This window comes from Lynx rufus, unplaced genomic scaffold (genome assembly GCF_022079265.1).
Source record: "Lynx rufus isolate CCGP_SWC_20201006 ecotype Redwood Valley unplaced genomic scaffold, mLynRuf1.p SCAF_16, whole genome shotgun sequence".
Lineage (NCBI taxonomy): Eukaryota > Metazoa > Chordata > Mammalia > Carnivora > Felidae > Lynx > Lynx rufus.
Window position 1 is genome coordinate 17365914 of NW_025814830.1, and position 72089 is coordinate 17438002.

Here is a 72089-nt window from a genome sequence, read left to right on the forward strand (position 1 = left end):
GCCCTGTATAAAGGTTTAAAATACATTAAGACTAAAACTAAAAGAACTGAAAGGAGAAATGGAAAAGCTGACAGTGACTGTTGGAGACTTCAGCACCCACCTATCAGTAATTGAAAGAACAGGTAGACCCCAAAAAAGTCAGTGAAACACAGAAGATTTGAACACGATTATCTCAGTACTTTAGCCAGCTCACACTGACTAGCAGTGAAAGGAGTCTGTAAGCATCTCCTCTCAGACCAGCGTTCAATGACATCACATCGGTAGCTTAAAGGTAGCTACGATGGGAGTATTTATACTACAAATGCTACAAATTAAGTCATTTTCCCTACAAGGATACACTTAAAGCATTTTCCAGTCCCAGTAACGATCACTCAAAATGAAATGACATTTAGAGACATTTAGAGAACACCCCCAAACAGTAAAATGCATATTTATTCAAGTACTTATGGGATATTCACCTAGACAATCATTCTGGGTCACAAAAACGTTTCAATAAATTTAAAAGAATTGAAATCTTGAGTATGTTCTCTGACCACAATGGAACCAAGCTAAGAATCAAAAACATAAAGGTATTTGGAAACATTCACAAATACTTGGAAATTCAACAACAGGCTTCTAAACAACCTTCGTCGGAAAAAATCCTAGGAGGAATAAGAAAATACCATGGCCTAAAAACATTATGAACGGAATGAAAAAACAACATATCAAAATATATGGGTGACAACTAACACTGTGATTCAGGGACGTTTGTGACATTGAATGCTTATATTTAAAAAGGACTAGGGGCGCCTGGGTGGTTGAGTTGTTTGAGTGTCCAACTCTACATTCCAGCTCAGGTCATGATCGAGCCCCACTTTGGACTCTGCACTAAGCGTGAAGACTGCTTAAAATTCTCTCCCTCTCTCCCTCTGCCTCTCTCTCCGGTTCACACTCACATGCCCTCTCTCTCTCTCTCTTTTTAAAAATAAATAAAGAATGAAAAGAAAGACGAAACTCAATAATTTAATCTTTACATGAAGAAATCAGAAAAATAAGAACAATTGAAACTCAAAGAAGGTGGAAAGAAAGGAAATAATAAAGATCAGACATTAATGAAATAGAAATAATTGGGGAAACTTATCAAGACAAAATCTGTTTTTTCCAAGGATCAGTAAAATTGATAAAGCTCTAGACAGACTGATCAATCAATAAAAAAAAAAAGAGATACACATAAATTACCAATGTCAGGAGTTAAAGAAGGGACATTAGTGTCCTACAGGCATTAAAAGGAAAAAAGAGGGGGATATTATGAGTAACGTGCTGTTGGTAAGTTCAACAGTGTGTGTGAAATTGACAAATTCCTTGAAAGATACAAACTACCAAATAAATCAAGGATAAAAAAATTTTTTTTAAATTTGTTTAATGTTTATTTACTTTTGAAAGAGGGAGAGAGACAGAGGTGTGAGCAGGAGAGGGGCAGAGAGAGGGAGACACAGAATCCAAAGCAGGTTCCAGGCTCCAAGCTTGTCAGCACAGAGCCTGATGCGGGGCTTGAACTCACAGACCTTGAGATCATGACCTGAGCTGAAGTGGGATGCCTCACCAACTGAGCCACCCAGGTGCCCCAATAGAATTCATAATTTAAACACTCTGAGAAAGAAAACCTCAGGCCCAAGTGACCTCAGGGATGAATTGTACCATCCGGTTACAAAGACGCAATGTCGATTCTGCACAAGCATTCCAGAAGATACAGGAGGAGGAACACATCCCAACTTATTTTGCGTGGCCAGCATTAACCTGATATCAAAGCCAGGCAGAGATATTACCATAAAAGAGAACTATACATTAATACACCCCATAAATATGCATGTGAAAACCCTTAACAAAATTTTAGCAAATCAAATCCAGCAAAATACAAATATAATAATGCATCATGACTAAGTGGTGCTTATCCAAGGAATGGTAGACTAACTTGACATTCACAAATTAATGAATGCAATTCACCTTTTTAACAAACTAAAGAGGAAAAAAAAAAGAAACAAAAAACCGTACATAGTTCTGCTATAACCATTGTTTGGAAATCTCAATTTGTTTCCATACAATTAATACCGTAGGTTCCCTAATAATTTGAGCATAATGTGAATTTCATGTTTGCTTATGCACAGTTTTGTTTGTGAGAAACGCCAGGTGAATGCAGAAAACTGCGCCCAGCTGAAATGAACCGTGTAGGAATAAAAAAGGCACCAGGCATATACCTCGAAGTCTACTGACTACTGTAGTTTATGCCTCATGTGTTATGAGCCACACCTACCCTCCTCCTCCTCCCACTTCAGGTAACCTTCCTCCCCCACTTGTCATTAACTCACAAGCTGCAGCTCTTCTAAGATACCCACTTTCACAAGCAAACTTTAGGTCTGTTTCAAGGTGAAGTGCCACATTCACTCTAGTATGTATGCATTCCTTAACCAGTTCACATGCGTAAAACATTGCTGCCATTTCCATTATGTTCCATCTTTTTGTAGGTACCTCTGATGACATTTTGGGGTGTTGCGCCCCCTAAGCTCCCCATAAGCCCCATGGTTTTCCTTGCGAGATTTTGAATAGCGTGGGACTTCTTAGAAACACCTGTGTTATAGCAGAAATGCCTGTAATCAGCTCCATAGATACAGAAATAGTATTTGACAAAATTCTGCATCGATTCATGATCAAAACTTAGCAAACTGAGAATATAAGGACACTTCCTTAACTACATTAAGGACATCTAGGAAAAGTCTATATCATATAAACTTAATGATAAAAGATGGTATACTTCCCTAAGATTTGGAAGAAGGCAAGGATGTCTATTTCACCACTTTTTTTCGTATTTATACTACAGGGCCCATCAGTACAATAAATCAAGAAAAGAAATAAAAGGTATACAGATCATAAAATAATCTATGAAGAAAACCCAAGAAATTTATAAAATAAGATAGAATTAATAAATGAGCTTAGCAATGTGCAAGAAATAAGGTCCATATATAAAATATTTTAAAAATTAATAAAGTAAAAATTTTAAAATATCCTTTATAATGGTGTCAACAATGTTAATTAATCAGGAATAAATAAACAATGCACGAGATTTATATGCCGGAAACAATAAATTATTGCTGAGATAAAGCAGAAAAGGCATATAAATTGAAGGATATACCATGTCTAAGAATTGGAAAACTCAATATTATGAATATTTCACTTCTCCTCAAATTGATCTATAGATTCAATAGAATTCCAATCCAAATTCCTTCAAGCATAATGTGAAACTTAACAAGCTGAACCTAAAATTTATGTGGATATGCAAAAGCCCTGTAAAAGTAAAAATAATTCTGAAAAAGAACCAGGTTTGGAGAACTTAAACTATCACATTTTAAGAATACAATAAAGCCACGGCAATCGAGGCAATTCGGTACTGATGTAAACGTACAGATCAGTGGAATCAAAGAGAAAGTTCAGAAATGAACTTACACATACATAGTCAACTGAGTGTTCGCTGTTCAATGGGGAAAAGAATCTTTACAAGAAATCTTGCTGAGATCACTATGTATCCGTATGGAAAACACAAACATCATCTCTTACCTCAGACGATACAAAAATGAACACTCCTGGAAGAAAATAAAGAAAATCTCTGTGACCTTGGGTGAGGCGAAAATTTCTTAGATGAGACACAAAATCACAAATCATAAAACGATAAACGGGATGTATCCAAATTGAAAGCTTTTACTCCTTGGGGTGCCTGGGTGGCTCAGTCAGTTAAGCGTCTGACTTTGGCTCAAATCATGACCTCGCGGTTTGTGAGTTCGAGCCCCACGTCGGGCTCTGTGCTGACAGCTCAGAGCCTGGGCCTGCTTTGCATTCTGTGTCTCCCTCTCTCTCTGCCCCTCCCCTGCTCATGCTCTCTCTCTCTCTCTCTCTTAGAAAAAAATAAACATAAAAAAATATTAAAAAAAGAAACCTTCTACTCCTTGAAAGGCATAGTTATGAAAATGAAAGATAAGTCACAGACTGAGAGAAAATATTTGTTAAAAAGATCTGAAAAAGCACTTGTATCCAGAATATATAAAGAATTGGTACAACTCAAATATCAAAAGATCAGCAGCCCTATTTAAAAAGGGGCAAAATGTGTGAACAGACACTTCACCAAAGAAGTCGCATGGCGATCACATATTTAGCATTTGGACGGATGCACAACATCATTGGTCTTTAGGGAAATGTAAATACAACTGCAATGAGATATTACTATATAGTGTATATATACTATATATATATACAATGAGATATTACTATATAGTGCATATATACTATATACTATATAGTAATATGTGTATATACACATGAAAATGGTGAAATTCGAAAGATCGGCAATACTAAAAGTTGGGACGAGGGGGAGCCACCGGGACTTCCATACATTACTGGTGGGAATATAGCCAGTTTGGAAAACAGGCAGTTTCCTGCAAAGTCTCTATGTATTTGCCATAGGACCCCGCAATCACACAGCTCCTCGTTTACCCAAGATAAATAAAAACACAGGCTACCACGGCAGCTTCGTTCATAACGGCCTCACCCTGGAAACTACTCACATGTCCATCCCTGGGGTACAGAAAATCTGGCACATCCACACGGTGGAAAGCCACTCTGCAATACAAAGGAACAAACTAATCAAACGCACGACAAAATGGCCCAGTCTCCAAGCTGTATATTAAGTAAAAGAAGCCATATGTCAAAGAGTACATACGATGGGCTCCCTTTCAGAATAAATTCCAGAAAAGGCAAAACTACAGTGACCAAAAATCAGTGGTTATCAGGGGCTGCGTCAGGGGTAAGGCGATTGAACGCAGGCGTCCTGAAAGAACTGGGGAGTGACTAAAAATGTTCTAAATCCTGGTTTAGCTTTACACAGGTCGTTACACAACTGTATGCATTTTCCAAAACCCAGCAGATGGCTGGCACACTTAAAACTGGTCATACTGCGTGTGAATTGTACTTTGACAATGATGGTCACCAGTAAGGTACTGGGGCACTTGGGTGCTCTTTGATTTTGGCTCAGGACATGATCTCTGCGCTGACATCACAGAACCTCCTTGGGATTCTTTCTCCCTCTCCCTTTGACCCACTCGCTTGCATACACGCACTTTCTCTCTTTCAAAAGAAATATGAAAAAAAAAAAAAACGAGAAAAGAAAAACAGCACCGTGGACCTCAGGGGGATTTGGGAAGGTGGCTTTGGCAGTGGACGTTCTAGAACCTCTGACAAAACAAATGTTAGCTATGAAGAAGCATCAAGGTCTTAGGTGGCTCCAGGTGACGGGACAAGTGTTGGATTTTTCCAGATAAGCTGGATTTACTGTCTGCTCTGGTTTTAGAAACGATGCTAGTGCTGGAAAGCACCTGGGCTTTCCTGAACCTGTGTTTTGTGTCGTTTCCTGCCTCAAGGGCACTGAACCCACACTGCTGCCCTCCCCCCGCCCCACTCCCGCTGTTCCCAGACAGTCGTGCGAAGCACCTGAGTTAACAAGTGGCAAAGAAAACACACTGCGAACTTTGAAGTGCGGTGCGTGTGCGAAAGGAGAAGTGGGGAGGCCGGCATTGAACGTGGCAAAGTGCGTTTTAGGTTCGAAGGAAGCTCCCACGATTTTCAAATTCCTGTTGGCATTGAGCAGAAGGGCAAGAAAGGATCTCCTCTCTTCCCGCTGGATGTTTTAACCACTTATCTGGAGGCTTCAGTGGGTTTGTTTAGATTTAAAGATAGTTGCCCCAGACCCTCAAGATCAAAGAGAACAGAGCTTCTACGTAAGGAGGCCCTTATAGGCCAAACTAGATAATGTCATTATCCTACAAACAGGTGATAACGGCAGAGCCAGGCTCATCGCAAACTAATCCAGTTCTAATCCCTTCAAGGGTCTGGAAAGATGTCAGGGAATAAAAGGCCACTGCCACTTCACAAGCTGCGTCTTGTGACTGGATCTGTCACCCTTCCGGCCTGAGCATCTGTCTGGTTTTCCAGACGTGACAGGCGTGGGGGGGGGGGGAGCAGGTAAGTAAGTGCTTTCTCTTCGTGCGATCGGGAGCTGGAGGAGTCTGGTGTTCCCTCCCGCCCCTTGGAACGAGAGCCACCAGCTCCTTCACGGCCACCATGACTCCAGCAGTAAGAGTCACTGACAGACACTGAGCCCATGGCACGGTCTCCTGTACTCAGTTCTGGTTTTGGTGGGTGAACCAAGGCCGAGAGGCAAGAAGTGCTATCCACGATAGCAGGGATGTCGGAGGCACAGCCGCATTCCGGGGGGCCAGGCGGTCTGACCCAGGAGCCCCCGCAACCAATATCCTGCTGGCTGCAGAGCCCTGGGCAGGTTCATTCTCTGACCTTTGGCTTCCTGTACCCTAAAAAGAATTAAATAAGATAGGAAGAGATCACATGTGATAATGGATGTCACTGCCTTGGAAAGTAAGTGGTCCGTAATCATTCAAACAATAACAACAACAACAACAGCAACAACAACAAAACCCATCGGGTTCCGGCCCCTTCCCTATATATGTTTGGCAGGCCGTTCTCTAGCCCTGGGGACAGTGTGGGTCTCTGATAAAGTTCAAGCAGAGGTCATATCTATGCACCTGTCCTTCCTGCTGGTGAGCAATGGCAAGATCTTGTGAATGTGAAGTTCAGCCTCTGCCACAGGGTTCAGAGGCCCTCCATCTGCCCAGTCTGGGACCCCCGTGTGCACATGCTGTGGCCACTGATGCTGGCGGAATGCCCCTGTCTTTCCCAGTAAGGAAAAACCATCTACCACATCAAGAGTATCAAGACCTTGAGTGTATGGGAGAGGAGGTCCTGCTCTCAGGTCTGGCTTGGGAGCCCTCTGGGATTATACCTGCCAGATTTCTCCACCATCAGGGCTAGGAGGTAGGGAAGGGCCAGGGGTAGGGTAGGGCCAGGGCAGGGCCAGGAGTAGGGGTAGGGCATGGCCAGGAACAGGGGCAGGGCCAGGGGTAGGGCAAAGCCAAGAGCAGGACCGGGGCAGGGCCAGGACAGGGGCAGGAGTTAGGGAAGGGCCATGGGTAGGGCAAGGCCAGGAGCAGAGGCAAGGCCAGGGGTAGGGCAGGGCAGGGCAGGGCCAGGAGCAGGGGCAGGGCCAGGGGTAGGGCCTGGGCGGGGCTGGGGAGGGGGAAGGAGGGGCCGACTCAGCCTAGATCTTCGGAGCCCAGTGTGACACAGGGACATTCCTGGCGGTGGCTGCTCCGCCTCAGCTGGCGAGCGCTCCTGGGATAAAGGGAAGCTCACTTTATCCCCTCCTGACAGGTCCATCAGCAGTGCTCAGAATAGAGACAAAGTGACCCCCGCGCCGCCTGCCGAGATCCCGTGGGAGGGCAGAGAGCAGCCCCCAGCCGGGCCGCCGCCCGCCCGGCCGGCTCGGTTCCACCGCAGTAACCACCAAGTTCACCGGCCGCAGTCTGTTCAGTAACTGCGAGATGAACATCATCTCAATTAACAGCGTACCTTGAGGGCGTCTCCGGCCAACTCTTCCAGCCCAACCGTCCACGCGGCCATCAGGCCCTAATCAACTAATGATGGCGGAAAATGAGGGAGGCCAATCCCAATAAATTCGAAGGAAAGTCATTTTTCTCTTTTAATGCCCCTCTCCCTCCTTCCTCCTTCTTCCCACGGCACAATGCAGTAAATTAATGTCACAGTGGTTATTACAGTGCCGCTGCTGTGGCAAGTATTCAAGCTACGGTCCTGGAATATTTTACCTCAGCATTTATTTGTCCATAAAATAAAACAGGATTTATGGGATGACTCTCCAGTTTGAGGGCTGCGTGGACAGCAGCTGGGGCACATCCTTATCTCCTTCACAGGTAAAGATATAGGGATGCTCTCGGGAGCAAAAGAGGCCCAGTGGACGGCGGGGTGCCTGAGCCGAGAAGGGCGAGTCCCCCGGAGGACCCGCTGGCCCAGCCTGCTGGACACGGCTTCAGTTAAGAGGACAGTGTGGCTTTGGGATGGCAGTTGGGCTGCAGGAGAGGAAGGCAGCTCTCCGAGGGGAGGGTGCGGACGAATGGCACTGTCGCCCAGCACCTGGTCCCCCGCTGCACGGGGCACAGGGGGCATCCGAGGGCACCTGCCGGGTGCTGCCCCTCCGCTCGCCTACCGGGGCCCGAAGACCGTCTCTATTGTCCCCCGTAGTCCGCTCGAGTGCCTGGGCGCCGGCCAAGGTGGCCCTGCCGAGCACAACATACAAGCGGAGTTCATTAAAACACGCCCGCGTGCACGAAACTCTCCCGGGGAAGGAGAGGCTCCACCTTTGAGGACGCGCTCTGAAATGATAATTCACTGATTCTGAAGCCAATCATTTCGTATTTTGACTGCTGGCTTAGGAATATTCATATTTTCCACTGCATTTAAATTTCCCTGTGCCATTAAAATCTTCGAGCTCTATAATTAGGCCTCTCCTGATAGATATGGATGAGGTCTCCGTTCCGGGGAGAGCAAGCACGAGCCCCCGGGAAGCTGGGGGTTTGCCGGGAGGGCTTCCCCTTGGCGACGCTCTCATCCCCTTCCCCTCTCCAGCTGGAACCTTCCGGCCGGCCCACCCTCCACCCGGACCCAGACCAGGCTCTCCGCAGACTGGCTGCACCCACGTCCCCGCTGCCCCTCGCCCCTCCTATGCTCCGGCTGCACAGCCACTAAAATGTTTACTCCCTTAAGCATAATTTGCATTCCAAAAGCCGTGTCCCAGACTCAGATGGTATTTATGAAATAAAGTGCTTCTGGTTGGAGCCACCAAAACCAGATGTGGCTGGCTACACCCTACATGTATACAAAACTGTGCTCCAGCCCCAAAATAAATAAATAAATAGAAATCTTCTCCAGAGGTAAATATTATTTTATGAAATGGAATACAGCACGTAAGCGAGTTCCCGCTGCGTCCTCGGGAACAGCTCCGGAGCCGGCAGGAGGCCTCTGGCCGGCTGGCCTCGTCCCCTCGACCGCACGCTCCCTGGGAGGCTGGCGCGTCACCGGGCCTGGTGTCCAGGCCGCGTCCCGCCCCCGGTCAGGTTCTGCTGAGATCAACCAAAATATTGGGTAATGAAGATGGAAAACCAATAAAGAGTGGGGGGGGGGGCGGGGGAAATAAAGAATTGCTTAGAATGAATTCTGTACGTAATTACTCGCATTTTTGCTAACTACTGTATAAACAACACTTTTAACAAGGCAAATTGGAATTTGAAGACAATTCTGCTTAGGGATATAGCTTCAATTTATTATACCAGGAGAACTGAAAACTTTGTTTCTGCTGCGTTGCAGTCAATTTCCGCGGCGCGCGCATTTCGAATGTGTGATTAATCATAGGAGTGCAGGGGTTGCCAATAAATACCAAAACTCTGAAAGTGTAACAACTTGCTCATTTTGTGCGGTCATTCCAAATAGCTAGACGGCCCGAGCCTGTCAATGTGCTCCAGGATCAATGCTCTGGGGTCTCTGCAAAAGATTGATTTTTCGCTCGGAGGATTCCGTTTCGCTCATCAACAAAAAGACCTGGTTCCCTAAATAATGTGATCCCAGGCTTCCACGTGGGCCGGGATAAGGGCCACACACCGCCTTTACCCCTCCTGCTGGGCTGCATCCGGGGGTCTCCGTGCATGCTAGAATCTTAACACTTGTTGGCCAAAAGAACACTTCACCCAGAGTTTGACCACTCCAGGGGCGGGGCGGGGGGGGAGAGGGAGCCGAGGGGGGGATAAAAAAAGGAAATAGGTTAATACATCAAAATAGCTGAGTCTGAACACTTACGTTTTAGTTGAAAACTAAGGAATTTGAGGGTGGAAACGGGAAGTGCTCTCCTAACTTAAGCCTGTATCAATCACATCCACTTCGATCATGGTTGTGTCTCCATTTTCCTTTTCTGGTGCTTCATCAATCCTCACTGCTTCCGCATCGTTTCTGATGAACAGCTCACATGTGGAATTAAGCGTGTCTGCAGTGGCTTTTCACTAATAACAGAATGCAAAGACTGCTTGTTGAGTATTTATCCCTAAAGGGAAGCCTCCCTGATGGTGGAGGATACGAATGAACAAACACGTTGGCACAAAGGAAAGGGGGTGGGGCGGCACCCGGGTGGCTCAGTGGGTTGAGCGTCCGACTTCGGCTCAGGTCCTGATCTCGCAGTTGACGAGTTCGAGTCCCGCGTCGGGCTCTGTGCGGACGGCTCGGAGCCTGGAGCCTGCTTCCGATTCCGTGTCTCCCTCTCTCTCTGCCCCTCCCCTGCTCGTGCTCTGTCTCTCTCTCTCTCTCCAAAATAAGTAAACATTAAAAAATTAAAAAAAAAATTCTACCTGGTGTCGACATGGACCCTTAAAAATGTTTGCCTTACCTACTAATTAGGCGATTCTCTCGCTGAGGGTCTGGGCCATTCCTCACATGTAAAGCCTGCTTTGAAAGGAGCCCTTTTTCCGAGTGGGGGAGTTCTCCTCAGGCCCTGGGAGGCCCCCACCCAGAGATGAGAGCCGCCCCTTGTCCATCAAGCAGCCGCCCTCTGATTAGGATGGCTCACAAAAGGGTCTTGATTGAGGAAACCTCGGGCCTGGCCCACAAACATCAAGGCGGTGCCGAATGCCAAACACCTTTAAGGAGGAAGAGAAATAATAAGGTGAGATTACTTCGTTCTCTCGCAGCCTAAAAATAAATGGAAGGGGCCTTCTCCCAGCTTCAGGGAGTGCATATGGATTTCTTGCTGACATTCCATTCTCCGAACTGATTGTCACACTCGCTGAGAACGGTTAAAAAAAAAAAAAAAAAAATGCCAGACCGTTATCGTTATTAGAAGGGCAAGAAGAATGAAATATCATGATTATCATTAGGAAACCCTGTAAAACATATTTGTACATTATCTTGGGGCAAATACAAGTGTCATGTGTTACCAATTGTTAGGCAAAGAACGCGGTAATATATTGTTCCCCTCCGGCCCTGCGTGCAGCTCAGCGCGGGGCGGAAATGATGTGCACCGCGTGTGTGCGAGCAGCCGGAACACGGGGTGCAGGGCGCGGGGGGACAGAGGGCCGCCCCGGGACCGGCGTCACAGAACACGGCTGAGTCTGGGGTACGCTGCGGAACCGCGGCGGGGGACGGCGGCCTGGGGCCGGGCCGGAGATTGGAAAACCAGGCTGAGTAGGGAGCAGTCCCGGGTCCCCTCCTCATCAGGGCAGGTCTGCTCCGTGTGCTGAGACGGCTGTCTCCCTCAGTGGCCCCAGATTCCCAAGGAAGGACCTGACTCACATCCCTTTTCTCAGACGAGGGCATGTGTCCGAGTCGGGGCTTGGGAGGGGGACAGAGGATCCGAGTGGGGGTCTGCGCCGATAGCAAAGAGCCTGACGTGGGGCTTGAACTCAGGAACCGTGAGATCATGACCTGAACCGAGGTCGGTCGCTCAACCGACTGAGCCACCCAGGCACCCCTGCAAACTAAAGGGGTTTTGTTTGCCCCTTCAAAAGCCCTTCGTGAAGGTCATGGAAATGAAAATGCACGGGTGCTCGTAGTATTTCCTGCCAGTGTTGTGGGTCCACCATTGTCCCTTCAGGGTCATCCACGGGTGCCTGGAGGTCCAAGGGTCTCCAGCTAAAAGCCTTCAGTCCATGTGGTCTAAAGGGGGCTTTCCAGGTCCTGGCTTTCTGGAGCCCCCCATTCCTGGAAGCGTGCACAGGGGCCTCTGCCGACACACTGCCTGGCCTGGGTCCCATCCGCCATCTGCTCAGCAGCCCTCAGGGAATGCCAGAGAAGGGGAGGAGCTCTCATGGTCAAGGCATGACACCATGGCCCCAGGAGAGGCCATGGTGGGTGCCCCCCGTTCCCAGGATCCTATCTGCTTCCGGTGGCTGGATAGAGCAGAAGTTTGTAAACGTCCAGAGGGGCCAGGGAGCCCCAGGATGGCATTGCCACAGAGAAATGACAATATCTGCAAAGGAACCACGAGGGACACTGCTCGGAAAACATTTGCCCACAGGCCCTGGGCCTCCGGGATTCTGGGGCTCTGACCTCCCACCCTGTGGAGGCTTTGCCTCTCTCGCGGGTTTTCCTCATCCTGGATGAACAGCGTTGTCTCTGGCCTGGGGACCAGGGACGGCCGGAGGCCTTTATCTTTGCAGAGCAGGGCTCACAGGGAAGAGCTTGGGGAGAGGGCAGCCCGTGTCTCTGAGGCCCGATCTCCCTCCCCTGCAGTCTCACTGTGCCCCTGCCCTGCTGTGAGCGAGGACCTCTGGCGAGACAAGGCACAGTTACGCAATGTAAGGAAGCCCCCTTGTCCCCAGAGGAATGCCATACTAATGGTGGCATTTCAGGCAACTTGGCAAGAAACGGGGAAGGTATTTTGGGATAGGAGTTCCCTCAGTTCGCACCAAGCCTGAGACATCTAAACATAACTGCTAAAGGTTCTGTCTATTATGGGAAACTAGAATCTTAGAATAACTCCGAGAGCCTCTCGCCTAAACTCCTTGTAGGGAAACTGAGGCCCGGGGGGTGGGATGGGGGTCGTCAGGGGAGGGGACCTTGCAGCATCTTTCTGCGCGGCCTCTCACCGCCGAGCTCCTGCTTGGTGTGAAAATCAGTGCTTCGGTTCCCTGCGGCCGATGCCTTCTTTATTTCCAGGACAGAGCTGATTTCTGCCCGGGGGGTGGGCCAGTTGGCCGGCTCCCCTTTGCGGGCCAAGAGCTCTGCGTTGCCTGAAGTCGTTTTCAAAGAAAAGGCAGCATCTGGGTCCCTCTCCAGCCGTCCCAAATCACCGTCCGCAGGTGCCCTGAGCCCAGCTGACCTGCACGCACGCTGGAGTTCGGGAGGTGCTGGTCTCACGCCCCTCACTCGCCCTTACTTCCAGGACTCTCGGAACCTTGTCTCACACTAGTAATTGGCTCATCTTAGGTCTTTAGATTTTCGCTCTTCTGGCTTTATCTCTAATTTTTCAAATTGACAGCGTTTAATTTCCTATGCAGTTACCAGCCGGGCAGGTAGGGCGTGAGGAGATGGGCGGTGAGCTGGTGGCCGGAGGTCCCAGGGACACGCAGGGCACGAGAGACCTCCGCAGGTCCTCAGCCGGGCACCTACGGGCAGTGAGGATGTGGCGCCTCAGAGCCCCGCGCTGTGTCTCCTGCCCGCAGCCATGCCTCCTGTGGCCCCCCTCCCCCCACGGCCCTGCACAGACTCCCACTGTCCCCATCGGGACGGGACCCGTGTGGATCCACGTGGACCCCCACCGGCCCCCGCAGACCCCACGGCTTCCGCAGCCTTCCTGTCCCTCCGGCACCCCCAGGGCCCCCCACTGGCCCCCTCGTGGGCCACTTAGTTCCCCGCCCTCCCTTCCCCCCTGCACGTGGGCCACCCGGGACAAGACTCCGCGCTTTCGTGGGGCGGGGGGAGGGGGCAGGGAACTCACTCCCACCCAGCGCTCCGGAGCACCCCTCCTTTTCTGTCTGCGTTTCAGACCCCCGCCCCCTCGACGTGCCCACTCGCTCGGTGTGTGATGCTAAGTTGTGAAAACCGTGTGGGGACATTAACCCGAGGTGTTATTTATAAATACGTTATAATTTATTAGATTATGTGGCACCCGACAACAACTCAGATAAAGAAGTACATTGGAGTGTTACCAGCACATGCGCTATTTTAATAATCCCTTTATCTTAAAATATTGCCTCCTATCAGGCTGTCAGGGAGCAGCAGGAGAATCTGTTAAGTGTAGAGAGGAGGGGCATCTCTCGAACACGCTCTTCGGTGAGTTATTAAAGGAGAGAGAGGCGCCAACTAATCATTTGATAAACGCGAGGAAATTGTGTATCCTGGGCCCCTGCATGCCAAGAGCTGGGAGTCAAGGAGAATTTGGGGATCCAGAACAGAACTTGCTCAACCCGGCGTCTCCCACTGCAGTGGGTCTCCTCAAACAAAGTCTGCCAGACTTGAACTTGAGACGCTCATCGGCCGCCATTTCTAGCCACGCCCAGAATCACTGCTACTCTGTTTTCCTGAAGGTTTTTATTTAATTTGTATTCATCCTTTTTTCTTTGTACTTAAATAGATTTAATTTTTAAAGGAAGCTCTCTATCATTACCATGAATAGAAAACTAATAGCACTTACCATAAATATGAAATAACCATTAAAAAAAAAGGGCTTATAATGGAAACAAAACCGTGTAATTAAATTGAAGCTCCATATGAAGATTTGAGGAAGCCTGGGGCCTGCGCTCTCTGCTAAAAGGGGGGATTATCTAGGGTTACAGACACAAGCAAGACACGGCTGGGGCCAGAGAGACCCTTCCTCCCTGACCTCGGAAGGAGCACAGGACACTGTTCATTGGGCCATCTTCCTCATCGGGCAATGTGTTGCGATCGAGCCCTGGCTGGGCACACGAAAGCCACCTCAAGCGTCCACAGTGGTCCCCTACCATAGCTGTTGGGGCGGCGGACCCAAATCAAGGACAATGATCACAACGCTATTTTCTCAGGCATCGCGTTCGTTACAGGCTAGCAGGTAAGAGCTCTTCTTCGGGAATGTCGGTGGAGCGGGTGTTCCGTACGGTGGTAAGGACAGAGCCCAGGAGGCCTGGACAGGAGCCCCAGTTCTGCTGTGTGGCGTGGGGTACGTCGCCTTCTCTGTCCCGTCATCGAAGCCCCGAGTGCTCCGAGCTGCGGCAGACCTGCTCGAAGACTGCGTGCCTCCTCCCCGCCCTGCACTTCTCTCCTCCACACGCGACAAAACGAAGACATTTTTTTTTTTTTCAAGTGTTTTTCATGTCACTGTGATGCAAAGCATGTGTTGTTGGGAGAAGGTACCTGGGACTGTGTGTGTGAGGCTTCTTCCTCGAACTGCAGAAAGGTAATGCTGGGTAATCAAGATGCAAAGCCAAATAAGGGCGGAAAAATGAACCTCCAAGAATCTCTACACCCCAAGGAAAGCAAAAGCATCTTGCTGTCAAAATAGAAGTCTGAGCCATGTAAAATAGAAATATCCAAACGTGAAGCCAAGCTCTCCCGTCATATTTAGGACCCACTTCAAACCAGGCAAAGAGAATGTCAGACAATCAAAATTCACGTGAGAAAACACAGCTACTGTTAGGTGCGATTAATACGAACAGTTAGAGAGAGGCGAAAATAATGAAGTCATACGTTATTTTTTTTTCCTTGTAGGTATAGATTTTATTTGACCTATTGCTTTTAAAATAGAATACCTTCCCAAGCACGCTTTACATGATAAAACTCAGAGACAAAAGAGAGAAAATGCAAATCAATTCTACATTACATGTATGTTGCTGCATTTGGCAAAATCAAATGAGATCTTTTCATCTCCTTACTGTAGAACAAAAACAGAGCAATATTATGAAATCTCACAGAGCTTTATTTCTCGGCGTCTTTTGTGTCCAGCCTTTTAAATTCAGGTTTTTCTGCCTTTTTTACTGACAAGCCCACAATTTTCAGAAAAGAAAGCTAGCATTAATTAAGACAGTGCCAGATGTAATTTTCTTGGGAAGTAAATTTCTGCACAACTAAAGGTTACAGAGACCTTTTCACTGTCAAAATTTACTACAGCCTGTGAATGTTAATGTTTCTAATGAAGACATGTTCTCTGTCCCTGAACTTAAAAGTACCCAGAGAAGAAGGCAAAGAGAAAAAAAACTCTATTTGACGAATGTATCTGGAGCCTGTGCATTAATGCAGGGAACTCTCGGCTGCCGGTGCACGTTGTAATTATAGTGTTTGGATAGCCTTGTTTTCTAAACAAGGAATATTGCCATAAATTGGCAATTTTGCATGAGGACTGGGATTGTAGTAGGTGCCTTATGCTACAAATGAGCTCGTAGTATAATAAGCATTTACCCCACCAGGTTAAGGATGTGCACCTTCTGACTCCAGGGCGGTCAGGAGAAAAGCAGCCAGAGGACCCACATCCTCAGTCAGGATGGGGGGGACCTTGGGCTTCCGATTCTCTGACATGCCAGCAAGTGGGCTCAGGGGGGACTGCCTTGGTGTTTGAAGACACAGATGTCGTTTGTTTCTGGCCAGTCTCGATATTGTTTCGGAGGCCTAAACGCCAGCATTTTCCACCCAGCTCCCAGGGCAGAGATGGCCACGCTGAACCGGAAGCAGGACATCCCCCCCCCCCTCCCCGGGGCTCGCCACCCTCAGGGCTGCAGGTTCCCTGCACGAGAAGTTCTCGGGCTTTTCCCGCATCTTGATTTGTCCTCCTCGGTAAGCCGAAGAATGAGGTGACATGGCCCTAGTTAGGGCTAAAAGATAGTCATTTCATTGGCTTGGTTTTGTCATTACCGGAAGGAAGGAAGGAAGGAAGGAAGGAAGGAAGGAAGGAAGGAGCCAATAATGAACATGGTGGAAAAGTGTGCACAGAGACATTCTCCATATATGAAAACCCCAATGACCAGTAGAAAAATAAAAGACAATGTTCAACGACGTGGGGACGTTAAATAAATCAGGATACACCCACACATCGTCATGTTACATAGGAATCAGTCTCGCTGGTTCAGAAGATACTTCCATCAAAAGGCAAACAGTTATATTATAAATCATGCAAAAAGCAAGATACAAAATTTCCTAATCTCAATTTCATTAAAAAAAAAAAATGTACAGAACGAAGACTTAATGGAAAGGCATCAACTTGTTGATAGTGGAAAACTGTCGCTGGCAAAATCGCCACTACTTTTCCTCTTCCTAAGGGAGTTCGCAGAAGAAAAATTTCAAAAAATTCCCCAAAATATATTTTCTTGTGTCACCAGGAAGAACGCCCAGTAGGGTCATCAGGACGGAGATCGCGTCATATCCCAGCATGGGCGTTCGTAAATCTTAAATCCTTTACTCTGTGACTTATCATTGTCTTTCTTCTGAAGCAAAAGTCGGCAAATTTTTTCTTCAACGGGCCAGATTATAAATGTTTTAGGCTTTATGTGCTATAAGGTGTCTCTTGCAACTGCTAAACTCTGCCATTATAAGCCCAAAAGCCACCACAGATAACGCGTAAACTAGCGAGTATGAGTGTGTTCCAATAAAACTTTACTTAACAGAAACAAGGGGTGGGCCAGCCTTGACCTCGGGACGCAGCGTGCCAGCCCTTGTCTATATCAAACCACTGTTGTACTACTGGATTCCAGCACAAGAGCAAAATGCTAAACTCCGAGATACTAGGGAACTAACACTCCCGTTTGATGGATGAGGAGACTGACTCCAGAGAGGCGAGGTGAGTTGTCAACGTCATAGAACAGGTGTCCAGCAGAGACGCTAAGAAATACAAGGGCGCCCTGCCTTTGCAGGAGTTACCGAATCAGCCTCAGAGGTGGCAGCCTCGGGCATTGCCAGTCTGGTGGCCGGGAGTCTCGGGTCTTGCCCTGCACCGTGTCCCCTGCCCAGGAAAGCTCCTCAGCAGGGGTGGGCTGCCCCAGCCCCCGCCCCTCCTCACTGCCTTTTGGAGGACTTCAACGGCACTTGCCATGGCTCTCTCTGATCACCGTCTGCTCCAAGCGGTGACCGGAAGTCATGGTTGACCCGGCACAGACCCCATTTTGCCTGCTGCCCTCTCATTACTAATTATGCTCCTTCTCACTCTCAAAAGGGCCAGGTCTGCACAGTAAATCATGTGATTTCCTCCCCAAGGGTAAATTTGGAGGAGTTGTAGCCTGCGCAAGAAAGAATGGCGGGGCTTCAACTTTCCACACCATGTACAAGAAAGAAGATAGATTTGGGTGGCTTGGCCCGCCGTTCTGGTGGTGGAATCCATGTCTCAGAACAGGACTGCTGTGGGGGGAAGTGGTTAGTAACTCTCCTCCAATCTCATCCTGGCAGATCCTAAGTGATTGTTCAGTGGTAATTTTGATCGTTGGTGATTTTCCTGCATCTTAGGGTCTCTCTCTCTCTCTCTCTCTCTCACTCAGTTTTACTCCATTGTCATTTTCTAAGTGACCAGGATGACTTATTCAATTTCCTTCTTTGGAACCATCCAACCCTTTCCCAGTCAACCCCGTCAGGACCTCTTTAGACAGGGGGGGTCAGGAGAAGAAGTCTGTGAATGACCAATGTCAAAAAGACAAGAAAAAACAAGACCTGGTGAAGATGTGGAGAAAAGGAAACCCTGTGCACTGTTGGTGGGAATGCAAACTGGTGCAGCCGCTCTGGGAAACGGTATGGAGCTTCCTCGAAAAGTTAAAAACAGAACTACCCGGCGATCCAACAATTGCACTACTGGGTATTTAGCCAAAGGAGATGAAACCATGAAATCAAAAAGATACATGCACCCCTATGTTTATTGCAGTGTTATTTACAATAGCCAAGATATGGAAACAACACAAGTGTCCATGGATGAGTGAATGGATGGAGAAGAAGTGACCTGCATCCACAATGGAATATTACTCAGCCAGCAAAAAGAATGAGTTTTTTTTTTTTTTTTTTTTTTTTGCCATTTGCAACAACACGGATGGGCCTAGAGAGTGTAATGCTAAGTGAAATAAGTCAGAGGTGGAAAGATGAATACCATGTGATTTCACTTACATGCGGAATCTAAAACAAACGAAAAAAACCACAACCAACCAAGCAAGCAAAACAGAAACAGACCCATAAATACAAGAACAGACTGATGGTTACCAGAGGGGGTGGGGTGGGGGGGAGGGGCAACATAGGTGAAGGGGAGCGGGAGATAGAATCGCCCAGTTCTGGAATGAATACGTCATGGCCGTGAAAGGTACAGCATAGGGAACACAGCCAATGGCGCTGTGATCGTGTTGTGTGGGGACAGGTCATAGCTACACTCGTGACAAGGTGTAAACTTGTCGAATCGCTATGGCTTACACCTGAAACTAAAGTGACACCGGGTGTCACGTATACTTCAATAAGAGACAGACACAGAGACGGAGAGACAGAGGGAGAGAACTCTGTGGAACATAGAGGCCGTCTCCTAAACGGGCACGCCTGCTCAAAAGAAACAAAAGGAAAGCCGGTAGTCAAAGCGTCTTAAACGGCTGCAGAAGACAGCACGAGCAAACGGAAACCAGGGGCATGTGTTGCAGTGTCTGTCCCCCCCCAGAGGCCTCCGTCCTCTCCGGCTGACTGTGGGAGAAGAGGAAAAGCAGGGGTGGAGAAGCATGGAGGTGCCTGGCCTGGAGCAGAATTCGCGACTTTCCACTAGACCCTGTATCTCAGGCTTGGTGACCGCGGACCCCGCGTCAGCAGCACATCCGCCTTATCCGGGCCCTTGTTAGGAATGCAAATTCCCAGGCCTCCCCACGTCTCTTGGCTCCAAAGCCCGGGGGCGGGGTGAACCCTCAGGAGTGTTGTTGCAGCCATGGTTTTGAGAGCTACACGACAGCGTCTGATCGACGTCCGGGGGCCTCGTCCTCAGACAGCGAAGGTGTGAGGTGCCGTGTGCACAGCACAGTGAGGGAACGGGGTGTCCGAGTGGCGTAAATGACGGTCGACGACCCGACCGACAGGTTGTTTTTCCCCCGAAATTGACGGAAAGGCCCCACAGTCCCTGCAGCGGCAGGCAGGGGACGGGGCGCTCCCCCTGTCCTCGGAGATGGTGTTGCTGTCACTTTGATTCCACGCCCCGTGAGACTGTCCCAAGAGGGGCCGGGCCAGTGCTCAGTCCCGGCCCCAAGGTGAAGAGGCCGGCCCGAGCCAGCCACGTGAAAGCCTTGCCTCCCCAGCTTGTCTGCCTCCCTGAGCTCAGGTTACTAAGGAAACCACCACGCGGCCTTTGTCTATACATGCCACATGCGGCTCTTTGGAGTCGCCTCATGTGGCACGGGGCTCCCCAGAACAGCTGAGGACAACAAAGTGTGAGGCCCATAAAAATGACAAATGGTCACACCCTACCTCGGTGGCGCTGTCCAGAGGGATTTTTAACGCTGGGAGGCAACGTAGGCCGAGGAGGACAGAAAATGCGAGACCTGGGCCGTATGATTCATATCCCAGGGTTAGCTGGAGGCGTCCAGTTCCTCTGCTGCAGAAAATAGGGCACAAAGGATTATGTTCGCCAGTGCACCTTCCCAAGGCTCTTGTACCGACTGTAGCCGAGCACAGATCTCTCTGGGCTGCTCCCAGGCGGGGTGTCTTGACTTCAGGGTGGCCGGCGTCAGGGATGGGGCTTGAATGGAACAGCAAACTTGCCTGCAAACCTATGATTTCTCTTTTCTTTTTCCGTTTTGTTTTTTTTTTTTTAAATATATATTTGGACTTCGCAGTCCACCTGGCTTTCTCATCTTTATTACTTAAAAGAAGCTTTTTATTTTTTCCTCCCTTTCTCCATTCATACCCCCTTCTTTCCTCCCTCCCTCGCTTCCTTCCTTCCTTCCTTCTCTCCCTCCTCCCTCTCTCCCTCCTTCCTTCCTTCCTTCCTTCCTTCCTCTTTCCTTCTTCCTTCCTTCCTTCTCTCCCTCCCTCCCTCTCTCCCTCCCTTCTTGCTCCTTCCTTCCTTCCTCCATTCCTTCCTTCCATCCTTCCATCCATCCTTCCTTCCTTCCTTCCTTCTTCCTTCCTCTTTCCTTCCTTCCTTCTCTCCCTCCCTCCCTCTCTCCCCCCTTCTTCCTTCCTTCCTCCTTCCTCCTTCCTTCCTTCCTTCCTACCTTCCTTCCTTCCTTCCTTCCTCCCTCTCCTCCCTATGCCTCCCAGTCCTGGTAGAGTGATTAAACCCTCGAGTAGGGGAATAACAGCCCAGATGAGTGTGATACGGAGACTCAAGAATGCCAGAGTGCTGGGGAGTTCTCTGTGCATGACACTCCCACCTCCTCCCAACCCTGACCTCCACCAAAATGCCCATTATTCAAATCCACGTGTGGTGTAGGTCTGCAACTTACATGTCCCTTTGGCAAGCTGCCACGGAACTCCTTTCCTGTGCCTTCTCTGTCCTGGTGCTCAGGGCGGGGGTGGGGGGGGCGGTAGTGGTTACACATGAATGAGTGAGGGCCTCCCTTAGGCATGGGTCAGTCCCAAACAATGAGACCACCAGGTTCCCGGCAAGACATTCCCTAAGAGGGGAAAATAAAGTGTTGATGCTCTTGGCTCTTGGGGCAAAGCCCCTGGTTGAAGAAATCTCACAGGAGGAGGTTCTTAGTCTGGGGCGTCCTTGACCATCCTCAGGGAGATGAGCAGGAACTGATTCATTATGTCACAGTGTCTTCTGTCTGACCAGCCCCCGACTCCCTTGACAGGTGCAAAGAGCTTGGAGTAGAGGCACTGCGGATGTTGCAGGTGGAGATTCGGTCACGAGTCATGAATTATGGGTGGAGAAGGTCACCGAAATGGAAAATTCCTCTGCGCCCCGTGGAAAGGGCAGTTTCTGAGAAGCGGGGGAAATGACACCCGTGAGTTCACCTCTGGGTGGTGAAGCGCGTGTGCCTGCACCTGAAGACCGCCCACACCCTCAGGGGACGCCATCCAGGTGAGGCCGCCAAGAATCCAGGCGGGGACTGAAGTGGTGTCTTTCCCGTTGGCCCCACCCTCATTCCCGTGAACATAAAGGGTCCTTCCCTGCCATGCGGAGGCCCCAAAGAGAGAAACCCCCCCATGACCCCCTGGACTAAGAGGACCCCTTCCCTCTGTTCCTCCTTGCGGCCGCTCCTCCTGGGTGACGGAAGAGGACACGGGAGTGGCCGGGAGGACACCGAGCTCTCAGAGGCCAGCAACGATCTGGGACTAACGATGGGGCTCACATTCACTGCCCTATGACACGCATCCCTGTCAGATTAGGGTGAAGTTTTGCTGACTGTTGCTCAGCTTGGGGGCCACTCTGACCCTTAGCACACTTTCTGCTTCCCAGCTTTCTTCGGTGGAGGGTATGCCTGTACACGGCTGGTAGAACCCTCGCCGGTGCCTGTTCCGCTGGCACGACAGAGCTCCCTCCTAGATGTAGGGGAGGGGTTTGGGGGACACAGAGAAGTAGGAGGAATGTCATAAGACTACTTCGGCTGAATACTTTACTTTTCAGACTGTGGCTAATACCTTGTTGGTACTTTAACTTAGAAATGGCCTTGGCTGCCACGCGAATACGTACAACGGCTCCGCCATTTTCAACCAAACAAAAATAACTTTGTGGCCGCCTCCCGTGTGCCTTGTATGGCATCCCCAAGGCGTACAAAACAGAGAGGAATAGCCCTGAGGGGCCCCGGGAAGGACTCATGCCAGCAAGTCAGGACACAAAAGGGACAGACGACGGTGGGGCCGTGACCTGCAGCCGGTGGGACCGGCTACTGTCTGGAAAGGACGTGGACACCACCAGCATCCTCATTTCTGAGGAAGTCTAAATGGCGTGCCCAAAGGTAACTGAAAGAAAAAATCCGCAACAGGCACGCTCTTAGCGACATACCTGCCCGCTCTGCTGAAGCTCTCCCTCCTGCAGGAAGCCTTCCTGATTGACCCCCGCTTCCCCCACATTTCTCTGGGCTTGATCGCTCTCTCACAGCCGGCCTTGCCATGAGCATTGGGTGCTCCCTTTCTCCTCGAGGCCACATGGGGGCACATGGGGGTGCGGGAGACTCAAAACCCATTTGCCAACAGGGTCTACTGACCCACGACAGCGGGACGTATAAGTTCCGGTGCAATTTACAAGGGGAGGTGAGAGATTAGCCTGTGATCTCTGGGCTCCTTGGAACCTTCGGAAGGAGGCCCGTGGACGGGAAGGCCAGCTGAAGAACAGGGCCGGCTCTCAGGTGAGAAGGGTGTGGGGGGGAAGGGCTGAGACGGGAAGGCGGAAAGATGTTCCATTAGATTTCGTGTTAAGGAAACGCCAGATTGCCCTCAAGGCGTCTATGCAATGCAATGAGGACAGAAGGAGAAAATACGGGCTGCAGGGTGAGGAGGTCTTGTCCGTGCCTGTGGATAATCAGGGCCTGCACTGGCCGCTGGTAACACCCAGGGGGTGGCAGCATGTGACCAGTGGTTGGGAACGCTGGTTCCCGGGCTCCCTGGTGAGCTCATGCCCTCCACACAGCACCCTGCAGCTGAGGCCGGCTGTCCCCTTGTGGAAGTCTGCCTGAAATGGGTCAGGGGAAATTGTACATCGGGTTCTTTACATGGAATATTCCAATTTCTGATTTTGTGACTAATTCAAAACAAAAACAAAAACAAAAAAAACAAAAAACTAAACACTCTAGGGATCAGGTGAAAGCTTTTAATGGATTATGTTAGGCTTGAGGCTTGCCAGTGTGGCCCCTGGTTCGAGCTCGGTCCAGACCCTCAGTGTGGTCTCCCGGGGACCAGAGGGAAGGGCAGGGTCAGGAAGTCGGCTGCCAGCTGCCGGAGGCTCAGTTTTCCAGAACATTTCAGCCATAGCGAGAAGCTTTGGTCAGGAGGTGCTTCTCCTTGGGAGTGTCCTGCCGCCCACGTCCCTGCAAATATCGCCTCCAGGAGCCAAGCTTCCTGTCCTCTGTCCTCCTTCCTGCCACACAACGAGGCCCCCCGTGGTCAGCAGGCCCCGGCTCGCCCCATGCCCCAGGTCCTGAGTTCCCACTGCCCATCTCCCCAGGCACTTCCTACTGCTTCTGCTCATCCAGCTCTGTCCCCAGCAGGACGCTGTTGCCAGCCTGCCTGACAACTGTCAGCCTGAGGTGTGGACACCTTCTCCTCGGTGACTTCCCCTTTTTCATTAGGTTTGACAATGCGTTTTTCTGAGATTAATAGTGCAGGGGGAGCCGGGATATGAGGCTTTTAGTGGTGACAAACTGCCAGGCCCAGGTGACTCTGAAGGTTGTGTTGCAGCAGGAGCCATGGCAGAGCCCCGGGGGCCGGAGAAGGGAGTGATGGCCGCATGTCTGTCAGAGCCTGGCTTCTGCTGGACCGGGCGTCACAAGCCCTCATCCTTACCCTTCCCGTGCAGCAAAGACAGTCCTACCCAGCCCCTCATGCTGAGCAGTGTGCGTGCACACACACGCACACACACACACACATCCACAACACCCCCATGGGTGGCCTCTGAGGCTGGATGTGCAGTGGGTGATTGGTGGCTGCTACGGGGATTGTGCTACCAGAAGTTAACAAGAGGCCAAGAAGGGCAGCTTTAGGTCGGCTCTCCAGGCTCAGGTGCTTCCGCTCCGGGCCCTGTTGGCTCCTGTCCTCTTGTCTCCTTCTCCATCTTCCACGGACCCAAACCGGAATCTCTCACACCGTCCTAAGGAACTGAGAACACAAGGATGCCAAAACGTAGCCTGAACTCTCCATTCGGCCCTGGCCACTTCTCCTGTCCCCTCAAACTGCCCTAAGCATCTTTCTCCAGCTTCTAGAGCAGGAAACAATACCTTTCCCGCTGTCTGGGCTGGGAGGGGAGGGCTTTGGAGTAGAATCAGGGAAAGTCAGGAAAAGGACACACATCTATTAATTCTCAGAAATAGTATTTTGGCACACACGAAACACCCTCTCCGCACACATACACACGCAGAAAAACATACCTGTGTGCCCAAAACACACGTGCACACACTCACACATGCACACACTTACACATGTACACACATGTGCAAGTGCACAAACACATTCACAGACATGAGCAGACAAGCACATGCGCTCACGGGTGCAGGCACCGACACAAAACACGTACGCACACATGTTAACACACACCTACCCTTTTCCTAGCAAAGCTTCTGGCCCTTCCTTACACTCGACGTGATCCCTAGGCTGGAAGAGCCTTTAGAAAGCAACCTGAGACCCAGAGAGGTGAAGGGATTCTCCCAAGTCCACACAGCCTTTCAAGACTTGAGCTAAGTGAAATTCTGACACATGCAAGGTCTTTCCCCGGATGGATTGAGTCCCTAGAGTTTTAGCATAAAAATATGTCCTAGTTTACATTCATTACATCTTTTTTTTTTTTTAATAGAGAAAGCAAGTGCAAATGGTGGTGAGGGGCAGAGGGAGAAGGAGAGAGAATCCCAAGAAGTCTTCATGCTTTCTATACCATGACCCGGGATCATGACCTGAACCCAAATCAAGAGTCTTTGAACCTTCGTGATTCATTTGAGAAGTCATGTTCATTATTATTACTGAGTTCTTTATATGAATGAGGAAATCGAGGCCTGAACAGAGAAATTACTTACCTAACACACTGGTCCAGTAATGAAGGTAGACCCCCTGAGTCTCAGGCTAAATGGCTCTGATGCACCCCCAGCCACCTGCTTCTCCTGGGATGCTGAGTCGTCATCCAACTCCATGGAAGTTCCTCCTCTGCCCCCAGCCTAGTCCACGCACCCCTGGAGAATCAAGCCCATATCTTTTCTGATGGCACACAAGAACTCTGTGACCTTGGGCCAGTCACCCCAACCAGCCAGACCTTCATTTACCAAGCTATAAAGTGGGTGAGGAGAGTGATAATAGCTATCTCTCAGGATTGTTTTAATGATTTAGATAAACTCACATATGCACATATGTTTCAAACTGGAAAACATTGGACAAGAATGTGAGAAGGTGTTCTTGAGAACTGCTTTACGGTGCTTAGGGAAACTGAGGTACAGATGGGCTTCCTCCCAGATGGGATCTTTCATTCTGTCATCCGTCTGCTATATCTAGAACACAACTGTCACAGCGAACAGATGGAAGACCGAATACAAGAAGATATTTCAAATGTCTAAAATTGACAAGGATTTATACCAGCCCCACGGAACAAATAGGAAAATAGCAACCTGCTAGGAAAATGAGGAAATCCTATGAACAGGAAATTAATAGAACAAGAAACCCCAAAAGCTAATCAGCGTATGAAGAAACGTTCAAAATCATTAGTAATCAGAGAAGCACAAATTAAATCAATAAGCTACTATTTGGTAACTATTAGGCAAGAATCAGTAAGAGGCAAGGCCAAATAGGACAGAGGGACCTTATATACTGACAGGGGGAGAATCAGGAGGCTGTCTAGGGGGACTACCCATAATATTTAATGAAGATACATACATCGAACCCATATGTTCCAGCTAAGTCTTGCTGCATGAGACGTCATTGCACCTAATGGCTTACAACAACAAGCATTATTTTGCTCAACCGTCTTCAATTTGGGCACGGGTTGGTGGGGAAAGCACACCTCTGCTTCGTGCAGCATCATCTGGGGTGCTCACAGGCTGGAGCTGACTTGATAGCTGGGGGCCAGAACCATCAGAAACCCATCCCTTGTCTGGCAATTGCTGCTGGCCATTGGCTAGGTCCCAGTTGATACCGTTGGGCAGAACTACCATGTGTGACCTCTCCATGTGGCTACTTGACTTCCACTCAGCATGGGAGCTGGCTCCCAAGAGTCAATGGCCCCAGGGATCAAGGAAGAAATATATGGGATTTCCATGACCTAGCCTCAGGACTTACATAGTGTTATTTCCACTCTGCAGTAGGGTTTGAAGGAGTTACAAAGGTCCACCCAGGACCAAGGGAAGAGGACGTAAGCCCCACCTCTCCATGGGAGGAGTGTCAGCGTCATATTGTAAGAAGAGCGTGTGGATGGGATGCATTGTGTCCGTCATTTTTAGAAAATGTGATTTTCTCAACCACAAAGGAAGTCCCATTTAGGTCCACAGGAGATAATGTTACAGGAAGTAATGTTACTGTGGCATGGATTTGGGTGGCAGGAAGTTGGAGGTGAGCAGATGTCCATTACTGAGAGAGTACAGGTCATACACAACACAAAAAATAGAGTGTGATATTGATGCTGTGGATTAGATGCACTCACAGTATATATTCTATATATGCTATATATTATATTTATATATAATAATTATATACATAATAATTATATATAAACATTTAATATATAATAAATAATATTTAAGAAATAATATATATATCTCACAAGTGGGGGAGGGGCAGAGAAAGAGGGAGAAGGAGAGAGAATCCCAAGCAGGCTCCACCCAATCAGTGCAGAGCCCAATGCAGAGCTCAATCTCATGAACCCTGAGATCATGCCCTAAGGTAAAATAAAGAGTTGGACGCTTAACTGACTGAGCCACCCAGGCATCCCCCGTCCTAGTCATTTGATTTTCGACACAGATGCCAAAACCATATAATGGAGAACGGGAAGTCTTTTCAACAAACGGCACTTGAATAACTGGATATCCATATGAACAAAAATAGACCTTGGTTCCTACCTCACACCATACACAAAAATGATTCAACATAGACCAAAGGCTTAAATATTCAAGCTAAAATCATCAAGCTGTTTATTTATTTATTTTTATTTTTTTTAACATTTATTTATTTTTGAGACAGAGAGAGACAGAGCATGAACAGGGGAGGGTCAGAGAGAGAGGGAGACACAGAATCTGAAACAGGCTCCAGGCTCTGAGCTGTCAGCACAGACCGTGAGATCATGACCTGAGCCGAAGTCGGCCGCTTAACCGACTGAGCCACCCAGGCGCCCCTCATCAAGCTTTTTAGAGGAAAACACTGGAGAATACTTTGTGAACAGAGGGCAGGCAAAAATTAATAGGGCACAACGAACAATAACCATGAAAAAGAAACATGCTAATTTACATTTCATCAACATTATAAACTTTTGCTCATCAAAGAAACCACACACACAAATGTAAATAAATAAAAGGAAAACCACACACAGAAAAAAAATATATGTAAAGCATATATCTCACAACGATTGGCGTGAGGGACATATAAAGAATTCCCTCAGTTCAATCCTGGAAGGATGAATAATGCATTTAATGAAATGGACAAAATATTCAAACAGATGCTTCACAAAGGAATATAAATGGATGGCCGATAGATACATGAAACCGGCTAAGCATCCTTGATATTACAGACATGCATATTAAAACTGCAGTAAAGTATCACTTACCACCTGTCAGAACGCCTCAGTTTAAATCTAACACCGCCCAGTATTGGCAAGGATGTGGAGCAACCAGAACTCTCATGCGTTGTTGGTGGGAAAGTCAAGATGGTGCAAACATACATCTTGCTTAGGTCCTGACAATTCCCCTCCCAGGTAGTTATTAAGGAGAAATGAAAACATACGTTCACACCAAGACTTGCTCGTTGCAGCCTTATTCCAAAGGTGGAAATGGCTAAAAGAATGGATGAACCAATTCTGGTGTATTCATGTAATGAAATTCTACCCAGCAATTACAAGGAACAAGACCATTGATACAAACAACACAAACAGAACTTTAAAACTTTAGGGGCGCCTGGGTGGCTCAGTCAGTTAAGTGCTGACTTCGGCTCAGGGCATGATCTTGAGGTTCATGAGTTCGAGCCCCATGTCGGTCTTTGTGCTGACAGCCGGGAGCCTGAAGCCTGCTTTGGATTCTGTGTCTCCCTCCCTCTGCCCCTTCTCTGATCACGCTCTGTCTCTCTCTGTCTCTCAAAAATACATGTTAAAAATTTTTTTAAATAAATAATTAAAATAAAAAATTTTAAAATTTGATAAATGGGTGGAAGGAACCCTATACAAAACGATGTATGTTGTCTGATTCCATTCATGCTCAGGTCCTGAAAAGAGGAAATGGATTTATGGTGGAAAAGAATCAGAGCAGTTGCTGCCTTCAAGAAGGAATTGGAAAGGCACATTCGGGAACGTTCTGGGTGGCGATAATGTGCAGTGTCTTGGTACGGGTTAGGGTGATACTGGTGTATTCGTCATAGCTCCGCAATCGGTACACTTAATAATTACACGTTTCATTGCACGTAAGTTGCACAACAAAAGTGACAAAGAACTAAAACCAAATACTGAAGTAAAAGCTGAAGTATTTAGGGGGAAGTGTACTGAAATCTGCAGTTGACTTTGAAACGCATCCCCAAAGTGGATTAATTGATGGGTAGCAGTTTGCATCAATGGAAAGATCCATGATCAAGAATCAACAGTAATATGTTAAGGCGGAATCTAGGAGGTGGCTGTTCGGGTGTTCTCTGTGCACATCGTTCAGCTTTGCTGCATAAAATGCTGGGGGCGGGGGAAACTGAAAATAAAAGCAACAGAGAGCCTAACACTAAGCAACCATGATTAAATGCCCTGAACTGAGGAGGAGTAGTAACTCCACCCTCTGTTGCTAAGATCCAGAAAGAAAAATGTATAAAAAAACAAAACAAAACAAAACAAAACAAAAAAAAAACACCAAAAAAAACCCAAAAAACCTAAAACTGCCTGTGTTTTGAGCTACACGACCAGGTGTTTGACAATGGCAGTCATGGCTCCCCGATGGTCAGCGCTGGTGAAGATTTCTTGGACATAACAATGCCCATGGCTGTGCCCAGAGTCAGAACTGGCGCCCCAGTGTAGACATGGCCCTGGCTAGCCCACCATAAGGGACCCATTACCCAAGGGCGTGCCCCAGGTCCCCACAGTGCCCTGGGAGCCAGAGGTGAGCCCTGCAAGGAAGTGAGGGAGCAGGGTCTGGTAGAGGACGACCCGGATCCCAGAATGCAGGCACAAAGACTTCCAACCGCACAGTTTTTGGAGAAAAGCTTCATGTTCTGTCAAGCGAGGCCAGGGCCCCTCCTCCGGGCTCCCGTGGTCCACGCACCATCAAGCCTGGCATGCTGTCTTGATGGGCACATTTGCACGCGAGGAGGAACATAAGGGCAGGGCTGGTAGCTAACGCCCCTGTGTCTTGACAGGAAGCGCTCAGGAAACAGCTGCGGAATGAACGAATGCTTGCCTGTTTACGGCAATGGTGCTGAGGCATCGTGGCCAGGATGGGATTCTCTTGGCCTGAGCACAGGAGAGAAGACTTGAGACTAGAAGCCAAGAGGATTTGTAAAGCTTTATGATGTAATCTAGATGTCTGCATTTGACCTTTCCTGTAGAAAATGCCTTCTCGTTATACGCAGCGTTTTGTAAGGGCCACCGGATAGATGACGGAGGAAGCTCCAGAACATTCCATCTTCCCAGAGTGGCTTGGACGCTTATTTTATACTCAGGAAGGCTTCGCTGTGTTGTGTCCAAGGTTTCCACCAGTTTCACGAGGACAGCGGTGGCGGTTCAACTTCATGTGGTAACAGCAAGAGTCAGAGCCGACTTCTAAGTAAATAGGACTGTTTTGTGTCTGTGGCATCCCACTTACCAGCTGCCCAACCTTGGGGGAGGTGCTTTATCTCTTTTGAGTCTTAACTGACTCACCACGTCTGCCTTGAAAGCTTGGTGTGAGAATTACATGAGTTAATATATGTAAATCATTCCCCAGAGAGTCAGACACCTCATGGCTCCAACCGGATGGTTTCAACCCTCTTCCAAGAGTTTTGAGAACTCTCACATCATCCAGGAAATGTTGCTGGTGTTAGACCAACTTACTCACCAAGAGAATTTGGCCAACTGATCCTCTGCTCAGATTTCAGTGGGTAGAGGAAGTAAATCCAGCTTTGTTTGCTGTGGATGCAGCAAAAACAGCTCCCACTTGTTGTTACCAAAATGGCAGCCAATTGAGCCAACCACCCGATTTTTCCCTTTATTTTAGGTTTCCCCACTGGGGGAGCGTGAATCGGAGGAGTATCGCAAGGAATCACCCCTGCCCGTCACCGACCGTGAGTCTGGATTCTCTGGGTCCCCGGGCCTCCCCACCAGACAGGGGGAGAAGGGGCACAACCATTTAAATAATAGCCCCAAACGCAAAGGAGCAGGTGCATTTTCCCACGGGAGTCGATACCGCCTGCTCCCCCGCCCAGCAAATGAGCGTTCAGCCCCAAACGCGCTGCTCTGCCATCAATTCTAGCCTACTAACTGAGCTGAGGCCACGGGCATGCCCAGAAATTCAGGCCTCCAACCCTTGGGGGGCAGAGCCAAACCTCCCCCCAGAGGTTAACGAGGCAATTATGTTTCTGGTTAAAGAGGAGAGCAGTCAGGGCCACTGGGTTCATTAAACGTTTAGAATACAGACTGCTAACTAGGGAAGGAAAAGCATCGGGGACGAGGGAAGGCAGAAAAGAGAAGTGTAAAACAGAACTGATAGGGAGACAGATTTGCCATGGGCGGAGGAACGGAGTTTCCTTTTATTTCCTACTTCTTCCTCAAAATCTTTCTCCACATGCCCACAGTGTTCTCTTCTCTATGTCCACATGCTCAGGAAATGTGTTCAGACCACACACATGAGGCATTCTCCACGCAGCCCCTGGGCAGGCTGGGCCCCTCGGATCTCTGTTCAGTTTGGCCATCATTTGGATATCCCAGGGTCCAGAGCTGACCTCCAGTGAGGACGCTCCAGTCCCTTCCTGTTCTTTTGTGTGTACAAGGTTCAGTAGGAACCTGCCCTCATGGAGCTTACCTTCTAAAGAAAAACCAGACATCATAGAAGTCTAAAGTCAAATATCTCATAGGAGGGACGTAGAATCATATAAATTGGGAATATTTAGCCCATGTGAGAAAAGCTGTGTATACATGACAGGGACACAACAAGCGAACCATGTCTAACCTTGTGGGTCATATGAGTAGGAAACAAAAACTAGTATGTAAGAAAAGGGGATGAGCAAGGAGAATGCAATTAGAGAAGCATGCTGTGCAAAGGTCCTGGGGCAGGAGGATGTGGGACAGTTGATGTCAGGCTGGAGGGCATTAGCGTGAGATACTGGGTTAAGGTAGGCAGGGATTGGCATATTCTTACCTTTATGAAAATTGGGTTTTTATCCTAAAAGCAAACGGAAGACTTCAAGAATTTTACACAGTATTCCAAAATGAGCTGGAGGGAAGCGGGCAGGTAAGAGTCAGCAGGACTTGGTGATGATGCAGATATGGTGATGGGGAAAGACTGAGCGACAAGGCAGTTCTGAGAATGGCTCTGAGATGTCTGTCTTTGCAAATGGTCGCACTGCACCACAAGAGACTTCATCAGTATCCCACGGTGTGACCATGGTAGGTCCCCGACCTAATCCGGGCATGCTCTATGATGACTAGAGCCTTCCAGGATGCTTTGCTGCTGCTCTTTGCCAAGGCAAAGAGCGAAAGAAAAGATTTCATGGTCTGGATATCTGCCGTGCTCATAGCATAACTCAAGAGACTAAAAAAAAAAAAAATGGCTTGCAGGTTTACAGAACTTCATAGAATACGTAACAGACTGACGTCCCTTATTTTTATGCACCTCGTGGAAGGTGGGAGGGTGGGTGAGCATGTTATCATCATTGTTTAAAGATCAAGAAACCAACTCTGCAAGTTTCATCCCAGGTGGCTTGTTCACAAGCATATAACCTGGCCCAGGGCCCGGCACATAGCAGATGGTCAATACATGCTTGTTGAGTTAAGGAAGAAGTGGCCCGCCCAAGATCACATAGTGCAGAAGGTACACTAAGGAGTTCCTTCAGGTCTTCAAATGACTTCACAAATCACTGCTCCCAGGACATCAGGACTCTGCCCATTTAGGGAGGGGGCTGCCGAAAAAAAGTCATGCCAGCGACAAGCACAGTCAGGCACAAGAGGTATGGATGGCCCATCTTGGGCAGTGGCTTTCGTACAGATTTGGAGGTACCCAGCAGGTACCGGCGGAGAGGTGAGGGCATTCCAGGTGTCAGGGTCCAGGCGGGTTGTCATGGAGGGTAAAGACACCCTCCAGTTCCAGAAGCAGGGAGCAAGTTCCTACTGGAGGCAGGATCCCAGCCTATGGTCTGTATCACTCTGCCGTGTACATGAATGACTGTGGACCTGCCTAATTGGCTTTTAAAGATGAAGGCCTAGGCACGTGACTAGATCAAAGTGTATGCTCATATTTTAGGTTCCTGATATATATTGCCAAATCGCACCCCAGAAGGGCTTTATCGGTCCTTGTGATGATTAGCATGCACCTGAGAATACAGTGTCTCCGTACATTCATCCCATTGAAACTCACATGCTTTTAAAAGATGTTGCCATTTTTATAAACGAAAATTAGTATCACATTGCTATGTCTTTAATTACTCCTGCGTGTGATCATTTTTATATGCTTATTATCCATTTGCATTAATATTCTGTAAATTACGATGTTCTTTGCAACCCTCCCCCCCAACCCCCCTATCAGGGTAAACATGTGCCTTAAAATATCGTGGCCTGTAATCTGCTTATAAAATAATGCATGCTTGTTGCAAAATGTAAAAAAAAATACGGAAAAATATTAAAAATAAAGATTGCTAGTATGCCCACAACCGAGAAGAATCACTAATTGATTTTTTTTCCTGGTAGATAACCAGTTTTTTTACCATTGATTTTTAAGTAATTTTTAAAACATGAAGGAAATTAATTCCTTATCTCTACTGCTTTTAAAAATGTGTGCCTTTTTTTTTGTTTGTTTGTTTTTAATGGTGATGTATTTCTACATAAAATGCCAGTGATGTTCACACGGTTTTATCCACCTTCCTTCCTTTCTTATCTTACACTAATTTCAGGTCTTGAAAGTTCTCCCTCCACTTCATCGCTGTTATATTTTTGACAAATTTTTGAAGTTTAACTAGTTAATTAATCCAAAATTGGTTTTGCTATAGAATAGGATCTATGGATATGTCCTGAACGTGTTTTTCCTAATGAGCTAGTAATTCCCAAAGTCACTTATTGAATAACACATCTTTTCCTTTGGGCCAGTTGCTTGTTCTGTCACAAATTAAATGCTTGCATACACTAGGGACTGTGTCTTTCTGGGTTATCAATTTGCATCCATTGATTGGTCCATTCTTTTTGTCAATACCACATTGTTTTAAGCACTGTGGCTCTATAATGCATTTTAGTATCTATTACTGAAAGTCCCTCCTCCCCCTAAAAATATTTAGCTGCCCTTACTTTATTCTTCAAATGACTCTCGGAATCGTTTTGTTAATCTATATCTACACCTCAGTCTATACCTCTAAGTAAATCTACATATCTACAGTGCAGTTATGTCTAACTGCATGTCACGGTGATTGAACTTTTGTGTGTTTGGAAAGAGTAGGCCACTTAAAAAAAAAAAGATTTAAGAACTAAAACAAAAGAAAAAGAAAACCCATGCAAGTGTGTGTGTGTGTGTGTGTGTGCGTGCGTGTTTTGTGTACCAGGTGCTGCACTGGGCTGTGCACTCCTGTCCCTCAAGTGGCCCACAGACAAGCTGGGGAGTCAGACATGGAAATATGCAGTGGGGTTCCATAGTGTCCAATGAGGAGAGTGATAACATGTACAGAGGAAATCTCCCACCATCACTCAGGGGTAAGCCTGCCAGCGATTGGCTGGAAGCAGAGAAACAGGTGACCCTGTTCATTCATTCATTTATTGAGTGCTTGCTGCATTCGGGACATGACTGCTTGCCTCATGGAGCTTCCAGTCTAGACAGGGAGGCCAGTAAGTAAGCAAGCAGGTTGTTCAACACCCTGGGATGTACTCTCTGGATGGCCCAGTGCAGGATGCAATGTGAACATGGCGACAGGTGCTGGCCCAGGTCTGGGGGGCAAGAGAAGGTTTCCCCAGGGAGATGGTTCTTTTGAACCGAGGCTGGGATTGGGGTAGGAAATGCTCAGTCAAGGAGAAGTCAGCGGAAGGCGAGTGTTTGGGGCAGGGGGTGTATTTGTGAGCTCCCGGAAGTCGGAGGGCATGTCAGGTCCAAAGGCCTCAAGGGTAAGGAAGGGGGTTGGGGAGAGGACATGAAGCCTCTAAGCAGCTGCTACAAATCCATTTGGATTTTTCCTAAAGGCAGACTCCCTTCCTGACTTGTTTTCCAAAGGCCTGATCTCCTTGGGAAAGAGAAGAGATGCCAGTGTTCTTGAAGTGGGGGTGGGAGGGCGAGAGGTAGGAGACAGACGGGGAGACCTGGCAGGGGACAGGATAAGCAAGGGCTCCTGCCCCAGAGCAGAATGCCTGCACAGCACACCCAGGCTCAATATACATCCCGGGCTCCGAGCCTGGGGAGAGTCCCTGTGCCCACGACGGGTCAGGATGCCCTTCTCCAGGGAGTGGAGAACCTGGGTGAGGGTCTAATGGGCTGATACCAGGATCCGCTAAAACTGGAGGCTCCTGGTTTGTGGCTGCTGGGTGAACTTTGGGGATTTGAGTGTGTCCGAAGGAGGGCAAGAGACAAAAGAGCCGGGACAAAATCTCCTAATGGCCCTGCAGGGTGGAAACTTACGTCACACTTATTTTGGCGCATCTAAATTTGTAGAAGAAGGTTCACATGTAATATTTAAGTTTCTCATTACACAAAATAAGAGCTATATAAAAAATGGAGAAGGGGCGCCTGGTTGATCAACTAACTCTTGATTTCCACTCAGATCGTGATCCCAGGGTAGTGGGATTGAGCCCCACGTGAGACTCTGTGCTGAGTGTGGAGCTGAGTGTGGACCCTATTTAAGATATTCTCTCTCTCTCTCCCTTTGTCCCTCTCCTCTGCTTGTGCTCTTTCTCTCTCTAAAAAAATAAAAATCAATTAAAAATGGAGAAGAAAAAATTATCTACACATCCAGTTCTTAACCCTAGCCATTAATAAATTTTGATAAACTTCTGGGTTTTGCTATTTGTTTTTATTTGTGTAGGTGTGTGTGTGTGTGTGTGTGATAACTTAGTTCTAACCATACTGTAAATATTATTTCGTGCCTTGCCTTTTTACCTATAATTATAATGTGGACTTTTTGCCTTGCTAAAATAAATCATATATGATGTATAGATTTAATTCCGTAATATTCAAAATACACAAGTACCAAAAAATTACTACTCGAAGGTAAATAATTAACTGTAGAGGAAATTTACATCAAGCAAGACCAAGAATTAATGTTTTTATTATGCAGAGTATGCACAGAAACTGATAGGAAAAAGTCAAAGACCCTAAAAACATAAAAACAACAAGTAACCCATGGAAACTCATAAAGGAGGAATTACGTGTGGTCAGCATAAAAAGTTACTTACTCTCACTCGACGCCAAAGGAATATAAATCAAGACCTTGGCATACCATTTATCTTTTCTCATATTAGAAAACATTTTAAAATATTTTATGCTTGTAGCTTGGCAGGGTGGGAGTAAGCCGGACTGTAGATACATGGGATTATAGATTGGTGTAAGATTTGGGTGAGATTGGCATTTTGTATCAAAAGTCTTACATTTCTTCATTCATTCGGTCATCCCACCTCTGCCGCTTTCACCGTGGGAGGTAGTCAGAGGTAACCACAAAGATTTATGCGCACCGATCTTCATTACAGCATCACTTATAATGGTGAAAAATTGGAAACAACCTAACGTCCGTCCAATAGGAAGCGGTTAAGCAGACTATAAGGCAGCCATTAGAATTCAGAAAACTGTGTCACAATATTGAAAAGTGACTTCTCCATTTCCATAAGTTTCGACCACTTTGACAAAAGCGCAGAAGGAGATTTGGAAGTTGATTTATCCTGTCTTACACAAATAGGGTGAAATGTGTCTTTAGCGCACTGGGGCGCTCTCGGTCTTGCAAACAGTGAATTTGGGCCTCCCCTCAGAAGTGTGCATAGCCCTCCCTGGCGTTTCAGGCCCCCTCACTCAAGGTCTGACTGAGTACTATAGTCAGTGCCTGACACAAGTAGAAAGCCTGGCCCAGGACTTTACTGTCGTCTCCTTCCTTCTGTCCCTTCCCCGGCCCCTGCATGCAGACTTAGGAAGTCATTCTTGCACAGAGAAAGATATCTTACGATCGCTTTAACTCACCAAGCAGTGTCAACATAGTAAGTCAAGAAGACAGCCCCGTGTATAATTAGTTTTGAACATTTTTCTACAAATCTGACTTCTCACATTCACCAGCTCCCACTGTCCCCTAACCTCTCACAGGTGGGCCGTCAGGGGGGCCTGCCTTCGCTCACCTCCATTCCCACTTGCAAGCCCATGTATCTTGGTCCTGTGCACTTGGAGGAGGGAGAGGGAGAGCCAAGGGCCCAGGGAAGTTCTTACTTGGATGGCAGAGAGCTCAAGCCGACGCTGGCTGCTTTTGTGCGAGTGCTTCTCTGAAGAACTTTCCATGAAGTGGGCGATGCATTCCCCAACGCCAGCCAGCCGCACCCTGCCTCAGCCCCCAAGTTTCAGGTGATCCGGCCCCTGGGATGAGCCACTGAATCTTGTGGGCAGGTGTTCTCCTGGTGTGGTCCATGGGAGACGGTCCTGCCCTCTCTGGGGATAGGGTGATCCCAAGGTGGCCCCCAAACCCATCAATCACATCTCTACCATCTGGGCTTCCCAGGTGTAAGCAGACAATGACACCTGTGTCCTGACTGGGGGGCCACACCAACACCCCCGAGTGATCCCGATGAAGGATTTCTCTCCTGTTCCTGGTGAGGCTGGAGGGAGAAGTGTGGCAGTCATTACCAAGCTTTCCAAAGTAATCCACCTCACGGATTCCCTCCCCCATCCCTCTCCTTCTCTCTCCTCTCCTCTCTCTCTCTCCCCCCCCCCCCTTTGTAAGGTTAATTCCAGTGTAGTTAACATATGGTGTCATACGAGTTCCAGTACAATATAGTAATAAACAATTCTATCCATTACTCAGTGCTCATCACAAGTGCCCTCCCTACCCCCATCACCCATGTCACTGTCCCACCCACCTCCCCTCTGGTAACACCAGTTTGTTCTTTGTAGCGAAGAGTCTGCCTTTTGGTTCGTCTCTCTTTTTTTTCTTTGCTCATTTGTTTGGTTTCTTAAATTCCACGTATGAGTGAAAGTACATAGTATTCGTCTTTCTCTGACTGGTTTATGGCACTTAGCATTATACTCTCTGGTTCCATCCATGTTGTTGCAAGTGGCAGAATTTCATTCTTTTTTTTTTTTTACGACCGAGTAATAGTCCCTTGTGTGTATCTATCACACCTTCATTATACATCCTCGTGTCTCTCCTTAGCCGGGCATGACCCCCCGGGAGGGCGGAGGCCACATGTTCATTATCTGTACGATCCCAACAGTGCATTCCCCGGGGCCCGGCACACGGTAGGTGTTCAGGGAATGCTTGCTTAGATCGTGCCTTTTATACGTGGCGTTGACCTCAGCTGTGACATTTATAGGACTGAGCTGTTTAAGTCAAAGTCACAAAGGGGGAGAGGTGACCCCAGATGGTGTGAATGGTCATACGGGATACCGGAAGGCTGACGTCTATGAACGGGTCAGAGGAGGGGATTCGGTGGTCGTTGCCATCCTGAAAACTCAGAGGGGCAAAGACCACCGGAGCAGAACTTACTTACAGGGTTAATCACAAGGCCCAGGTTATGGGAGATTAACCAGACAAATGAAGTGTGGTGGTCAGAAAGGGTGACGTCCGCACCGTGGAGAAAGCGTATCGCACACCTCAAGATTAATGTCTCCTGACCACGGAGTCTATTCAGGGCCCTCCTGTGTCATATTTCTACTCACTCATTCATCTTGACTGCCCACCCCGGTGCGGATGAAAGCCAGAAGTGCTGGTCGCACAAAATTAGGAAGGTTCTGAGAAACCCCGCAGGCCCTGCAGACGCTGGCCGTGACTTTGAGCTAGGATACAAAATTAAAAAACTAGCTTCACGGGTTAATTGACAAGCACTGGAAAAAAAAAAAAAATCTAGCGTTTGTCTTTTGCACCTCCCAGCTTCAGCGCTGGGTTGGGGTCGTGCTTTGATGGACAGGGGGCGCGCTGCGCATGGAGGTCACGCGGCACAGCTCCACCGACCGTGATAAACAGGACGCACCAGACGGCAAAGGAGGCCAGGTGTGAGCCGCAGCCCGTGGAACGAGCATGGAGGGGAGGGGGGAGGCTCCACGATGTCCCCATAGGAGGCATTTAGGAACAGTAATCTGGCCGGCAGCGGGGACAGGGCAATTCTCTGGAAGCTGTGCTTTCACAGCAAATGCGCAGGTTGCACTTAGCGTGTGAACTTGCGGGGTGGCCCGTGCGCGGGGTCAGGAAGGAGGCTGATAAAGATGAGGCCTGGAGCGTCCCAAGACCGTCTTGGCGTCACCACAAACAAACAGGCAACGACACCAATAAGGACAAAAGCGGTTCTAGAGAAAAGTGTGGTGAGGATTTAGAAATGACCCGGTGAATCAGTGAGTGCGGACAGCTGGAGCTGAGTCAGCCGGTCTGGCTGTCTTCTGAGATCCCGGACACATGGACACAGTACCCTGCTCCGTCTTTAACTGTAATCCCGGGGCACATGCTTGTGGCAGCGGGGACAGTGCTCAGGAACCATCCCCACGCACGAAGCAGTGTCCCCACGGGAACACACAGCCCTAAGCTCTCTTGACCTGGAAGGTGACTCGGGAGTCCGAGGCCGGGGAGGGTGACCTGCGCCCCTGTCCCTGGCAGGTCGGGGTAAGCCCCCACGTCGGAAGGGTCAGTGCAGCAGGCGTGGAACAGAGTCTGCGCAAGAGAACATGCTCTACTCTTGCTGTCTGTGGCCCCAGAAGGTAAAGGGCCCCACTGTGCGGGGATCTAATCTCCATCTGCTACTCTACCAAGCTGTCTATGCCAGAAGCCGAGACGTCTTCCTTGGCGCGGCATATCCTGCCCCGGCCACCCCTTGTCCTGTCCTCTGGCTTCTGCGGGCGCAGAGGAGAATCTCTCCCTGATGTCTCTATAAAATGACTCTCAGAGACTTGGAAAAGATGTATTTCCTCTGCTTTCATCTCCACGTGACCACCCGCCACCGTGGCGTCAGTTTCTCTCCCCCAGAGAGTAGGACTCCTCACCCCTCCCTCCCAGGAGTGTTGACCTAGGCCTCTGCGCTGTGACAGCCCTCTGGAAGGTTTCATAGGATTTTCCCCCTCCCTGCAGGTCCTCCACACTCCTCGCTAAATTTATCTCTGGATATTTCGTGTTTGAGAACGTTGTAATAAACGGGGATCATTTTCTATTACGTTTATCAACTGGTTATTTCTGATAAAATAGACAAGGATTATATTTATGTTCTATTATGGAATGTGTCACTTAACTCAGTTCCCATTAATTTCAATAGCTTTTTAGTCGACTCTAGGCTTTTCCAAGTAGGCCGTCATATTACAAGCAAAATATATCTCAAAAATCGTGTTTCCTCTTTTCTGGAATGTACTCTCTTGTTTTTTTATGTCTGTGTGGGTGCCTGTGTGTGTGAGAGAGAGAGACAGAGACAGAGACAGAGAGACAGAGAGATGGACTTTGTTTTTCCATTCTCTCAAACAGTTAATAAACCTTTCTTGTCAAACCCTCTGATCCCAACATCCTTATAAAACTAGCTCTTTGACAACACGTTTCTATTTTTTTAAGTCTCTGGTTTATTTCTATTTCCTAGATTTTCTTAAGCCAATTTCAATGTGTTTTCCCTGAACATTATGAATTGTATGCCGTTTCCATATTTAGCAGAATCGTTCATAGAAATCTCTTAAACATCTATAAATCCCCTTCCTATTTGTGATTATGTCTTTATTCTCAATCCTATTTTGGTCTCATTTTTCCTTGATTAGGTTTCTTGGTGTTGAATGTTTTATTCGTCAGTTCAGAGAACCCAACCTCATCTATTTAGCAATTCTGCTGACTGCATATTTATGCTGGTTATTTCTGTTAATTCTTCCCTCCTGCTTTTCTTATGCTTTCTTGTTTTTTGCTGACTTGTTGAGTTTCACCGTCAGAGTATTTGTTTTTGTTTTTGTCTTGCTTAATAAGAAAAACATCTCAGATTATTACTGCGATAATAATTACAGCTTTGGCTGCAACCCATAAGTTTTCCTATGTTGTTAGCTCAGTATTTTTTCAAATAGTCTTTATTTGTAGTTGTGGTTTGTCTTTTACTGAGTTACATAGCAATGTGTGTATTAAATTTCAAGTACAATTGATTCCGGAAGAATATGGGGATTAGAGGCACCCACCCTGGGCTTGGTCAAAAATCCACATATAACATTTATTTATTTAGGTGCTGATTTATTTTTTATTCAAGGATAGTTAACAGACAGTGTTATATTTCCACATATAACTTTTGACTCCCCAAGAACTTAACTGCTGCTGACCGGAAGCCTCACCAATAGTACAAATAGCCAATTAACACGTATTTTGTATGTTGTATGTAAGATATACTGTATTCTTACAATCAAGTAAGCTGGATAAAAGAAAATGTTATTAAGAAAATCATAAGGAAGAGAAAATACATTTACAGTGCTATACTAAAAAATCTGCATATAAGCGGGACCTGCACAGTTTAAACCTATGTCATTCAAGGGTCAAAGGCAGATTCTCATTCAAAATCATATTATTTACATATAGTCTGTTTGCATTGCAATCAGAGAATATAACCATGAAAACCTCTTTGAGAATTTATTCAGGGGCGCCTGGGTGGCTCAGTTGGTTAAGCATGACTTTGGCTCAGTTCGTGATCTCACGGTTCGTGGGTTTGAGCCCCGCATCAGGCTCTGTGCTGATGGCTCAGAGCCTGAAGCCTGCTTCGGATTCTGTGTCTCCCTCTCTCTGCCACTCCCCTACTTGTACTCTCTCTCTCTCTCTCTCTCTCTCAAAAATAAATAAAATGTAAAAAAAAAAAAAGAATGTATTCGGTTATTTTGGGAGGTCTAACATAATTATTTCTATAAATATTCCACGGGTACTAGAAAATAAAGCAGCATCTTTGCAGAAGTTGATATATTACTACTAAATAAACTTTATCAAGAGACTTCTCTGACTTTGATATATTAAGGGAGCAAAGAATAAAATATGGTACTAAATCAGAAAAACAGAGCTATAATCTACCACTCACATTGCATGTCTCTACATTTATCTTTATATCGTCTAGTAGCTTCTCAGGATATATTTTTGATTCCATGTTATTCATGACGGCAACAATAATAACACCTAACGGGGATGAGGTACTTTTGATATGCTGAAATCGGCGCCAAAAGACCCACTAAATGCCTTAGCTTTTCAATCTTCACGGGGAGGCTGTGAGGCTTGTCTTCAGTTTACAGACACAGACTGACGCTCACAGAGTGAGTGAGTCAGGTAGGGTTGGATTAAGCCACGTGGGACAGGAAAAAAATAACAGAGCCAAAGCAAGCTGGAACTTCATTTTGTCTCCTTGTTTTTGCAGAGCTGGTGTCGTGGGGACTTTAAGCGGCCTACAAGGACATGGGCCCCTCCTCGTGCCCCACCACCCTCGGCATATGGATCTGAACCTGTGGCCGGTTGACTTCAGACTGAGGGCAGCTGTCCCTCTCCTCGGGTGTCCAAAGGAAACAGATGAAGGGCGTCTGCCTCTGAGGATCGTCAAAGTCACCCCAGCCATGCTCGTTCTGGAATCATTAACATGAAGTCCGCCCATGAAGCCCATGAAGTCAGGGAACACTTGCACCCGTGCCAAGCTTCTGTTGAGGCTGAGAACCCGGTAACTCAGGGCCCAACCTGCACAGGTCAGCCGCGAGCCATCCTCCCAAGGCTGTGTCCCCCTCCAGGTGTTGCCATCAAGTGCTTTTGCCATCAGGCAGCTTTGCATTATTTATTTATTTTTGAGACAGAGAGAGACAGAGCATGAGCAGGGGAGGGGCAGAGAGAGAGGGAGACAGAATGGGAAGCAGGCTCCAGGCTCGGAGCTGTCAGCACAGAGCCCGACGCGGGGCTCGAACTCACAAACTGTGAGATCATGACCTGAGGCGAAGTCGGACGCTCAACCGACGGAGCCACCCAGACGCCCCAAGAGGTAGTTCTCCTAGGAGTTTTGGGAATTACCGTTTGGGTCCTTTTGAGAGGAGCATCGTCTGTTCATGACCTTTTTCTATATGATGGTGACTGGAGGTGAGGGACACCATCGGTATGGTGATCTTTTTCCTTCGATCTCATATTGAACTTCTGCATTGTATACAGTCTGTTATCGAGAGGCCATTGTGTCTTTTCCTTTTCAATTGTATACATCTTACTTTTCGTTGTCTGGCTAGAACCTTCAGAATTATGTGAAGAACAGCAATGAAGGAAGACTTCGGATATTTTACGATTAAAAAAACTACTTGCTGTCGCTCCTGATTGCTACTGTAACAAAGATATTCCCTATTACACCTAGCTTGCCAGTGCTTCTACTAGAATGGACATTAAATCTATCACCCCTTGAAATGATAGGCTTTGTTATTGTCCTGGCTTAATCTTTGAAGTCAGTTAATTACAAGATCGATTTCTAAAATTACGTCAGTCTTACCCTCCTGAGTTGACCATGGTTGGTCAAAGCATCCTATGTTTTTATATTATTGCTAGAATAAGGTCTTTGAGGATCCTTGAGTTTATGTTCATAAGTAAGATTGACTTATCCTTTTTTCTTTTTTTTTCATTGATTTGTCGATTGTGTTAAAGCTCTTTATCTGGTTTGGGTGTGAGGTTAAGCCAGGATCACAGAATCAGTTGAGCAAAGAACTTTACATTTTATTTTTACGGTCTGGACCACTTCAGATGCTACAGTATCATTTTTATTCAGTAAAGAGTGGTAGAACTTACCCATAAAGCTAGCTGAACCTCATACATTTTTAGGGATTGATACACAACTTTCTTTCATTTTATTCTATGGTTATTAGTATATTTGGGTAGTTCATCTGAACTTGTGCTGATTTTCACCACTTATGTTACCTTTAAAGTTTTGATTTAATGTTTACACTTATTGGCATTAAGCAGTGTGTAGATTACTCATAACTTTTCATGTTCTTGGTATCTATGTATTGTTCCATTTTTTCTTCTGCTTGTGTTTGCCCATTTTTTCTTGTGTGTGTGTGAGTGTGTGTGTGTTTAGTCTTCTTAAGCAAGCATTTTGAGTTGCACTGGTTTCTTTAAATTTCTGCTTTCGTAAACTTTCCCATTACCTCTAGTAAATGCTCTCATAATTTTGGTTTATCTTTTCATCCATTGTCCATCTTCGTGAGTTTTTAGATTCACTCTTTTGCTTTTCACTCTCTACGATGTGCATTTAAGACTTCACATATTCCTGTGAGTACTCACAGATCCTTGCTTAGAGTGTTTTCGCCGACATTCATTTGGAAAGATTTTGTAATTTACTTGGACCTCTTTATTTCAGGATTTATTTCTAGTAGCAATAATAAAATTAAAAGTAGTAGTAGCAGTAGAAGGGTTAATCACAGTTTCTATTATTGACAAGAGGATAGGGTTTCTATTATTTTGTAAGGCATTTCATTGCTTTTAGTCACATAGACTATGCACATAGCACATAGACTATTTTCACATTTTATGATTTTTAAAAAAATTTTTTGTGTTAGTCTTTAATGATAAGATTTATTTCAAAACAAGCACCCTCTGCTTAGTGTGGGCCATCACTTTGTTTGGGCGTAAAGAAAGAGATTTAGCTTAAATTCCTCGCGCATTTACTTCTTTATTTTCTCAAGATTTTCTTGGCACGACAACAAAATAACTGAAATAATGATGACCCATAAACGTACAGAGAATAGAATAGTGTTCGTGGATACAAATGAAATAGTTCAACGATAACAAACTGAGCAGGGGAAAATGAGTCAGAGGAGCTTAGGGAAAGGACCCCTTTGTGCCAACAGAGGGGACAGCAGTGAAAAACAAAGCCGTTTTCCCCACGGGGCTCTGGGAAGGCTTGGGATCTGGCAGCTGCAGTCACCAAGGTCGCACATCTGTAGTGAGCCGTCAGACGCCACCCCCCATGCCTTTTCCAATCTCTCGGTCTTCCATGTGTAGCCAAGGATATATCCCATTTCCATCTCTACAGGAAACGGGAGTTTTATTACGTTTAGAATTGAGAGGCTCCAGATGTGGGGAAACCAGACAGAGTTGGGAGAGAAGGTGCTAAATTGGAAACAAAAGCCAATAAATACATAAATAAATAAATCCAAAGCCAGAATGGCCACGCCCCGCATCTCTTCCTCTGCCCCGTTCCCAGGGTGTCAGCGACTTGTATAACCCCAACCACCAGATGTGATATTAAAGGATGATTTTCTGGGAAAACCAAAGGGGCATGAAGAGAATCCTTACAAGGTCTGCCATTAGGGGGCTTTACAACAGAAAGACAAAACAAATGGCAGCTTGACTGCAGAACAGTGGAGGCGCGCAGTGGTGTGGCCGTGGGGACACATGGAGCTTCCGATGAGTTTAGAGTCTTTGTCTTAAATGTTAATGGGGAGCCCCCAATCACAATACACGAGAGAGGGCTCAACGTGAAAGACACAGACGAAGACAAGGAAGGAGACAAAAATCAAAGCGAATAAGCCAAAAAAGAACTTAGAGGAATGGACAATGAGTGGAAGAGAATAAAACAAATAGTAGGGCAAATGAGATGGAAAGAGGAATGACAGAACAGAGAAGATGAGAAACGTGTTGAGTTTCTTCGGGGATGCCCATATCTGACCAGTATGAGAAAAGCCTGGGCAGAATATCATCAACAACAACAAAATAAATGAAAATAAGAGAAATTGCCAGACAGATTGGGTCCGCGAAGCATCCAGCAGAATGAACCACCACAACAACGACGACAACAACAAAATCCTATGCCAACCACATTATTGCAAACTTTCCGTAAGCCAGGGATAAAAAGTAGATCCTAAAAGCTTGAGGGGAGAGGGGAATGGCTATATACAAAGGAATAGGAAATGAGATTAAATTCTTCTCCACTGAAACATTATAAGCCAGGTGAACTTCAAGAGGGAAGTCTCTAGGGACGAAAAGACATGGAAACATGTCTGAAAACTTGGAAAAATACTGAAAGATATTGAACAGATTTTTTAGATTATTTAGACAGAAATGGGTTTCTCAATGAGTAGAACACAAAGCATTTATTGGAAAATGAAACAATGCTCAATGCCCTCCAAAACCAAAAGGTTGGACAAAACAATTATTGTTTGTTGCCTGGCTAGTCAGAAAACAATATGGTCATATTAATATAAACATTAATTAGTGATTTAACCACAAGTTGTGATGTAGATAAATTGATTAGATGGAGGACAAGAAATAGGGAGTGGATGTGTGAAAGCAAAAAAAAAAAAAAAACTAATAAAATAAGAAATCAGCATACAATATGTAACACTCATAAATCAAGAAATAGCAATCTAAGCATTAATTAGAGGTAAGTAAAATCATGAAAAACTGTTGCTTATGGAAATCAGGAATGGGGAGAGGGAAAGGGGTGCAGTGCAGCCCTTTAATACTATCTTATTTTTTAACTATACACATTTATTACTTTGGTAAAAATATAAGAGATTTTTAAACAATTATGAATATATGTATAGCTAATTTATGATTAGCTTTGCCAATTGCATTAATAACTACCCTTTTCCAGGCACATGATTAATGACAAAAGATTCACACAATTTAGTGGGAATAAGAATATCATTTTATTTTATTTTATTTTTTAAATAATTTTTTAATGTTTATTTTTGAGACATAGAGACAGAGTGTGAGTGGGGGAGAGGCAGAGAGAGAGGGAGACACAGAATCTGAAGCAGGCTCCAGGCTCTGAGCTATCAGCACAGAGCCCAACGTGGGGCTCAAACCCACAAACTGTGAGATCATGACCTGAGCTGAAGTCTAACACTTAGCTGACTGAGCCACCCAGGCACCCCAAGAGGATAATTTAAAAAAAAAAACAGTGCTAGGTCAAATGGATATGATGATAGATGATAGATGATAGATAGATAGATGATAGATAGATAGATAGATAGATAGATAAAAATGAACCTTCACTAGGCCACAGGATACTCAGATATATGATCAAACATTCTCAGTGTCTGTGATGGTGTTTTGGGATAAGATTAACATTTGAATCAGAAGACTGAATAAATCAGATTGCCACCCCCAGTGTGGGTGGGCCTGATCCAATCTGTTGAAGGTCTGGATAGAACAAAAAGACTGACTTTCCCACAAATAATACAGACCTCCTCCTGACTTACTGCTGTGAACTGAGACATCCATCTTTTCCCACCTTTGGACTTGAACTGAAATATTGGCTCATCTTGGGTCATGATCCTGCTGGTTTTCAAACTGAAACTTAACCCAGCAGCTCTCTTGGGTCTCCAGCTTGTCAAATGCAGATCTTGGGACTTCTTAGCCTCCATAATCATGTGATAAAATTTCTTAGTGCATGGATAAATGGATAGATAGATAGATAGATAGATATCCTATTGGTTCTGTTTCTCTGGAGAATTTTGACTAATACAATTCCTACCTCACGCAATACACAAAAATTAATTCAATAGGTATCATTAAACTGAATATGATAATTAAAACAAGGAAAGTTTTTAGAAGAAGAAACGGAAGATTTTAATTATCTTTGGATAGGCAAATATTTCTTTCACAAGACCAAAACATGTACTGTTAAAGAAAAGATGAATATATTAGACTTCATTAAAATTAAAAATCCATGTTCATTAAGAGACACCATTAAGACAATAAAAAAGCAAGCCACAGACTTGGAAAAGGCACTGCCAAGACAAATATCCAACAGTGAACTCAAACTCTGAGTATAAAAAGAACTCCCATAAATCAATAAAAACAATTCTAACAATGCAATAGAAAGTTAAGAAATTTGAATAGATACTTCTCAAAAGAGGATTTTAAAATAACCAATAAACATATTTAAAAGAATTTGTCATTAAACACCAGAAAAGTACAAATTAAAATTCAATAAAACATTGTTACCAGACTTGCCAGAAAGGCTAAAATTAAAAGATTCCCATCACCAGGTTCTAGGGAGAATATAGAACAGCTGGAATTCTCTTAAATTGCTAGACTACAAATTGGTATGATCACTTGGAAAAATGATTTAACAATCCCTACTAAAGCGAAATAGACATATGTAACACGGCCCGGCATCTGTACTTACCAGTTATATAGTCTTGCCACAAGTGAGTGGCCGTGTCCAACAAAAGGCATGCACAGCAATATTTATAGCAGCACACTTTTTAAAAAAACCCAAATGGGAGAACATCAAGAAGCAGTATCCACGATCAGTAGAATGGATAAATAAATGATGGTATATTTATGCGATGGAATACTACTCAACAATGAAAAGGGAAAAAAAAGTTGTGATGATGCAGCAACACGCATGAACTCCTAGACATGAAATTAAGTGGAAAAACAACAACAACAACAACACAAAAGAGTACATACTGTATCAAACAGGCATAACCTCCCCAGCTAGACTTGGGGAGATAATGACTGGAGAAGAGCATGAGCAAATCTATCGTATTGATGAACATGTTCCATATTTTGATCTAGGTAGCACTTATATGGATTTACCCACATACGATGATGCATTGTTACACATCAAGATTTGTGTGTTGTACTCAGTGCAATTAAACACCATAAACAACAACAGTAGCAGCAACAACACTACACATCAAATATCTAGCTTTAAAATATTTAAGCAACAAATATTAAGAGCATTTTAATGAACAATAGAAAACAACAATAATCAAAGGAAAGGGCTTCAAGAAAACCTTCATCATTTAATGTGGTGAATCATCTGTACAAGTTTTGTAATATTGTGCTCTCTTCCATATTTGAAATGAAATTAATTTGGTCACTTTGTATTCTCTTTTTAACAAATTATTCTTTTCCACATCAAAATTTAGGGCCACGTGACACAAAAGCTAATCAATAGGCAGTAGGAAGAGTCTCACAGACTATTCAGATAATGGAACTAAGGTAACAGGTTGAACCATATGATGTTGATTATTTTTGTTGATAAAAACTCAAATAATAACAATTTCAAATTGGTCAACTAATAAATAATTGGTCAAATAATAACAATTTCATATCATTTAATCTAGTAAGATTAATATGATCAAGAAAACAGGAAATCTGGAGAAAATGGATGGAAAGAGAGTATCACCAGAGAACCGGAATGTATATGAAATAAAGAGAATAAGCCAATGGAAATGACAACAATGCAAAATACCTTAAGGTCAGTACTTGTTACGTGGGTGTAACTGAATATTAGAAACGGCAGAACCCAGGAGTAGTTTATTTGAAGAAAGGTCAATAGATAATATATAAACTCAGTACAAATCCTGAGAAGAATGGACAATACAGGGGCACCTAGGTGGCTTGGTCGGTTAAGCGTCCGACTTCGACTCAGGTCATGATCTCATGGTCCGTGAGTTCAAGCCCCGCGTCGGGCTCTGTGCTGACCGCTCAGAGCCTGGAGCCTGTTTCAGATTCTGTGTCTCCCTCTCTCTCTCTGCCCCTCCCCTGTTCATGCTCTGTCTCTCTCTGTCTCAAAAATAAATAAACGTTAAAAAAAATTAAAAAAAAAAAAGAATGGACAATACAGAAAAGAGCATCAGATGCATGTATGAGATGCCATTTGAGCCAAGGCCAAAAGTTCTAAAATATATGTGCTTGGAATCCTACAATCAGAGTAGCAGCAGGGTGACAAAATGATATGCAAGGTGATAATGGCCAGGAAGTTTATAAAACTGATGAAAGACAGATTTAAGGAGCTCTACAAACCCCAAGAAGAACCAACATAAAGAAAATTGCATCTAAGCACATCACAGTACAACTGCAATAGACCAAATAATAAGAGGAAAACTTTAAAGCAGTCAGAGGTGGTAAAAAGCACAATACCTTGAAACAAGAAAAATGCAAGTCTGACAGCTGTCTTCCTGACAGAATGACTGAGGCCAAAAGACAAGACAATGCATCTTTGATGTGCTGAGATAAAATAATCTCAAACCTAGAATTTTGTACCTAGTAAAAATATTCTTCACAAACGAAAGTAAAATAACGGTAGTTTCAGACAAACAAAAACCATGATGATTCATCTCCAGCAAGTCTGCATTGAAAGAATACTAAACAGAGTTCTTTTGTCATAAACAATAAACATTATCCTCCAGGGAATCGCGGACATTTAAGAAGGAATTAAAAGCAAAAACAAAGGGTAAACATATAGTTTATAATATACATATTGGTATTGACCATATGAAACAATAATAGTAATGTCGTGTTGGGTTTTATATACAGAATTAAAATATGACAACAAGGTTGCAAAATGCTGAAAAGAGTTTATAGAGTGAAAACGTCTCACATTTTGAGCATCAACAGGAAGGTAGAAAGGTAACTTGTATCAGATGGTACTGCATCGAGGAATGATGTTGTACTCTGACGGGTAACTACTAGAAGAAGAATAAAACAATACATAACAAATAAGTTAATAAGGAAAAGAAAAATAATAATGAAAAGTTTTTGGTTGATTAAAAAAGGGCAAGAAAAGAGAGACAAAGAAACATGGACAAAGTGGGCCAAGTATAGAACAAGTCGTAAAATGGAGGACACAAAAAAACCATTAATTACACCAAATATAAATGGATAAATATTCCAAGTAATGAAGGTTGGTCACACTAGATATAAAGACAAAATCTAACTATATGCTGCTTAAAAGACTTATAACTTTAACATGATTGTTAAAGATAAAATGATGAGAAAAGACATACAAGGCAGAAACTAATCAAAGAAAGCTAGACAGAAACTAATATCAGACAAGAAACACGACTAAAAGTAGAGATATTTCATAATGATAAAGGGGTTAATCCAAAGGATAATATCGCAGTTTAATATGAATGCACACGAATACCTAACTTTAAAATGTTTAAGAAACAAATATTAAGAGAATTCTAATTAAAAATAGAAAGCAACAATTATCAAGGGAAAAGACTTTAAGAAAATCTTTGTAATTTAATGTAGTGTATACCCTTTACAAATTTTATAATTTGGGGTTCACTTTCACACTTGAAATGAAATTAATTTAGTCATTTTATATTCTCTTTTTAACAAATTATTATTTTTCAGGGTTTAAATTTTAACTCCATATTGATAAGTGAGATTAGCCTCTAACTTTTCTTTGCACTGTTATTCTTGTTTTGATAGATCTTTTGTGCTAGCCGCCTAAAATGGCTTAGGAATTGTACCCAATTTTTGTTTTCTAAAAGTGTTTGTGAAGTCTAGGGATTATTTTTCTTCATCGCTTGGTAGAATTTACCTATAAAATCATCCGTCCCTAGAGTTTTCTTTGTGGGAAGATTTTTAAACTATTGATGCAATTTATTTAATGGATATAGAACTATGGAAATTTAATATTTCTTCTTTGGTCAGATTTGTTGATTTTCTAGAAGTTTGTCTATTTCACATAAATGTCAAATATATTGTCATGAAGTTGAGAAAATTAATTCTTTTCTTTCAATTCCTGCTTGATCTTAGTTTTTCTTTGTTTTTTTTATTTCTATAATTATTTTATTTGTATTCTCTATGTTTTTGCAATGATACATCTCACTAGTGTGGGACTATTTTTATTAAGCTTTTAAAACAACCGAATACTGGCTTTATAAAGCCTCTCTAGTATAATTTTGTTTTTATTTTGTTAATTTTTATTCTGCCTTTGATTTTCATCTTTTCTCTGATATGAATGGTATACATTTCTCTTTATTTTTCTAATGTTTATATCACTATTTATTTTGAGAGAAAGAGAGAGAGGGTGCACTTGAATGGGGAGGGGCAGAGAGAGGGGAGAGAGAGAATCCCAAGGAGGCTCTGTGCTGTCAGTGAGGAGCTTGATTCAGGGCTCCATCTCACAAACCATGAGATCATGACCTCAGCCAAAATCAAGAGTCAGAGGCTTAACTGACTGAGCCACCCAAGCACCCCTTTCTCTTTAGATGCAATTTTCTTGGCTTTCCACAAATTATGAGATTATATAACCATACATCCATATATACATGTTATATATAGTTATTATATATACATTATGAAATTATATATATGTCATATATATAGTTCAGTATGAAATTAATTCTTTGAAATTTTTGAGTCTTACTGTGCTTCACTTTCATAAATATTTCTAAAAGGATTGGCTTCTCTGCTAATAGTGTCTCTGTTAATTTTTTTACCTGACTTTTCGCTTAATAAGAGAAGTATATTAAAATCTCCTGCTATGATAATTAGATTTGTTAAATTGTCCTTTTATATATGTCCATTGTTATCTGTATATTGCAAATATCTGATAGTAAATTCATAGACGCTTAGAACTCAATATGGGCTGATACATTTTATATACAATAATGTGTTTTGACATAAAATTTTCTTTTTCTACGGTTGATATTGATAAACCAGCTCCCTTTTGATTGATTAGTGTTTATCTAGCATACCCTTCTTTAACTTTTCACTTGTAAATCTTGAGTATGAATGTTTTGTGATCCTCCATATTTTCTTTAAATGAGCTTGAAAATCTTTTCTTACCCAGAATATTTAGTCCAATTACACTTGTTATGAGAATTGATAAAATTGGCTCTATTTCTACCTTTTACTTTTGTTTTCTTTTCACCCCCTTTCTCTGTTTTTTGTTTTGTTTTGTTTTGTTTTTTGTTTTTTGTTTTGTCACTCCTTTTATGTATTTTTCAATTTAGGTTATCTTCTGTGTTTCCCTCTTCTAGTTAATCAATGTCTTTATCGTCTTCCAAAATAATACAACCATTTTAGGATATTTGGAACTTACCACTGATGTATGCTATTTTTTTGCCCAGTGTTTTATTTCTACTCAATTTTTACTGTACATTTAGAGATCGTAATGTTTGTTTTAAATGATTACTATTTAATTAGATGACCCATTACATATCTTTCTTTTCTTTTTCTTTTCCTTTCTTTTCTCCTCTCTTCTCTTCTATTTTTCCTTCCTACAACTCAGAACTATTTTCTGAATTATGAAGAAAGACCTTTAGAACTTCCCTTTGTAAGAGCTTGTTCTTTTTAAACTCTACAAGTTATTCTTATTGGCAATATGTATTTGTTTCATCTTCATTTTTGCAAGATGTAATTTTATATTCAGAAATACTAAATTGAGAGTAATTTTTCTCAGAATTTTAAATTTATTTTTCCATTTTTTGGCTTCTAGCATTTCTATTGAGAGGTCAAATGCCACTGTAGATATCATTCTTATGTATCATTTGCTTGTGTGGGTTTTGTTTTTGTTTTTGTTTTGTTTTGTTTTTGTTCGTTTGGTCACCGTTAAGGTAGTTCTCTTTGTCTCGAGGGTTTTACAGATGTAGATATATTCATGTTCATACTCGTTGGGAGTAGTTGAGCTTCCTGAGTCTGATGATTGGGTTTTTTTTTATCAATTTTGAAAATCTGCAAATACTATATCTTTGAATATTGTCTCTCTTCCAGTTCTCCTAATACATTTATTCTGGAACTCTGAAGAGACATATGTTAGACTTTCACACTCTATTCTCTATAGCTGCTTACTCTGTGCATTAAGTTTTTAAATTCCTAGAAATGCTATTAATTCTTTGTCAAATGTTCCTGGTAATTTTTTATAGTTCCTAGTTCCACAGTCACACTTTAAAACTTTTCTCCTTTATCTATTTAACCATAATAAACAGAGTTTTAAATATTCTGAATTTTATCATTGTAGTAAGTACAGGTTTTGCATGTTTGGTGATTCTGCAGGTTTGCTGCGGCTGTTCATTTCCTTATGTGATTTATAATTTTTGATTTAAGTTATGTGTTCTCTGGAATTTTAACTACTGGCATTTTTTGAGACCTAACTTTACAGTGGTTCTTCCAAATAAGACTTTCTTTAGTTCTGCTAGGCGCATGTGAATACTGCCAACCTGAAGCCACTTTAAATTTTCCTGGGGATTTTTAGGCCACACTGGTGGTGTGAATTCCAGTCCCAAACTCATGCAATGATTTATAGCAGAACTTCTTAGAAGAAACTTTCTTTTCTTTCTTTTTCTATTTCTTTTTTTTTTTTTTTAATTCCTTCCATCTAGCGCCAAAGACAAGACAGAAAGGTATTTCACTTTCTCTGTGGGGTGTTTTTTCCCTAGCTCACCTTATGGAGTTGCTGGCTATATATAGCTGCCTCTGATCTAACCACCCACCTTGAACATACATAGATTTTTGTCCCCTGCCCTGCTTAGGTGACTTTTCAATATACTATGCCAGATTTTTAAATCTTCTATAGCACAAGTTTTTCTCCGGATGTCAAGTTCACTATATTGCTGGAAAATTATGGGCCCTGTTCCATTGTTCTTTTACTCCTAAAACTGCAACACACACATTAGAAGACCAGCTGATTTTTCCTCTACTGTAATTGACTTCTTCTCCTTTTTGAAGTTTTTCTTTCCATTTGGAATCAAAATATTTTACCAGACTTCCGTGCATAGATCGATCACTTTTCATTAACCTTGTAAACACCTAGCCATGTGACCCTTCAGCTTTATGTCTCTCTTTATCCAGAAACGATTCGTCCTATTATCACCTTGATAATTCATTCCGTTATATTCTTCTGTTTTCTTCTTTAGGATTATTAGTGGTATATATTTTTTTCTTCTTATATCTCAAATCATTTCTTGCTGGTATAATGATGAATTGAATTTGGGGTATTTGAATATTTGAAATAACATTTGGATATTTGTTTAAGCTCTCCTCCTTGTTTATCATCTTGACTGTTCGGAACGTCTGTCTCCTTAGCCTGAAAAGGAAGTTCTGCCTCTTAGAGCTTATCATGTTTGTATTCTAGATCACTGGTTTGATTTTCTTTTGTGTCATTTTTTGCAATGCAGTGGCTGTAATGTCATATTTACCTATACTATGGTCCTATTTGTTTCTTTACAGACTTTTAGTTATTCAGAAACTTCCCATTTCATTTCAGTCTGCTCGCTCACTATCATATCTTTCACCTCATTTTACAGAGTTTATTTTTTTCTGAATTTAAGTGAAATCACATGGTAAATAATGCAGTATATTTTAAGTATCTTATAATTTCCATATTCTTCTACTTAAGCAATGCAATCTTTTCATAGGTACCGTTTTTGGTCACGTTATTCAAGCTAAAACAAGAAGTCTATCCAAACGACTTATTTGCCCCACATGGTGTGAGCTGATTCCCCTCTAATCCCTCCCTGACCACCCGGACACTCGCAGATCTGAGACCAGAAGATGTATTGACAGTTTACAAACTAGCTTAGTCATAAGTCCATTGGAAAGGAGTAGACAGGATGCCAGGAGACAATCATAACAGGGAAATTTCAGTTCTGTTACAGTTCCCTCTCTGTGTTTGTTGAAGCCATTCGCCAAGGATTGGCTTTTCCTATGAAGTACAGAATGTCACTTGCAGGGCACCCATCATGTCAGGCACGTCCAGGGCCCCAGAATACATCAGTGAATGAAGCAGGAAAACAGCCCACACACAGGGAAGCAGGTAACAATTAATAGACATTGCAAGGAAGGAAATCACACCGTATGCTAGAAGGTGACGTGTGCCGTGGAAGAAGAAGGAGGTGGGTAAATGGGGAAGCAGTGCTGATAGGGAATCAGGGGAAGCCTCATTGAGAAGACAACACTTGAGCAAAAGGGTTATGTAATTAGTCATGGTTCCCCAGAGCACTGGAACCAATAGGAAATGCATAGATCTGTAGAAAGAGGTTCATTAAGAGGGACTGGTTCACACAATTACAGAGAACAAGAAGCCCCTGCTCTGTTGACTGGAAGCCCAGGGAATACAGTGCTGGAGTTCCAGTCTGAACACAATGCCTGAGAACCAGGGAAGCCCACAGTAAGAATCCAATTCTGAGGCCAGAAGCCCTGGAACCAGAAGTGCTTATGTCCAAGGGCAGAGAGAAAGTGGATGTTCCAGCTCAAGCAGAGAGAGCAAATTCACCCTTCGTCTGCTTTTTTGTTCTCCTTGGGCTCTCATCAGATTGGTGCTCACATACATTAGTGAGGGTGATTGTCTTTACTCAGTCTACGGATTCAAATGCTGATCTCTTCAGGACACACTCAGAAAGTGATGTTTTATCAGCTGTGGCACCCCTTAGCCAAATCAAGTTGACGGATAAAATAAATCATCACAAGTAGGAAGGAGGTGAGAGTTGGTTACATGAGTCTCTGAAGAATGAATAAGGGTAGAGGCCATGCTTTTTATTTGGGTTCATCCCAGGGCACACATTGAGCACACAATAGAGATGAATTAATCCATGAAGTTTCAAAATGTCCAGAATATTGATGGAAGCATGTGGTCCTCTCAGCCCAGAGCTCAGAGAGAGAGGCTTCTGCAAGTTTCTTAAGAATGGTTTTCGAACAGAAGTTTTACCACTGATGGAAGGAAGGAAGGAAGGAAGGAAAGAGAGAAAGGGGAAAGAAAGAGGAAACAAAGAGAAAGAAAGAAAGAAAGAAAGAGGAAAGAGAGAAAGAAAGAAATAGAAAGGAAAGAAAGAGAGAGAGAAAGAGGAAAGAAAGAAAGAAAGAAAGAAGAAAGAAAGAGGAAAGAAAGAGGGAAGGAAAGAAAGAGAGAAAGAAAGAAAGAGGAAAGAAAGAAATAGAAAGGAAAGAAAGAAAGAAAGACAGGAAAGAGAGAAAAGGAAGAAAAAAAGAGGAAAGAAATAGAAAAAAGGAAAGAAAGAAAGAGAGGAAAGAAAGAGAAAGAAAGAAAAAGGAAAGAAAGAGGAAAGAAAGAGGAAAGAAAGAAGAAAGAAAAAGAAAGGAAAGAAAGAGAAAGAAAGAAAGCAGAAAGAAAGGGAGAAAAGAAAGAAAGAACAAAAGAAAGAAAGAAAGAAAGAAAGAAAAAGAAAGAGAAAGAAAGGGGAGAAAGAAAGAGGAAAGAAAGAGAGAAAGTGGAAAGAAAGAAAGAAGAAAGAAAGGGAAAGAGGAAAGAAAGAGAAAAGAGAAAGAAAGAGAAAGGAAAGAAAGAAAGAAAGAAAGAGAAAGAGGAAAGAAAGAAAGGGAGAAAGAGGAAAGAAAGAGAGGAAAGAAAGAAAGAGGAAAGAAAGAAAGAAGAAAGAAAGAAAGAAAGAGGAAAGAGAGAAAGAAAGAAATAGAAAGGAAAGAAAGAGAGAGAGAAAGAGGAAAGAGAGAAAGAAGAAAGAGAGAAAGAGGAAAGAAAGAGGGAAGGAAAGAAAGAGAGAAAGAAAGAAAGAGGAAAGAAAGAAATAGGAAAGAAAGAAATAGAAAGGAAAGAAAGAAAGAAAGACAGGAAAGAGAGAAAAGGAAGAAAAAAAGAAAGAGGAAAGAAAGAAATAGAAAAAAGGAAAGAAAGAAAGAGAGGAAAGAAAGAGAAAGAAAGAAAAAGGAAAGAAAGAGGAAAGAAAGAAGAAAGAAAAAGAAAGGAAAGAAAGAGAAAGAAAGAAAGCAGAAAGAAAGGGAGGAAAGAAAGAAAGAAAGAAAGAAAGAAAGAAAGAGAAAGAGAAAGAAAGGGGAGAAAGAAAGAGGAAAGAAAGAGAGAAAGTGGAAAGAAAGAAAGAAGAAAGGGAAAGAGGAAAGAAAGAGAAAAGAGAAAGAAAGAGAAAGGAAAGAAAGAAAGAAAAAGAGGAAAGAAAGAAAGGGAGAAAGAAAGAGGAAAGAAAGAGAGAAAGAGGAAAGAAAGAAAGAGGAAAGAAAGAAGAAAGAAAGAAAGAAAGAGAAAGAAAAAGGAAAGAAAGCAAGAAACAATGGGAGATCTGAAAGATATGAAGATGTGAAAAAGTAGCCCCTCAGTTTTCAAAGGAAGTACGACTTCTTACCTCGGGCGTGAGTGTACCACAGGGGTGACGTGACTTGTCTCAGCTAGAAGCTAAGAGACCTCTGCTCAGGGCAGGACTGTGGGCTTCCCCGCCAGGCTCATCGAACCCTCGGCGGGGGCTTATTTGCTCTTATTTGCTCCGAGGGGCGGAGGTCCACCCCGACCCCCAGAGAACTCCCAGCTGCTGTCGCCACCTGCTCCCACACTGCTGCCACATGGTGAAATTTTAGCTTAGGTCATCCTCTTGGGTTCATCCCAAGGTCAGGCTCATCCCCCAGGAACGCGGACGCGGTGAGGAGGTCTCTCACAGCCCCCAGGGCCCCGTGCCACTCTGCACAGCGGTGCGGAAGCTGCTAGGTAAAGGTCACGGGACCAGGTGTCTGAGACCGTCTGCCCACCCTGGAAGCTGGCTGTCCTCCAGCCCGCCCCTCGTTCTGCAGGCGCCTGGAGCTCCGTGTTCGGGACGCAGAGAAGAGCTGCGGCCCTACACTTGGCCAAGGGAGCCACCTTCAAAGCCACGGGGAGAGGTTAGCCTAGACCCGCACCTTCACATAGAGGGCCACCGGCCACATGTGGCAACTGAGCACTCCAAGCGTCGCTAGACAGACTGAGAAACTGGGGTTTTAAGTTTACTTCATTTTATTTAATTTAAATTCATCTCAAATGACTGATACTTGACTTAGCTATTGAAAAACTTTTAAGTATGTCTACATATATTTGGAACGGCTTAGGTATTTGAATCTCCTTTTTCAATTGCCAATTTTGTGATATCTAAATACGGATCGAGAAGAATGCAGCATTCGAATTGAGATGCGCTGTCTATGTAAAGTACACACCAGATTTTGAAGCCCAGAAAAAAAGAGAATACTTTTCTATTGATTACGTGTGGAGATGAGAGCGGTTTTGGTATGCTGGGCTAAATAAACATATTATTAAAGTTAACGTCACCTATTTCTTTTTCCTTTTTCCATGTGACTCCTGGAAAATCTGAACTCACGTATGAGGCCCACATTGTATTTCTAGTGGACAGTGGGAGCCTAACCGGAGGGAGGATGGTCCACATCAGGGTTCCAGACCACGAAGCAGGCCCAGCACAAACCAGCTCAGAGCTCAGGAATTTCTTCCCTCCACAGCCATTCGGAAACTCCTGCTCCCTCTGTTCCCTCTTCCCGAAAAAAATCCTGTTGGTCTCAAATGCATGTGTACGTACACACTGGTCACGTCCAGCAAGAACTGTCACTTATCAGGCCTCACGGTGGGCCCTTTCAATTCATATACATTTTTTTTTAAATAAATGCTTTGCTTGGGCCATTTAAAAAATAGTTTAGTGAGATATTTACGTAGTACGCCGACCTGTAGAGTAAAACTTGAAAGACACCTTTTACAAATCTACTCCTATGTCTTCAGTTCTTTACATTCATGCCACATCTTCCGATGCACCCATCTGAGAGTTGCATCTTCCAATGAGCATTACAGCAGATTCTGTCCTGTCCAATCAAATGGAGCCCTATTATTCATTTTACCAGCTGCACGGCGGTCCACGGTGTGGATAGATCCGGTAAAACCTTGGATCGCGAGGAACTTGTTCTGTGAGCATTTTGCAGGACGAGCAAATAGTTCTACTAAATTTTAACTTGATAAACGAGCAGCGTCTTGCAATGCAAGCCGTACGTGACGCTGAATGTCGCATGATCACAACTGAGCCAATGGTTCTCGAAATCCGCTTGGATCCCTTGAAATCCCTTGACATTACGAGGGCTTTGGATCACAAGCGTGTTGCCAGAACGAATTATGCTCACGAAGCAAGGTTTTCCTGTACTTGCTTTTCTTCTGATTAAGAGACATTTACACGTGCCATCTTCTTTCACGTTATGGACAAGGCTATGGTGAATAGTCTTTTACTTACATCTTTTTAAGCATGTGCGACTCTTATTGTAGGATTCCTGAAAGTGCAATGGTAGGCCAGAGGTTAGTCATATTTTTATTTCGATAGGTAGTGCCGAATTACTCTCCAGAAATATATCGCCAATTTATATCGGCCTGATGATCGAGTGCCCGTTTATCCACATCCTCACCAACGCAACATTTCATCAGCGTTGTTGTTGATGTTTGTTGGTCCTGCCGCCTTTCCTTTTTCTTTTTTTGCATCTGATTGAAGAATACCACAAATGCAAAACAAGCACGAAAGTCAAAAGTGTCGAGCTCGGTTATCAGCAAGTGAGCATATCCATGTAACCACAACCTGGGTCAAGAGCTAGAACATTTCACACACCCAGGAACCCCCTTTCTCACACCCTCCCGGTCACTATCCCCTTCCTCCACCCAAGGGAGTGATTTCACAACCACAAAAGCTAGCAAAGGATGAGTTTTGCCTTGTAAAATGTGTATACGAGAGGCGCACACGTCATGTTTTCCTGTGTGTAACTCTTTGTTGCTACTGGTTGGCGCTGTGGCGTTTGTGAGACCCACCCACATTGTGCCGTGGACCTATCATGTGTTCATTTCCATGGTCGTATAGCATTGTGTTTAATAAGTACTATATTATCATGTGTTCATTTCCATGGTCGTATAGCATTGTGTTTAATAAGTACTATATTATCATGCGTTCATTTCCATGGTCGTATAGCATTGTGTTTAACAAGTACTATATTTTCTTTACACATTCTACTGTTGATGGATACCTGGGTTGGGTTTTTTTTGTTTTTTGTTTTTTTCGGTTTTGGTTTTTATAAATAATCTTGCTACAAACATTCTTGGCCATGTCTTATCGTGTATATTTATATGCCTTTCGGTTGGGTGTATGCCAAAGGGTGGCCTTGCCGGATCAAAGAGCATAGATGATGTCAGGTTTTCAAAGTAGTTCTATCAGTTTCCAGAACCAGCTGCAACATAAGAGTTGCAGTTATTCCACATCGTCACCCACACTTGGTACTGTGAGTCTTTTTAATATTAACCATTGTGATGGGTACATGGTAACATTTGCATGTGGTTTGCCTTTTCCTTCCCCAGGTGGATAATAAGCTCCGACCTTTTTCACATGTATGTTTGCCATCTGGAATATCCTTTGCTCTGAAGCACGCGTTTGAGGCTCACATTCTCTGTTGAGTTATTGTCTCAGTCAGGACACAGGAGACAGACACCACACCCGATCATTGGAACAGAGAAAATTTACTGTAAATGTTTGTTAAGCAAGCGGAGGCTAATTCCCTTTTTTGTTTGTTTGGTTTTGTTTTAAAGTTTATTTATTTTAAGAGACGGCTGGAGCGTGAGCAGGGGAGAGGCAGAGAGAGAAGGAGAGAGAGAATCCCGAGCAGGCTCCTTGCTTCAGCGCAGCCCCACACCCGGCTCAGTCCCAGGAACCTTGAGATCATGACCTGAGTAGAAATGAAGGGTCTGATCCTTAACCGATGGAGCCACCCAAGCGCCTCAGGGGTGGCTAATACCTGAATGGGCTAAAAGAAAGCTCTAAGATGGATCTCATTAGCAACGACAGCGCGGGGGGTGGACAAGGAAGAAATTTGCAGCCCAGAAAAGACTCCCAGCAAGGCTGAGATTCAGATCTCCGAGATGTGGCTGTTACAGAAACCGTGGCACGCATCTGCAGTCGCAGTGAAGTTTGCTGAGGCCACAGCAGAGCCAAGAAAGCCTCGCATCCTCAAGCGGGGGTGGGAGCTGCAGGAACCCACTGCCCTCCACGCACTCAGCTCACCACCAGCGGAAAATCTGGGAGAACAAGGACCTTAGACCCTCCTCTATCCTTGCCGGCTCCTTCTGCGCCCCCTATTGGCAGAGCCGGGCATAGCGCCAGATAGCAAAGCAGAAATGAGGTTTGCAGGGTCCGGCTCCAGCATTACAGAGGGGCAACCGGGGGGATTTTGGAACTGAGAGGCAAGAAGTCAAAAACTGGCACTTACTGTTCTTTTGCGTTGTGTCTCATTTTGTATTGATCTGCGGGACTTCTCTGCATATTTCCGCTGCAAGTTGTTCACCGGTTAGCTGTGTGGCAAATTTGTCCCGCCCACTCTGTGACGGGTCTTTCCCTCTCTTGATGACGTCTTTTTAAGAACGGAAGCTTTTAATTTTAATGCAGTTCAATTCGTCAGTCTTTCTTTATGGTAGTCCTTTTGATCTTAGCTAAGAAGTCTTTTCTGCTCTAAGGCCCGAAGAACGTTCTCCAACGTCTTCTTAGATCTACGGTTTTCTTTTCACATTTAGATTTATGGTCCGCCTGGAATTGTGTATGATGTGAGGTAGGGAGGGAGTCAAGTCACTTTTGCTGCATAGCGTTACCCAGTAGACCCAGTGGTATTTCTTGGGAAGGACAGCCTTCCATTCCCTAAGCAGTATCTTGATTATTCTTAGCCCTTTACATTTTCATTAAAATTTAAATCAGTTTGTCAATTGTCTCAAAAAAAATCCTGGTATTTTTATTGGAGTTGCATTTTATATAGAGTATAAATCATTTGGGGAGAATTGGCATACCTAAATTATTGAGTCCTCCAACTTATAAAAATAGTATATAGATCCATTTACTTAAATCTTCTTTATTCTTAATAATATTTTACATTTTTCAGCATAGAGACCTGCTAAACCTTTCATTAGATTTCTTCTTAGGATATGGAAATTTAGTACTATTGCAAATCACTTTTCAATTTTAATTTCTGGTTATTAGTCAACTACTGGCAAATATAAATAACTTTGTAGTGATTTTTAAATTTCTACATAGTTCATTCTGATTATTCTTTGTTGTTGTTGGGTTTTTTTCTGGGTTTTCTCTCTTGCTTTGGAAGGTCTTTCTTACCCAAGTCTATGAAAACAATTCCTACATTTTATTCTTTACTTTTAGAATTGTGTTTTTAAACATGTAGACTTCTAACCGACTTGCATTTAGATTTATTAATGGAGGATCTTGTTTTATTTTTATAATACTCTAAAATTTCAAATACGCACGAGTCAGCACCCAGTTTCTCTCTCATTATCATTGATATATTTGTCTTTTCCTATGTAATAACACACTATAATCACTGTATTTAAAATATGCTCCAATTGCTCTATTGAATGAGACATTTCCATAACATAAACCCTTCATTCGTTTTCCCAAAATTCTCCTGACAATTCTAGAAGATTTTGTTTTCCGTATGGACATTGGAATAACTTTGTCAGATTGTTTATGTTGGGCTGTTGATGAAAAGTATATTGAACTGATGAACTGGGGAAGAATCGACATCTTTGGAGCATCGAGTTTTTCCCTATAGGAACAGAAGATGTCAATTCATTCATTAAAGCTTCTTTTGTATCTCTAGTGAAGTTTCATAGGTCTTTAAGTGTATTTTTCCTCAACTTTCTACTGTTTCACGTGTTTTGAACAAGTAATGTATTAACATGATCTAAAAATTAAAACGTATGTCAAAAGGTATGCCCAGAGTGTCTCACTTTTTTTTTAATGTTTATTTATTTTGGGGGAGAGAGAGAGAAAGAAGGAGAGCGAACTTGAGCAGTGGAGGGGCAGAGAGAGAGGGAGAGAGAGATTCTCAAGCAGGCTCCTCGCTGTCAATGCCTAGCCAGACTCGGGGCTTGATCTCAGGAATCTGAGGTCATGACCTGAGCTGAAATCAAGAGTCAGCTGCTTAACCCACTGAGACCCCCAGGCACCCCCCAGGCACTCTTACATTGGCCCCTTCATTTACAAGGAATTATTTGTCTTGCTTTCTTGTTTGTCCTCACAGTATTTGTTTAGGCAAAAAGAAATAAGTAGAGATCTATCTTTTTGACCCCCTCGTCTCTTTTACAAAAAAAGTAGCTTACTGTGCACATTACTTTGCACTTTGGTAATAATTACTTAGCATAACTTCCTCCTTCCTTTTCCCGGCTGCATACTATTCCATTTGTGTTGCTATGACAGCATTATTTACACCAGTCCCTTAAATGGGTACTGTATTAAGCTTTCTGTTATTAAAAGTTTTCCCGCTGAGACAACCCTTGTAAATGAATCATTTTGCACATATGCACATATACCTAGAGGATACAGTCTCAGCAATGAAGTTGTTAAGTCACCCAGAATGTTTATTTCTCATTTTGATAAATATTGGCAAACTGCCGTCCATGAGGTGGCGTTATTTTGCCCCAAACCAACAATACCCAGGACTGTCTCACCATATCCTCTCCAAAGGTTGGGGTTTCTGCTCTGACCGATCAAAACTGGTATCACAATGTAGCTTTAATTCACATTTCTCTTGTTATAAGTGAACCTGAGCATCTTTTCATGTTTCAGGGCCATTTGTGATTCTTTATCTGCCTATGATCAGTGTATATCTGTTGTGCTGGTCTGTTTTCTACTGGGCTTCCTATGGGTTCCATTTGGGGGAACCTTGTCTCATTCAGTCCCCACGATTACCCTGCATGGTGGTCATGGGAACATCCAATATATAGTCAGGAAAGGCAAGCTTACAGAGTTTAGGCAACCTGTCCAAGATCATACAGCTCCCTGGGATACGAAGCTGGAGTTTGAGTCTGTTTGTGTCTGGCCCCAAAGCTCCCTTTGCACTGTGTCACCCTACTCTCCAACGGGACAAACCCCAGGCATCATGTCCTCAAGGTTCATCCATTTGGTACCGTGTGTCACAATGTCCTTCCTTTTTAAGGCTGATATTCCACTGCATTGATTGAGTGATTGATTGATTGATCCATCTATCCATCTATTTAGCTATTTATTTATGTTTGATGTTTTATTTATTTATTTTTTAAGAAGAGAGCATACGCAAGTTGGGGAGGGGTAGAGAGAGAGAGAGAGACTCCCAAGCAGGCTCTGTACTGACAGCAGCGAGCCCAATGTGGGGCTCGAACCCACGAACTGCGAGGTCACGCCCTGAACCAAAGCCGGATGCTTAACCAACTGAACCACCCAGGCGCCCCCTATTCTACTCTGGTCATATATCACATTCATCCCCCGATGGACACTGGATTGTGTCCACTTTTGGGCCGTTGTGAGCAATGCTGCTGTGAACATCAGTGTACAAATGAAACAACCACTAAAGGCCTTGTTTTCAATGCTTTGGGGAACATGCTCTGAAGTGGAGCCGCTGGGTCACGTGGGAATCCCAGGCCTGGATTTGCGGGGAGTCTCCATTTCCCTCCGTCTTTGGGTTCTAACTGCCATGGTGCGAAACTCACTGCTGGTCCCCCATCCACGTCCCAGAGAGGTCCCGCCTGCGTTCTCAGAGTTCTCCCTGATCCAGAATTCTGAGGGGGAGGCTTTTGAACCTCGGAAGGAGCCCGATGCTTGCGATCCCCTAGTCAGTCTTGCGCTGCTTGTCCGGGAACACTCAGAACTTTCACACATGTGCTCTCTTGGGGGCGGGGGGGGGCAGCCGCGGTCTTGACACTCATGTCCTAGAACAGGTGTCATTAGTCTTGCCCACCCGGCATCTGCATCTCTGTCTTCAGGGAAAAGCACCAGGCTTGCCCCTTGGGGAAGCCCGCTTGTGACATTGCACCGTCTGGGGGGACCCAGCCAGCCAAGGGGTCTTGCTTTCTCCTAAGCGAGGGCTGGGCGCCATTGAATCGTTCCACTCTCTCTCTGTCTCTCTGTCTCTCTCCCCTATCTCTCTCTTTCCTTTCTAAGGACACTTGACATCATCTCATGCCAGTAGAAGTTTCCTGAAGCAGCTGCCTATTCTTGCTTGTCACTCGTATCCCAAATTTCCCTGTCTTTCTCACATTCTTCGGTCCTTCCTATGATTCTCCTCCCAAAGTCCTTCTTTTTGCGTCAGATATCCAGACCTGGGGACCTAGCACACATGAAGCTCCCGGCCACTGGGGGGACGAGGTACACAGTCTCTTTCGTGCAAATGTTGTCCTGCAGGGCACAGCTCGGTGCTCCTTTGCAGCTTCCTTACCCTTGGATTGCACGAGGCCCAGAGCCCACAACGGATAGGCTGCTGTCTGCCCTGTGGCCAAGAAAGGCACGGGGCCTGCCTCCCCGCGGCAAGACCAGCCCTCCCCTCCCCTGCCTCCCCGATGTCGGGCAAGCCTGCAGGGATGTGGTAAATGTTTATCGCGTTGACTTGCAGAGAGGTGGGCGAGATCCTACGCAATTTGGGTTTTCCTCTGCCCAAACAGACAGTCAACTAGATAATTAACTGATTCAAGAAGTGAGGGATTGACAGCAACTTTGGAAAAACACATAAACTGACAGAAGCCGGGCTCAGATGAAAGCAAAGGGAACAAGCTTTGTTGCACATTTTCAAGGCGTCACAGAGAGAATGTTCCAACTCAGTCTAGAAAGTTCTCCGCTGCCATGCCAAGACCCAGCCCTCTGCGTATCTGCGGGACTATTGATACTGGGTAGAGCTTTTACGTAGGCCGGCCGGCGTGCACCCCCCTCCCACCCCCATTAGAAAACACACGTATTACGATGGACTTGACCGCAGACCAACAAGTTGCAGGGGAATGGGCTGAGATCTCACGTAGAAAATTCGGAGCTCTGAATGTGGGCTACTACCGATAAATGACCAGTAAGAGGCCTTCATCATAGTTGTTTCTATCACTGCAGAAATGAGCTGGAAGATGTTCACCCAGAGATGCTGGGGAGAGGACAGCACGAGCCAGCCGGCTTTGAGTCCCTTGCTGAGGGTGGCATTTCCCGTGCACCCAGGCATCAAGCGGCAGCCAGGAACGTTCTAATGGCACGGCTGCCTTCCAGCCCAGGTTCCCCGGGAAGCAGGCACGGGCTCCAGACCTCGGCTTCTAGATCTGACATCGGTCATCCTGGAAGGCTTCTCAGAGGAATAAGGCATAATTAGGGCTTAAACAATAAAACTTACCTGGCATGGCAAACAGACCTCAGAAGAGACTGTGGTTGTGGGATGTGGTCCGGGGGCACTGGGTTTGGGTTCATGCACACCAGAACTTGAATCCTAGCTCTGCATAAGCTCTGACACCTGAGAGGAGTCACTTGGCCCCTCGGGACTTTGGCTTCCTTCTCTAAAACTAGGGCTAAAATACTTGTCCCAATGAGCTATTGGAAGGACTCAGTGAAACAGCCTATTTTAACCCCCTGGCAGAGCTGGACATATAATAATGGCTTGATAAATGTTGGCCCTTATTTTTCTCCAATTTTTATCAGTTCTGTGGCTCATGTATGGTAACAACCAAGTCGAGCTTTTAGAATACAGGTATGGCCAGGTGAGAGCTGGGACTTACAGAGGACAGCCCAAACCCGAGGCTGCAGTGACAAGATCCAGCCCACTTGGTCCCACAGTCCTGAGCTTGTCTGGGTCTCCCTGGAGAAAGAAGGGCAGCCCATGGTGACTGTGGTCCCTGAGCCAGGGACCGGGGCTGGAGCTGGCAGGGAAGGCCAGTGGACCTCCATGCTTTCACAACGGAGGGCCCCTAGGGACCAGGCGTGGCCGGGCATCTCACAATTGAACATCTCAGAGGGGTTCTCCCTGGCTCCCCATTCCCAAGTTAATTTTATGTGGCCATCTATCTGGGCTAAGGGGTGCCCAGATAGCTGGCAATCTATTATTTCAGGCGTGTCAGTGAGGGTGTTTCTGGAGGAAATAAGCCCTTGAATAGGTAGGCTGAGTAAAGAAGATCGTTCTCACCAGCACGCATAGGCATCGAGGGCTGGAATAGAACAAAAAGGTAGAAGAAGCATGAACTTGCTCTCTGAGCTGGAACATCCATCTTCTCCTGCCCTTGGACATCAATGCTTCTGGCCCTCGGGCCTTCAGACACAGGTGGTACTTAATCTTTGTCTTCTCTGGTTCTTGGGCCTTTTGGGTTTGGTCTGGAACCTTACCACTGGCCTCCCCGGGCTTCCAGCTTGCAGTCAGCTGATCGGGGGCGGGGCTTCTCATCCTCCATAATCGTGTAAGCCAGTCCTTCGTGATAAATCGCTGTCTATATATGTGTACATTTCCTATAGTTTCTGTTTGCCTGGGAAACCCTGACTTATGCATGCCCCCTCTCGTCCAGAAGTTCTTCACATCTTCACTAACTTATTGTCTGTCTCTCCAACAGGAAGGGAAGCCTCATTGTGGGTGACCAAAGCTTACCCAGATGGGGGACTGTTTTACATGATGGAACCGGTGTGGAATGCACACGCCCCAGCTATCCAGGAGAGGGATGGGGGGAGCAGAGGTGTTCGTCCACTGCTCCCAGCCGTCCTTGGTTCAGAATGCCTCGCTGGGTGGAGAGCACACTGCCTCTCCCACTTCTGTCCTGGCTCCAGGGGCCAGAGAAACGTCTCGGGCACCAAAGTGGTGGACATTGGGCCAGAGTGCCCAGAAGGGAAAAGAGCCAGGCTGGAGGACATACGGCATCTGCTCTAACCTCCATGCTGCAAGCTTGGAAGAAGGTAAATGTGACAGGGAAAGAAGTGATAAAGCTACAAAGTACAGGTTCACGGAGTGGTTTTCTGGGAGAAAGGAAGAGCTCCCAAAGTTAGCTGTGGTGCCCCGGTATAAGACCTGAAACTCTTCTCTGAGGAGTGACATGTTTCTTGATCACCCTTCTGGAGGTCAACGATATGATATAATATCATATGATAAATTCCCATGAGACAGGAGTCAGGAGTCAGCCTTAAACCAAGAAACAGCCCAATAGAAACCCAAATTTAAAAGTGGTTTCTTCATGACAATGCTATTCCTGGTATACACTGCCTATATAGAGTTGGATAGATACATATTTTATGGTATGCTTACACCATGGGACCTGAAAGCAATGACAAAGAATGAACTACAACTATATGCAATGACATGGATGAATTTCACAGAATGGCGTTGACTGAAAGCAGACACAAGAGCTCATAGTGTATGAGATAGTGTAGGACTTCCTGTACATAAAGTAAAAACAGATAAAACTCATCCGTGGTGGTTGTTAACCCATTTATCCAAAATCTTTGCACTCACTTCAAAAGATGGAACTTAATTGCCTCCCCTTGGATAATGGGCTGGACTTGGGGACTTACTTCTAACAAATAGAATCTGGTGAAAGTGATGCCATGTCACTTCCCAGGCAGGCCATAAAACGGGTAGCTTCACCCGGTTCTCTGGAGGAATCTGACACGGGTTGTAAGGAAGCTGGTTGCCTCCCTAAAGGGACCTGTCAGGAGGTCTATGTGAGAAGAAATTAAAGCCTCCCACAAAGAGCCAGCACCAAATCGTCAGCCGCATAAGTGAGCCACCTTGGGAGCAGATTGTCCAGCCCCAGTCCAACCTTCAGATGGCTGCACCCCTGGAGGATATGTTGGCTGTGATGTTGGGAAAGACTCCGAGTCATAACTCAGCCAAGCTGGTTCCAAACTCCTGACTGTAGACATCGTAAGAGAAAATTCACACATATGATTACCTTAAGTAGTAGATAAGTAATCCAGAAGTCAAGATACTCACTTGGGTATCTGAAACTCCTGGGACTTTGGGGTCAGTGTTAATGTTATTTCTTGACTTGTGTGCTTTCATGGATTTAAATTTTTTTTAACGTTTATTTATTATTGAGAGACAGAGAGACACAGAGTGTGAGCAGGGGAGGGGTAGAGAGAGGGGAAGACACAGAATCTGAAGTAAGCTCCAGGCTCTAAGCTGTCAGCACAGAGCCCAAAGTGGGGTTCGAACTCACGAACTGTGAGATCATGACCTGAGCCGAAGCCAGTCACCTAACCAACTGAGCCACCCAGGCGCCCTGGTTTCATTGATTAAAAAAAAAAAATTACCTATTTATTTTGAGAGAAAGAGATAGTGTGCAGAGATGGGATAAAGAGAAAGAGGGGGAGACAATCCCAAGCAGGTTCCGTGCTTGTCTGTTTGATGCGGGACTCAAATTGACAAACCGTGAGATCATGACCTGAGCCGAAATCAAGAGTCAGACGCTTAACCGACTGAGCCACGCAAGCACCCACATTGATTTTTTAAAGTTATTAAGCTTTAATTAATAATATTTATGATGTGTGCCCTCTTCTATGTGCGTATTACACTTCAGTAAAAAGTCCAAAGATGCTTCTTGCAAAAGAATTACCTTTCACCCAACACTGATCGCTGTCTAATACAGTGAGATTACCATACCCAGAAGTCACTGCTGAGATACATGGGGGACATTTACAGAGAGTTACATTCTAGACATGCTGGGCTTTGTACAAGTCTGTTATTTCTTAGATGCAGACTTCATGAAGCCAGGCCAAGGTGGCGTGAGGGAGGGAGCCCTTGAAGAGACAGTTGGCTTTGCCCTCACTCCTATCTTAGATTGCTTCATTGCTCTTCCAAAATTAAGAGTGGATTCAGGGCCGTGGCTTACCATCAGTTCTGGAATGGGAGATTTTGAAACATGCCTCACAAGGGAGTGGGATGGCTTTCAGTCTTACAAAGCTGGCATCTGGACTCAGAATTATGGGAGGATCCAGTCACGGTGTAGGGAGGTTACTGGGGACCCGCCTGGGAGTCAAGATTGGCTGAGCGCCCACATCACGGTGGATACGAATGGTCCAGGCTGCCTTCATTTAATTTTCTCTCCAAATCCTGTATTTCTACTAAAGTATTTATAAATGTTTTGATCATTGTCACCATCAGAGTTGACAAATTGAGCTTATTTCTTATCTTTTCACTTTTTTTCTTCTTTGTTTCCCTAAACCTTTGAATGACTTTGGGTCTTAAACTTGACTGAGGAGGGCTTACTTCCATGTATTTCCATAGAGAAGGGGATTGATACGTGCTTTCTCCTGCTCCTAAGTTTCCCCATTAGTTCTGGGTAAAGCTGGGTCTTTCTAATGTTCTCTTCCCATTTCATTTCCCAGTTCTCCAATTCTCCCCTTCACATCTCCTCCATACGCTCCAGCCGAGGCCCTCTACCCAGGGTTCGCTATTCCATCCTAGGACATTCCCACCTCTGTGATTTTACTCATCCTATGTCACTTGTCCAGATCCTTCCAGTCCTTCAAAACACCAGTCATCATCTCCAGACAGGAGCCTTTCTTGGTCCCTTTACTAAAAGTATCAGTTCTTTTAGTAACCCCACTTCCAGAAATCGCTCTCCTCTCCTTTTGAAGTCTCTTCCTCTGGGTGAAAAGTGTGTGTTCTGACCTGACTTCCCTGTCAGAACCAATAAGGGGCAGAGATGAGTTCTTGAGTGGTGAATGAAAGAACGAAGGTCCAGCAATGTGCCCACCAGATGTTTGGCTGATCTCCCCAAGAGTGGTGTAGCTGAGTTTGGGTCTCTCCAGAAGCGGACCCTGATAAAAGAATTTGACTGTAGGGAATACTGGTAACTGGAGGGCAAGCTTAGCCAACAAAGGTGCTTTATTAAGATAGCTACCACCATGGTGCTGGGGCCATGGGAAATCCTCCGAAGCCCTGTCTGAGTGGTAAGGACACTGATGTAGCGACACCCCACTGTCAACAGTCAGAGGCTGAGAATTGCTCCCTGGGAGCATTCATTCCCTGGCACTTCCCACCTTCCGTGTGCAGGCACAGTGGGCTTCAATGCCTCTGAAACAAAAAGCCTGAGACGCAGCAATGTAGACGCTGCACTTGGAAGTTGAAGGGGGCCAATGCATACCGGAATAGTGATGTCCAAGGGGTTGGGGTGGGGCTTGCTTCCTCCTAAGCTCATCCCACGGAACCCCGGTCCTGAGGCTAGGATGATTCACATCGTAAGGTCCGGCCCCCAGTTCCAACAGGAACAGCTGTCCAGAGCCCAGGAGTTTAGGAAGACTCACAGGAACACTCAGAATCCAGGTCAGGCATTCTCCTAAGCAGGTTCTTGTCCCCAGCCGGCAGACACACAAGTTGTAACCCAGTCTCATACTTTGGAGAACACCATGTTCTTCAGTCAGAAGAATTTCGTCTTGAGGAATTTCTCCCGTTAACACGCCTCTCCCCAGAGAAACCAGCAGGCTGCCCATCAGAAGCATCTGCCCTGGGAAAGTGACGTGTACCATGCAGGTCCTGGCCCCAGCCCCAGAGCTGTCAGTACCCACCCCTCCAGGAAGACAGTCTTTTGATGGCTTCTCACTGATTCATAGTTACAGCTTAGGGGAGGTGACAGCGAAGTCACTGACGGGGGTTGAAGCTCAATTGAACTTCCATTGGCAAACTTTCACTAAGTGCTGGGTTGTGCATTGGGCACCATCAAATACTCACGTTGGGTGTTTCTTCAACTGGAGTTCACCAAACCAGGAAGAGCACAAAACTCTATTTTTAAAAGCTCAATCTAAACAGCAAAGTCATTGAAAACAAAAGCCAAAGTGGTGTCCATCGTGCATGAAGAGTTTCTCCTTCAAGTAGGCAGAGAAAGTGGGGATAGCATGTCAAAGAGGCTCTAAGGGGATGCTATGGTTGACAGTCACAGGGCTGTATCCTGGGTGTTTGGAGACAAAGAGAATCTCAAGCAATGAGAAATCTCCTTGTGTGAATATGCTTTCTACTTTGGAATCATTACGTATATCATATACAGAGGAAAATGGATGCAGCTGGAGTTGTTTTGATAATTTCTTATAAGTCAGAAAGAGAATTAAAATGACCTTTGAAATGTTACCGACAAGAGAAATGGTTCCTTTGGTGCCTACTTCACAATGTGTCACCAACCATGGAGAAAGAAGCTTGGAACGTAAGTCCTCTAAAGTGGTCTAAGAATGAATCGGCCTTATCTTCTCCCCAGAGGTGGCTCTGCCACATGAGGAAGAAAGCCAAGGGACTTCCCGCAAAGAGAAGACATGGGGAAGCATTCGTTGGATCTACAGGCCCTCCTGGTTGGCAGATTCCTCACCAGCAGCTCAAGGACCAGGTGAATTCTGGTGTTC